Consider the following 72,089-nt stretch of genomic DNA (forward strand, 5'->3'; position numbering starts at 1 on the left):
TCATTTCTTTTTTTAATAGTACGGTATGTGTAACACTCTAAATCAGTATGACACACAGTCAACTGATCATAGTGCTACACGGAACCATTGGAGCGAGTGCCCAACATTTTTCTTATTTCTCTTACTTTAAAACGACCATTTTCACAAGAAAATCAACTATAAAAAATGCAAATTTGAACTTTATACCGGGGAGCTCCCAAAATAGATATTTACATTCAAGATACTACGTACCAACTTTTAATAAATTGACGACTCAACTTTACAATAGGGTTTACAAATTTACATGTCCTTCAAAACTAAAGACGTACTCTGATCTGCTCTGGATCTGGACCTCCGTCAATTTAAGCCCCTCAACTCCTCCACCTAATATGCGTAAGGAAACAAATTCCAAACGTTGATCTAACTAGTTCAGTGCCACATTAACAACTAGATCATACTAAAAGTGTATCACTGAAAGGCTCAAGCTATCAAGTTTATTGCTTTGCTTTAGCGAGTATATTTGTATACTCACTCTCTACTCTATGGTAGACATCATGGTGCGGCTGAGTGTTCTGTATCTCGGAGCTCACACATCCTTCTAGTCTACCAAGGATTAGGCCCCCGGAATCTCTGCATCGGACACCACACCCTTGACTAACCCACCCCTTGCGACTGTCGGGTCTTGGCCCTAGTTAGTCAGCTTAAAGTGTCATGCGCACTCCCTAAGGATATTCATACTGATTCTATACTTTCGACTGTACCAGCTTTTCTAAAGGAACTCGAGTGTCTTAGTCGTTTCCCGAGCATTCAAACAATGCTAGTTTTATGTCCCCTAATTTATCTCGTTTCTAAATATAATTAAGAATTATTCTTGTTCTCAATTAACGTTTTATTGGAAGTTTATCCAATTTGAAGCATACTATAAGTCCACGACCATACGTGTACTATTCTAGGCCTATTTGGCCAAATTCAAGTAAGAGTTTTGAAACCTATTGTAGAGATTTCAAAACCTTAACATAAATTTTTACGGTATGGAAGGGGATTTCGAAACCTTTCTGAAAATTTACATTTCGGACAAAAGGTTTTGAAACTTGATATATAGGGTTTCGAAACCTTTTTTGCAACTTCAAATTTTCACATGTTTAAACACTTCAAAACCTTCACAAAACTATTCTAACATTTCCAATTGACCAATATAAGCTTAAACATGATATAATGGGTCATAAAGACCTTAAAACAAGTTAAATAACATCAAATTTTGACCTATATCTAATAACATACAAAATTTTGTACGTGTGTATTTTTTTCATATAAGTTTGGCATTGGGTATTTACAAATTTTCTTTTGAATGTAATCAGAGGCCTCTTCTTTCAGCTTCTGAAGAGTTCGACGTTTACCGGACCGAATTTAAACTATGATTGAACATACATACATAGTTGAAGCAATATATAGAAGGTTGCTTTGGAGAGCCGAAGGTTTCATTTATTGGGGATATCTTCAAGTGGAGTTCTCTGGTAAATTACAAGGAAATGGAAATCTTTGTATAATGTACACTCAAATCTTGGTTCATTTATCAAATGGAAAATGAAAGTAAAAGTTGAAGAAGGGTGTATCATTGATTTTTCATTGGCTCTTGATGAATTTTCTTATCTATTGTAAAAATTTAAGGGTATATTATACTAATGATCTCTCTATATTTACAACATTTTCACTTTAGTCACTGAATTTTTTAAAACTTGCTTTACAGTTACTATTTATAAAAAAAAGTCTACCACTAAAAACCCTTAGCTTCCAAATTGACAGTCTCTGCTCAAATCAACTGTGTTGTCGTCATTTTATGTTCTTTAAATTGTCATTGAAACATAATTTAACATACTCGAGAGTTTCACTATCTTTTCACGACTATTTAATCATCCATCATTATCATTTCATCCAAGTTCTAAATACAATCGAAACTCCATTACCATCCACGATCAAATCAACTGAAACACAAGTCATCGTCACCAATCATATTCGGTCACTGCCCACAGTAACAACTACTAATAACAACAGATAATAAAAAAAATAACAAAAGCAAGTAAATAAATGAAGAAAAAACAAGTTAATAGACAATAACGTCAGAAATGAAGTCGAAATGAGGCGATGATTCGGTACTTTTACTTGGCTTCGGGCGAATCTAAACGAGGGAATTAAGTGAGGAAAAGAAGAACCGTTTAGTGGTGACACCAATAAGAAGAATGTCGTGTCGTGATGGTGCAAATTATCCGAGCAACAGCAGCAACCACAGTAAAATTTAATGATTATAAAGCAAGTTTAAAAATTCAATGATCAAAATTAAATTACTCTCAAATTTAAGTGTAGCATCTGTAATAAAAGGAGTTAATATTTTGTCTTAAAAAGAAAACCGTATTCGTTCAAACATTGGCAAACACAGCATACCGTTTATGCGGAAAATAACGGAAGCACATGGGTTTAATTTGGCTGCACATTGGAAGACGTTTTTCAATTGGTTTATCAGCACATTGGTGAAGGTGAGAGACAGAGACAGAGACAGAGACAGAGAGAGAGAGAGCTTTGTTTTGTTTGTACTTTAAGTAAAGTGTTTTAGGGGCCTTTTTAATCAAATGTCATTTTAGAAAAAGTTGACTTTTGAATTAACACTAATTATAACAAACTCTTGAGTTTTACACATTTTATTAAAAATATGTCCGCCAAATGTGATTTTCAAAATACATTTTTCTAAGAGGCAATCTTTTTTGTTGATGCGATAAAAGTTGACAGGAATTTTTGAAGGCTGAATCAAAATAAAAGAATGAAAAAAGAGATTAAAATGATATGAAATTTGTCTAAAAATAAATAAATGCGTGCAACACATATTTGCAGTAGCATAAGTCGGATGACAACGATAACTCACTTGTATTTGTATTTTTTAATCACAGAATGAGTTTACATTTAAAATGTTATATTTAAATATTTGAAATTTTTTCATGTTTAAACAATACGAGATTTGTTATAAGTATAACAATTCGAGGCGGAAAAAAATGAAGAGTACAATTTAGAATAAAAAATCTAAATGTCAACAAAATAAAGAGCTGGAAACTAGTTAAGGCAAGTAGTGTTGGTAATGCTCAATCCCACATGGTATTGGAAACACTATTGGGAATGGTATTTATAGTATGGAATTCCCACTTCCTTGTTGAGTGAAAGAGAACAAGGGAAACTCTCGTGTGCCGCCGTCGCCGTCCGACTCGGCTCGGCTCGGCTCGTGGTCGTGCTCGTGGGAAATGTTGACATGGCACCACGTGGAAAGACTCATTTCAAAGGGCGCACTTTATAGGGTTTTTTTATCACATCAGATTCCTTAAAAGCATTTTTAAAAATATGCTTTAAAAAATTAAAAAATAAAATTATATGGACTAACATCATAATTTAATACATATTAGTTACATGAGTTGAAGAGTTTAATGAGGTTAGTTTATATAGGCATATTAGAGTGTTTAAGTTATATTTATTGACAATGTGAGATAAAAGCTAAAAGGTGCATCTTACAAACAATATTTAAGTGTGATCCAACTTGTTTGTAATTTTGGAAGTAAAATTGATATTTCTAAATTATATGGATTGACAATAGTATTTAGTACCTATCAAAAATATCTAATCTTAATTAATATAAACTTTAATTCCTAATGTAATTTAACAATAGTGTATAAGTAGATTTATTAGATAAAAAGATAAAAAAAATTAAGGAATATACATTTTAGTTTTTATCCCACATTATCAATAAACATAACTTAAACACTTCAATATGTCTATATAATCTAAGCCTATTAAACTCTTCAACTCATGAAACTGGTATGTATTAAATTACTATGTTAGTTACTATAGTTTTATTTTTCAATTTTTTTAAAACATATTTTGTAAAATACTTTTAGAAAATGTAATGTAAAAAGAAAATCTTGAAAAGCAAGCCTCTTGAAACGTTTCTTCACACATAATATCATATCAATGTTTTTTCTAGAATGCGTGCTTTAGGAGATACGCCTTTGCTCCACCTAAACAAATGTGCATTTATCGCAATGCTTCTTGAAATGTTACATCAATAAAATTTGAACAAACGGTGCATAAGATATAATATTTGAATATTTTTTCTCCAAAAACGCCGTATTCCATACTATTTCATCCTCCTATATATCTGCTTTTCTCTTTCGCACTGTCGGTGAATGGGAGATGATGTCAATGGGCGGTTTGTGTACACTTGTGCTGTGTGTGTATTAGTATTGGTCCAACCATAATATTCTACTTGTCCATCAAAATTGTGGGCCGTAATTAAATGCACGATTCCCCTATCGAATAAAGGAAAAAGAATTCAATATTTTCGTTTGGATAAGGTTCTTGGAACTTACAAGACACAAAGTTGTGAGAAATGAAATCGAAACATTTGGACCGCACGTTAAATTTCATGATTGAGAATCACAATCCTCAAGTGTGAAAAGCACCATGTGAAGTGTTCCGATTCAGAGAACCTTAAATTTGGGGTCAAAACTAAAAAGATGCACTGCTTTAAATTGGGTAATGTATAAAAGTTCAAGTTGATACAGTGGACAAGAGTTCGAATTCCTCTAAATGATACTATTTTAGTGTAGCATCCGTGTCAGCAACAGTAAATTGTGTGTATCGGGTTTGAGTACAGAAATATTAGGAAAGTAAATATTTAATATAAAATAGTAAAAAATTATCTATAATCATATATTACTTTATACTTACCTCGAATTATACATTAAGCAAGAATCAGACAGGAGTAAAGTAGAAGCAGCAGCAATGGCTATAGGCACAGTGTTTGAAAGCAAAACGCATCTCATTCTTTTCTTTCTTTCTTTATCAATCAAATCTCCCAAGAATATAAGAAATGCATCTGCCGGAACCCAAACCTTCAACTAAATCTATCACTATAAACCCTTTTTCCTACTTTCATTTTACATCAATCAATTAGTCCACTAATTAAAGCCATGTCGTGGGTAACTGTTGTATAAATAAATTTATACGTTATTCTCTTATTTTTATGCACATTGTGCTCTTAATATTTGAAATTATATATAAAACAAGTTAATATACATATCTATTCATTGATTATTAAATGATTTAATTAATTATAAGTTGTATTATATAATTATTTTAAATATAAAAATATTGATATTATCTATAGTTTAAGCGAGTCAATAATCTGAGAATTATTATGTTGTTTAAAATTCAAATATGAAAGGATTTGCATTGACTATCAGAGCAGGTTGACTCTTAAATAGAAACATAGATGTAGTGTTTGTCTGTATTGACAACACAGTGGACTGAGTTCAAGAATTAATATCAAATAATGCTAAATCCATTTATTGATTAATTTAATTTGTGAAGTTCAAAATATATTTACCTTAATTCTAAGTAAATGTAGAATTACGTATGTGTGACTTGAATGCTTTAATATATTAAAAACCAATATGTCTCAAGGTAGTAAATCGAAGGCTCACTGCAACCCTTGAACAATATGTATTATCAAATATAAAAACAATTAATTTTATGTGTTCGTTCCTATATGTTCATTCTTTTGTGTTCGTTTATGTCTGTTTGATTATCATTTTAACGAACAAACATGAACAAACACGAACAAGAAAATTACTTAATGAATAAACACAAACAAAAAATATTATTGGTTTAGTTGTTCGTGTTTAAAGTTAAACGAACAAACATGAACATACACTCGTTCGGTTCTTTTGCAAGCATATCATGAACGATTATATAAATTATAGATGATAAATAAATTTAGAGAAATTATTTATTTAAGTAATAATATTTTAAGTATTTTTTCAAATGATTTGACAATTAATTTAGTAATTTTAAATTTTTAATATATATAAACTTTATGAAAAAAAATACATTTATTAATTTTTAGATATTTTATTTTTTGAATATTTAATTATTTCTTATTGTGTCGTATAAAAAAACTAGTAGTACTTGTATATTGACATGCAGTCTATCATCTCAAAACTGTTAAAATTTAATGTTCCCTCAACATTTGCCTTTAAAAAAAGCTTGTTTATGAAAGTCTGGGACTAAATTTAATTAAAAACAATAATTGTCGATTTAAAAATTATATATATTAAAAATTAAATTTCTAATTATACCAATATATATTGTAAAATATTCTGTAAAAAAAGATGGAATCATATTGATTATGATGAAGATTACAATTCTAAAGTTGTGAAAAGAATAATATTAAAACTGAAGGCATATTTGGAAGCAAGGAATGCCCCACCCCATGCACCTTTCGTCTATGTTGAATGTTCATTTAAGCATCAAATCATAACTTCCCTTCCAATGAAACACACATAGCTTGTCAGGTTGATATGGAAAACAGACTTGTTTGCGAAAACTGCCGTCAAAAGTTTTCAGCCTCGACCACAGCCGAGACCGTTATTTGCCCGCATTGCCGTGAGGTTAACCCCAATCGGCCGCTAAGGAAACAGTCGCCGACGCCTGCCGGTGGAGACCAAGACAGTTTAGTTCTCTCACTCATACGCAACTTGCTATGCAGAATCCTGTTGTATTGTCCCCTGCGACCGCAATTGGCTTCGGGGCAGTCGTCGGACCGTTACCCTAAGACTTGCGGTCTGGATAAAGTTGGGGAATTGGGTGACAAACGTGCCGTGCTTTGTGGTGTGAGCTACAAAAAGTGGAAGTATAAGCTCAAAGGTACCATAAACGATGTGTTCAACATGAAAAATTTGTTGATTGAACAGTATAAATATGAGGAGGAAAACATGCTACTTCTCACAGGTATTTTATCATTCATCTTATCTTCTATGCCACGTTTCAAAAACGTTTGCTTGTAGATTTGTGATATGTTTCCTAAAACTTGTCCAAGTTATAAGGTATAATATCATAAATACATTTTAATGTTCGATTAAATAGCTATTTTAATTTATATTATTTTAGAATATTTAATGTTCGATTAAATAGCTATTTTAATTTATATTCTTTTAGAATATTTTGATATTCGATGTTTTTTTTAGAATAAAAAAGTTTTTCTAGAAATGTAATTTGATAGTTAACATTTTAAAATAGGGTTTTTTTTAACTTATCAAAGGACCTCAATGTTTAGAGAGATTATTGTTCGTCTTGGTTCAAGCAGTTACGTCAAAATATTTAAAAAAAAAAGTTAATTTTGATAAACAGGCTAATTTTGATATTATATGAAGTTAAAATGAGATCCAATTTAAGCAATGAAAGTGGGGATTGTGAATCGGCAGAGGAACAACCAGACGCCCGGCTTATACCAACGAAGGCAAACATCGAGAACTGCTTGAAATGGCTGGTGAAGGACTGCAAATCAGGTGATTCGCTGGTTTTCTATTACTCCGGCCATGGGTTACGGCAACCTGATTTTGAAAACGACGAGCTTGATGGGTTCGACGAGACGATCTGCCCTGTTGATTTTCTGAAAGAAGGCATGATCCTCGACAATGACATCTATGACACCATTGTTAAACCGCTCATTCATGGTGTCAAGCTTCATGCCATTGTTGATGCTTGCCATAGCGGAACTATTCTTGATCTAGAGCACGTCTATGATAGAGAAAAGTAAGTTCCACATTTCCATGACTGATGTATAAATATACATATGTATGTGAAGTAATGCGCTTTAGATGTTCGATCATTTGACTCAATGGATGCGTGCTTTTGTTTTATTGAGAATCGGATTCTAATATCTTCCTCCTATGGCTAGAAAGGAATGGACAGATAACAAGCCTCCATCGGGGAAGAGAAAACAAACAAGGGGTGGAAAAGCTTATTGTATCAGTGCTTGTGAAGATGACCAGGTTGCTGCTGACACAACTGTGAGTAAACAATAAACTACTCATATATATATACTTTGAAGGATTAATATACAAATTTGGAACATAATTTATTAATTAACCTTTTACAAAATTAGCATCTATATTTCTCTTGACAAATTTGATACATGTATTTGTTAAAAGTTACACATTTTGGACATTGAAGTTTACATTTTTACATGGTATTTCAACAACCAAAAACGGGGTACATGTTAAAATTGTCTAATTCATGTACCATATTGTAGTCATTTTTAAATTCATGTACCATATTGGTTCACAAATGTGTAACTTTTGATAAATACAAGTAGTAAATTTGTTCGAAAAACACTAGTACCACATTTATAAAAGGTGATGAATTCAAGGTAAAATAACTGCAGGCATTTAGTTCGAAGCAGATGAGCGGTGCATTGACATACATTTTAATAGAAGTTGTAAGAGGAAACCCAGGTATATCATACGGGAAATTACTTGACAAGATGCAAGACAAAATCGATCAAGCTAACCAGCAAGGTTGCGCCGGTGGTTCTGGATTTTTAAGCACAATTTGTGGTCCCAATCTCACACAGGTAATTCTTAACAAGTTGCGATTTATAATTCGAACAAAATTAACACGAATTATAGTCATTTCCTTTTTTTAATAGATGGTATGATCATAAAATAATATTCATTCAGTTTTTTTTTCTTAGATTATTGATAATGTACACACCTTGCAAACACAGGTGTTCGAGCTCAAATCCTCTAGGGAGAACAATATTCCATTTTACCACTTACACAACTCATTGAGTTTGAATTATGACCATTTCTAGAACTAAAGAACTGATTCATCCAATCATACATTAAGACAAGATTTTCATCCTTATATCATACCTAATTTGCAGTTTCAGTCCATTTATTTTAATTTAACATGACTGGATCCTCTTACTATCGGAGGATCAAATCGTGCCAAATTAAAATATAAAGACTATATTCCCAAAATGAATATAATTCAGGAAGGAAAATGGTAATTTGACCTAAATATAATAATATACAAAATTTGTACGTGTGTTTAATTTTTCTTTCTTTTGAGTGCGTCATCGAGTATTTACAAATTTTCTTGTGATATAAACAGAGGCCTCTTCTTTCAGCTTCTGAAGAGTTCGACATTTACCAGACCAAATTTCAACTGTGATTGTACATACATACATACATACATAGTTGAAGCAACGTATAGAAGGTAGCTTTGGAGAGCCAAAGGTTTCATTTATTGGGGATATCTTCAAGTGGAGTTCTCTGGTAAATTACAAGGAAATGGAAATCTTTGTACAATGTACACTCAAATCTTGGTTCATTTAGCTAATGGAACAATGGAAGTAAAAGTTGAAGAAAGGTGTATCATCGCTTTTTCATTGGTCTTGGTAACTTGAGTTGATTTTTCTTTTCTATTGTAAAAATTTAAGGGTAAATTGTACTAATAAATCACTCGATATTTATGGCATTTTCACTTTAGTCGCTGAATTTTTAAAACTAGCATTACAATTACTAATTCTTTTAAAAAGTCTACCCCTAAAAAACCCAGAGCTTCCAAATTGACCGTCTCTACTCGAATAACCTATGTTGTCGTCATTTAATGTTCTTTAGATTGTCACCGTCACTAAAACAACATCTACCATACTCAACATCTACCATACTCGAGAGCTTTACTATCTTTTCACGACTATGTAATCATTCATCATTATCATTTCATCCAAGTTCTAAACAAAATCAAAACTCCTTTACTATCCACGACCAAATCAACTGAAACTTAAATCATCATCGCCAATCGTATTTGGTCACTGCTCGCAGTCACAACTACCAATAACAACAGATGATAAAAAATAACAAAAGCAAGTAAATAAATAAAGAAAAAAAAAGTAGTAAACAATAACGTCAGAAATGAAGATGAAATGAGGCGATGATATGGTACTTTTACTCGGCTTCGGGCGAATCTAAACGAGGGAATTGATTGAGGAAAAGAAGAACCATTTAGTGGTGACGACAATAAGAAGAATGGCGTGCCGTGATGGTGCAAATGATCCGAGCAACGACAGCAACCATAGTAAAATTTAATGATTATAGTGCAAGTTTAAAAGTTCAATGAGCAAAATTAAATTACTGTCAAATTTAAGTGTAGCATCTGTAATAAAAGAAGTTAATATTTTGTCTTAAAAAGAAAACCGTATTCTCCAAACATTAGAAAACACAGCATCTTGTTTATGCGGATAGTCTCACTGTTTTAATAATTAATCAATTAGAAACCCATTTAAATTGTGCATTATATTATTTTCATTAATTTTTACGAAGTCAAGTCAACAGAAAAAACCGGTTGAAGTTTAAGCTTGGGTTTTATAACTTGTTTCTACCGACGATGTTTAGCTGTCACCGTTAATTAAAAAGCAAAAACCACAGTTACTGTCTGTTACCGAAATCCACGAACATGTGACTAACTATATATGTTTCTGTTGGAAGTGTAGATGGACAATCAGTAATTTATACCACTGGAACTATTATTAATACGAGGCAAAATACGTTACAATGACGTTGCCCCAATATTACAATACTACAACTCTTGTTGTGGCTAGTTTACGAACACAACCTTAATATTCTAAGCTTTGCTAAGCTTCACCCTTTCTCTCTAATAGCTTTGCTAAGCTATTTCTCATTCTAGCTTTTCTAAGCTATCTTCATATTCCTTCTCTTTCACTTTGCATACATTTATATTAATGCTAAAGACATATATTTATAAGGGTAATTAACCTCCTTAATGAAAGATCTAGGCATTTCCAAATTCTTTTTGTATTGTCACATGGAGTTCCTTGTCTTAATGAAATTCCCTTCCATCATCAATTGTCACATGTTTATTTTTCATGCGTAGTTCTTAAGTAATTCAAGATCATGCTTCATTAATCAAGAATCTTCTAGCGTTTGCCACCTTTTGCCAACTTTGACAATTTCAACTTGAAATCAAGTTTGATTTCTAACACTTCCCCTCAAACTTGATTTTTCATTCCAATCTTTTCTCCACTTGTCATCTCCAATTGATTCTTCATTTGTTATGAGATCACTCTTTGCAAAGAGACTGAATAGTGAAACATTATTTAATTCATAATCGTTGTACCTTTCTGGTATTCTTCTCTCTCTTGTGGATCTTCGAACTTCTGTGGGAGGTGCTTCAGAATTTTTTATTATGTTGCTAGCATCGCTGCTGCTGCTTGACAACGATGGTACATTTTGTTGAGGACCTTGATCATCAGCTTGTTCATCTTGATTGATAAGATCGTCATCTTTGTCTTTATCTTCATTAAAAAATAGTCCTTCAACTTTATTTTCTTCTTTGCTCCACCTCTAATATTCTGCTTCATCGAACTCGACATCTCTTGAATCAGGAACGTGGGCATATGTGATGCACCCAAAAATCTTGAGGTGTCCAACTCCTGGTTTTTGACCACTCCATGCTTCGTTTAGCGTCACATACTTCACACTTTTTGTTGGACATCTGTTCAATAAGTAAAATGCACATTGAACTGCTTCAGCCCATAAATTTCTTGGTAGATGTTTACATTTTATCATGCTTCTTGCTATGTCAAGAATTGTACGGTTCTTTCTTTCTACAACTCCATTTTGTTGTGGCGTGTATCTAACTGCCAGCTGATGGATGATGCCATGCTCTTTACAGAATTCTTCAAATAAATTTGATGTATATTCGCCTCCTCTATCTGATTTGAGTATCTTCAAATATTGACCGCTTTGTTTTTTCGCCATTGCTTTAAATTCTTTCAATTTTTCCAGCGCTTCTGATTTTTCTTTCAAAATGTAAATCCAACATTTTCTACTAAAATCATCAATAAAAGTTAGGTAGTACATGTTACCGCCAAGCGATAGTATGTCAAAAGGACCGGCTATATCTGTGTGTACTATCTCCAGCGGTCTTCAGGCACGCCAGGATCTACCAACTTCAAAGCTTTGTCTCTATTGCTTTCCTTTAATGCAAGCCTCACATAATTGATTTGGAGGGTTGATCTCTGGTAGTCCCTTCACTATACTTGTTTTTTATAACAGCTTCAATCCAGAAAATCCAAGATGTTCATAACTTAGATGCCACAGCCATGAATCATCTTTGATCACGGTCTTCATGCACTTGACTTCTCCCGACTCGATATCAATTGTAAAGAGACGATTTCAAGTCATATCAACTTGAGCTATCAATTCTCCTTCTTTATTTTTTATGGCAAGCGAGCGATTCTTCATCTGCACTTCATATCCTTTTTCCAGAAGTTGACCAAGGTTGATGATATTGTTTTTCAAAACAGGTACATAATAAACATCTGAAATGTATTTCTTTTCTCCATTTCTCTGAGTAATCATGACTTCGCTTTTCCTTTTAGTTATGCGTGCGAGTCATCTCCGAAAGTTACTTGCCCATGGATTGTTTCATCTAATTTCACAAACAGTTCCTTTTGACCACACATATGGTTGTTGGCACAATTATCAAGATACCAAATATTTTTCTTGAATTCTTCATTTTCTTTATGAGTGACGAATACATGAGATTTTTCAATTTTTTCTTCTTCAGCTGCTCCTACGTTATTTCTTTATTCTTGTTTAGGAGCAGATCTACACTCATAACTATAATGACCATAATTATTGCAATTATAACATTGTACCTGGGATTTATTTCCTTGTTGATATTTGCCTCTACCTCGGCCTCTTAATCCTCCTCTGTATCTTCCACGATAACCACCATAATTTTCTCAACCCCGTATGTAGCTGCTGCTAGCTTCTCATTTATTGACATTCATATTGCTTTGTAGAGATTGCTCCAAAATTTTAGAATCTTCATTTTGTTTCATTTTCTGCTCATGGGCTTGAAGTGAACGCACAAAATCATCGATCTATATTTGGGATAAATCTTTCGATTCTTCGATTGCTATAACCACATAATTGAATTTTCTTATCAATGACCGTAAAATTTTTTTCATCACTATAATCTCGTCAAGTGATTCACCATTTCTTTTCATTTCATTCACGATCGCTTTTACACGGCTAATATAATCATCGATGTTTTCTGTATTTTTCATTTTTAACATCTCAAACTCAACTTTAAGAGTTTGTAAACGTACCTTATTTGCTTTTTCGGCACCTTGTAGAGATTTTTGCAAAATCTCCCACGCTTGTTTTGTGATCGTCACATCAGAAATTTTTTCAAAGGTAGATTCGTCTACTCCTTGAAAAATAAAGAACAACGTTTTTTTTATTTTTTTCGGGATTCCTTCAATACATTATTTTCTTCATTGGTCAGGGTTGTTTCTGCTGCTGCATTTTCAGGCTTGGTGTAACTATCATCGATGATATCCCAACAATCTTGGGAGCCTAGTAACGCCTTCATTTGAATTCTCCAATTGCCATAATTCATCTTTGTCAATCTCGGGATTTGTGGTTGAATCATGTTGGCCATCTTCTCCACCACGTTAAACTCGAACCAAGCTCTAGATACCACTTGTTGAAAGCGTAGATGGGCACTCAGTAATTTATAAAACTCGAATTATTATTAATACGAGACAAAATACGTTACAACAACGTTACCCCAATAGTACAATACTACAACACTACAACACTAGATGCGGCTAGTTTACAAACACAACCTCAATATTCTAAGCTTTGCTAAGCTTCACCCTTTCTCTCTAATAGCTTTGCTAAGTTATTTCTAATTCTGGCTTTTCTAAGCTATCTTCATATTCCTTCTCTTTCACTTTGCATACATTTATATTAATGCTAAAGATATATATTTATAAGTGTAATTAACCTCCTTAATGAAAGATCTAGGAATTACCAAATTCTTCTTGTATTGCCACATGGAGTTCCTTGTCTTAATGAAATTTTCTTCCATCATCAATTGTCACGTGTTTATTTTCCACATTTAATTCTTAAGTAATTCAAGATCATGCTTCATTAATCAAGAATCTTCTAGTGTTTGCCACCTTTTGCCAACTTTGTCAATTTCAACTTGAAATCAAGTTTGATTTCTAACACTCCCCCTCAAACTTGATTTTTCATTCCAATCTTTTCTCCACTTGTCATCTCCAATTAATATTTCATTTGTTATGAGATCACTCTTTGCAAAGAGACTGAATAGTGAAACATTATTTAATTCATAATCGTTATACATTTCTGGTATTCTTCTCTCTCTTGTGGATCTTCGAATTTCTGTGGAAGGTGCTTCAAAATTTTTTATTATGATTCTAGCATCGTTGTTGCTGCTTGACAACGATGGTACATTTTGTTGAGGACCTTGATCATCAGCGTGTCCCATCCCTCCACCCCCTTCTCCTCCTCCTCCCACTCATCAATGGTTGTTTTCTTTGATCTCTACTTTTTCCTGTTTTTATTTGGTTTTAGTTATTTATTCATTTATTTTTCCTTGTTTTCACAGTTGGAGGAGTTGCTTCAGATGATGAGAGTAATGGGTTTTGTTCTTACAGAGAAACCGTCGTTGTTGAAACATGTCGTGGGAATACTTGGTTGGTGGGATGAGATTGATAAATCCGAGGACTGGCAGAGATCCATTTTCAATTTTTTGTCTGCTTCTTATGCTCTTATTTCATTTGTTGCTCTGGTAATTTCATGCATTTTCAGTGGGATTTGAATGAAACAAAATTTGGATCAAATGAAAATGTAAATGCCATTAATGCATGTGATGTTTTAATGTAAAGCTTGAATCTTTATGTGTTCGTCTGCAAAGATTATGTGTTTGAACTCGGGTTTTCTAGGAAGAATAACATTGCAGATTTTCTCTGTATGAATTTTGATATGTCTGTGTGTTTACGATGTGCTTGATGATATGCTCATCAGATTCATGTAAGCCCCAGCATTGTTATTTCAATCCAACTTTTATAATGTCATCTGATGCTGTCCAAACTCATGAGCATATGGTGCAAGATTATGCTTTTCTAATGGCATTAATGCTTCGATATTTAGGTACAACTATGTCGGATTCAACTGCGAGTGTCGGAGTACGGGTGGACGACACAAAAGGTTTTCCACTTGATGAACTTTGTTGTGAATGAATGTAAGAGTTGTGCTATATCCATCTTAGTGCTTTAACTAGCTGTTTTAAGACTTTTCTAAAACAAATCATTATATGGCATTTGTCGTAACCGGTTTTCGTCCGGGCACGAAATATTTATTACTTGACGGAATAAATGATGTGAATAAATGGTTTTAAAAATAATTTGTGACTCGCCATCGGTCTTTTGGGTCAGGTAGGTCGAATACCTAAAAATTATCTTTTAACAGAGTTTTTAAGAAAAAATCAGTTAAAAGATGAGTTGATCTGCGTTTATAACCAAAAATTCTTTCTTTTTAATAATAAAAAGGGATTCGTGGTCGGTTACGTTTAGGGAAGGATTAGCACCCCTACAACGCCCAAAATTGGTACTTTTTAATTATAAATTGTCTCTATTATTAGAAACTTAAAAATTCAAAATATATTTAATTTATAATCCTATTATTACAAAATTATATAAAATATATTTATTTATTTAAAAATATCAGAAAAGGACTTCTATGTGCCTTAAGACAGCTCTTTTCTTTGATATTAATAAAATTAAATTTAAATAAAATTAAATAATAATATTTAATTTTAAAATACCAGAATAGGACATCCAGTTGTATTAAGACTGCCCTTTTCTTCGATATTGAAAAATATTAAAATAATTTATTGAAAAAAATATAAATTATTATTTATTATATATATTTATGACTATATAATAATAATAAAAATATTTAAATAAAACAATAAAAATACAATTAGAACGATATATTTAAAAGCAGTAAAATAAATGAAAACATTTAAAATTAGTGACTAAATTATAGTAAAATTAAAATTAAAAGCCTAATTCATAATTAATCAAAATTATAGGGATTAAACATGCTATTTTCTTATTTTATTAATTTAGTGACTAAAATAAAACTATATAAAATTCGGATATTAGATTAAAATAAATTAAAACATAATATTCAGATTAAAATATTAATTATTAAAATTATAGGACTAAATCTGTTATTTACCCTATATATATTATTTTAATATAAAGGACTAAAACAAATAAAAATGAAATTAAAGAACCGAATTAAAAGGATTATAAACTCGATTTAGTGACTAAAATGTAAAAGTTACAAGTTATAATGGCTGCGGACTGGATTTAACAATTTAAATTTGCACAAATAGTCCTTCCCGAAACGACGTCGTTCGGGAATGCCTATTTAAGGTCCAAAACGGCTGGCCCAAAGGGCCAGCCTTCATTTCTCTATTTCTCCTCTCTCTCTCTTCTCTGAGAGAGCAATTTCTCTCTCGCTTCTCTCTAAAACAGAGAGAAGCCAGACGGCCGGCAGCCGTCCGCCGGTGTTCTTCCGCCGCCAGCCATCGCCGCCGGCCACCGCCTTCGGTGGCCGGAAAAAAAATTTTTATACTAAAACATAGATCGGACCGTCCTAATGATGGTTCCGATGGCTTTTTCTTTTAAACGGCTCCCGATCGGAGCAAATCTAAGAAATATACCTTCGGTTTTTCGAAGGTTTTGGTGAGGTCCGGTGGTCGTGGCTTCCTCGGTAAGCTTCTCTTCTTTCTTTTTCTTTTTTTTTTCTTTTCTGTTTCTTTGCTGCGTTGTTGTTGACTGAGATCGTTGGTAGTTTTTTTTAGTATCATGTTTCTCTGTTTCTCTCTCGGTCTCCTTTCTTTCTTTGCAGGTTGGGTGATGGCTTTATAGCCATCACCGGTGCTCGTCTCAAACCGGTCCGAAAGGGGTTCTTCGATGAGTCACCGGACTTCCAGTGGTGACTCACCATTTGGGAAAGACGTGTGCGGCTGGAGTGGTGGCGAGACTGAAGTAGCGCCGCGTGGTCTTCTGGAATCTACGACGGCGCTGGGACGTGTCCCTAGGGTTTTGATACCCTAGGGTTTCCTCTGGCAAACTGTGGACCGTTGGATCAAACCAGATCCAACGGCTGAAACTGAGCGGTGGCAGTTGGATGATACAAACCCTAAATTGGGTTTAGGGTTTACTATAGGATTTTGGATCCGGGCCACTGTTTGTAATTGGGCCTCCATTTTGGTCTTGTAATATTAAATAATATATATTAATAATTATTATTATTATTATTATTATAATTATAATAATAATAATTATAATAATAATAATAATAATATAAATAACATTAAAATGAAAAAAATGAATATCTTCAGCTGCCCCTCTTTGCTTATTCTTAATAAGAATAGAGCAAAGACGAAAAGATAATAAGTTTTTTTCATTTGACTTCACTTGATTAGTATGGAGATGTTGAATAAATTCTTCTCTTTCTTTCAGATGAGTTCTTCTCATTATGAACTTTCCGCTGGGGATGATGTTGACCTCTTTCTTTCTGTGATAGAGTCATTCAAAAGGTTGAATAAGCTCTTCTCATTATGAACTTCTTCTTCTCCTGATGAGTTCTTCTCATTATGAACTTCTCTGGAAAAACTGACCCATCAAGTGATGGATTTGAGCAAAAAGCTGAACAAATTCTTCTCATTATGAACTTCTTCTTCCTTCTTTAAATGAGTTCTTCTCATTATGAACTTCTTCTGGAAAAGCTAATCCATCAAGTGATGGATTTGAGCAAAAGGTTGAACAAAATCTTCTCATTATGAACTTCTTCCTTCTTCAGATGAGTTCTTCTCATTATGAACTCGAACTGGAAAAGATAATCCATCAAGTGATGGATTTGAGCAAAAGGTTGAACAAATTCTTCTCATTATGAACTTCTTCTTCCTTCTTCAGATGAGTTCTTCTCATTATGAACTCGAACTGGAAAAGATAATCCATCAAGTGATGGATTTGAGCAAAAGGTTGAACAAATTCTTCTCATTATGAACTTCTTCTTCCTTCTTCAGATGAGTTCTTCTAATTATGAACTCGAACTGGAAAAGATAATCCATCAAGTGATGGATTTGAGCAAAAGGTTGAACAAGCTCTTCTCATTATGAACTTCTTCTTCCTTCTTCAGATGAGTTCTTCTTATTATGAACTTCTTCTGGAAAAGCTGATCCATCAAGTGATGGATTTGAGCATAAGGTTGAACAAATTCTTCTCATTATGAATTTCTTCTTCCTCCTTCAAGTAATGAATTCTTCTCATTATGAACTCTACCTGGAAATTTTAATCCATCACATGATGAATTCAAACAAAAGGTTAAACAAATTCTTCTCATTATGAACTTCTTCTTCCTTCTTCAGATGAGTTCTTCTCATTATGAACTTTCTCTGGAAAAGCTGATCCATCAAGTGATGAATTCAGGCAAAAGGTTGAACAAGTTCTTCTCATTATGAACTTCTTCTTCCTTCTTCAGATGAGTTCTTCTCATTATGAACTTTCTCTGGAAATGTTGATCCATTGTTATGGATTTAAAATCTTTGCTAAAATCTTTGAAATTCCTGTTAAAATTCAACATGGATAAAAATGAATGAAAATGCACCTATTTTTGCAAATGCCTAAATATGATGCATGAATGTTAAGTTTTTTGATTTCAGATTGGTGAACTGAGTATTTCTTCAGTTGTAGAAACCCAATAAATCTTTCTTCTTCAAATCAGAGAATCTATCATCTTTGACAAATGTAGATGTAGATATAATGTCACAAAACCTCTTGAGAATAAAACTCAATAGTATAGGCTCTTGAAAAGCTTGCATTCATGCAACATGTTAATTCTGATAACAACTTATCTGATTATGAAGTGACCTTTCAAAATGATTTCACAGATATCGATAGTTCTTCTAATACCGAGAAATCTTGAATTCTGATTCTGATGAGGAGAATAAACTGTTATACTTGACAAAAATGGGATTCTCAAAGGCTGAAGCTTCAATAGCCATGTAGAGATGGGGTCTAGATTCATCAATTGCAGAATTGGCAAATTTTATATGTGCTGCTCAAATGGCTAAGGTTACTGACACATTTCTTCCGGTAAAAGATGGGAAGCCATTATGCAATGATCCCAATTACAAGAAAAGGCGAAACCTGGGCTATGATTTTTGGGAAAGGAATAAGCAAAAGAAGCTTGAAAAGAAACTTCTTAATGAAGACGATCATGCAATTCATCTTTTAATTCCAATGATTGTTTCTGGGTTTTATATCAACCAAATCAGATAACTCAAAGAACACTTCCAGAAGATGCTATGAGCACATTCCTCTTCCAAATTCAATACTGGTTCTGTGGTTCATACCAAACCAGATCAGATAACTCAAAGAACACTTCCAGAAGATGCTATTAGCAAATTCATCTTTCAAATTCAATGACTGGTTTTACCAAACCAGATCAGATAACTCAAAGAACACTTCCAGAAGATGCTATGAGCACATTCCTCTTTCAAATTCAATAACTGGTTTTACCAAACCAGATCAGATAACTCAAAGAACACTTCCAGAAGATGCTATGAGCACATTCATCTTTCAAATTCAATAACTGGTTTTACGAAACCAGATCAGATAACTCAAAGAACACTTCCAGAAGATGCTATGAGCACATTCATCTTTCAAATTCAATGATTGGTTTTTACCAAACCAGATCAGATAACTCAAAGAACATTTCCAGAAGATGCTATGAGCACATTCATCTTTCAAATTCAATAACTGGTTTTACCAAACCAGATCAGATAACTCAAAGAACACTTCCAGAAGATGCTATGAGCACATTCCTCTTCCAAATTCAATAATTGGTTTTTACCAAACCAGATCAGATAACTCAAAGAACACTTCCAGAAGATGCTATGAGCACATTACATTTGTTCCAGTTAATGTTTGGACTAGGATATCACAGTACTTATTCGATGTAGAGCCAAAATTTGTAGATTCGAAGCATTTCCATGCTACTACACTGAAAAGGGCTATATTCATAATTTTGCCAATTGAGAACAGATTCTCTCTTATTCTGTTTCCTCCATGTGTTGATGCTTTTTCATTGACAAAGAAATGATGGCCTTCCTGGGATCCAAGAACAAAGTTGAACTGTTTATAAACATGTACAGGAAGTGCCAAATTGATAGAAAGGATCTGTAAGGCTCATGAAGCTTATGACAAAGAGCCACATTCGAGTGTCCAGAAGTATGTTCTTGATGAGTGCTGAAAATGGAATCTAGTATGGGTTGGAAGGAATAAAGTTGCTCCACTTGGATCTGATGAGGTGGAAATGCTTCTAGGTTTCTCTAAAAACCATACACAATAATCTGTATAGAGACATGTTCCATGGTGGTATCAATGTCCTGTCTCTTTTCTCTGGGATCAATTGATGCAGAAGTTGCCTTTTACTATCTTGGCATACTTTTGAAAGCAGATGTGCAAGAACTGAATGATGATCGATTGGAGCAATTGATGAGTAGATTTGTCGAATTTGACCTTGTTGTCGGTTGTATCTAGCATAACAACCTTATTGTTCATGGCTTTAAGATGGTGAAGATTTGCTTACTTTGTATTCCATGTATTTAAAAGTATTAACATAAAGTGATATTCAGAAATCTTTAACTTATTTCAAAATTATGTTAATTCATAGAAGAATAAATTGAATTTTCGAAAATAAATTGAATATCAAATAAATTGAACTTGAAATAGATAGAATTATATTCAAAGTTATGGCAAGCATAAGAATGATAAAAATTCAAATGTCTCAACAAATTATTAGCATAAGTATTTCTAAATTAATCAAGTTGACACAATTTAGAGAAATGATGTAAGCTTTTGTCTGGAAGATCTCAAACGTTGTCAAAATGCTTGTAGATGTGAAGTTTCTCCCAAACTGTCAAAATCTTAAGAGGGTTCAATTGCCAGATGCCTAATATCAACCTGCATTTGAGCCGCCTTTTCAGGTTTTCAACTCAAATCCTTCCTTTGGTTACAAGATGCCCTTTGCGGGTTTTCACCTTGACCCCTCCTTTTTCTTCTTTTTTCTCTTTTTTCTTTTTTCTTTTTTCTTTTTCTCTCTTTTTTTTCTTCTTTTTTTTTCTTCAAGCATAATATTTCTTCATAGAATCTGAGTTTATTGGATTTCTCAGAATTTTTCCATCCATTTCTGCCAAGATCAACGCTCCTCCGGAAAAGGCCTTTTTCACAACGTATGGTCCTTCCCAATTAGGCATCCATTTCCCACGGAAATCTTTATGTATAGGCAAAATCTTTTTTAGTACTAGATCACCCTCTTGGAATTCTCTTGGATGTACTTTTTTGTCATGAGACTTCATCATCCGTCTCTGATACATCTGTCCATGGCAAATAGCTTTCAATATTTTCTCCTCAATAAGGTTCAATTGATCAAATCTAGCTTGGATCCATTCAGATTCATCCAATTTTATTTCTCTCAATATTTGAAGCGATGAAATCTCAACTTCAATTGGTAAGACTGCTTCCATCCCGTAGACTAAAGAAAACGGTGTTACCCCAGTAGATGTTCGAACAGTATTTCGGTATGCATATAAAGCAAAAGGTAACTTCTCGTGCCAATCTTTGTAAGTTTCAGTGGTCTTTGTAATGATTCTCTTGATGTTCTTATTTGCTGCTTCAACTGCCCCATTCATCTTTGGACGATATGCCACTGAGTTTGCATGTTTGATCTTAAACTGTGCACAAAGTTCGGTCATCATTTTGTTGTTCAGGTTCAGAGCATTATCTGTAATGATCCTTTCTGGTAGGCCATACCGGCAAACTATCTCTTTCTTTATGAATTTGCAGACTGTTGACCTCTTAATATTGGCATATGAAGCAGCTTCAACCCATTTGGTAAAATAATCAATTGCCACAAGGATGAAACAATGTCCATTCGATGCTTTTGGTGTGATTGCTCCAATGACATCTATTCCCCACATAGAAAATGGCCAGGGTGCTGTCATTACATGTAAAGGAGATGGGGGTACATGAATCTTGTCTGCATATATCTGACATTTATGACATTTCCTTGCATAATCAATGCAATCTGTGTGCATGGTAGCCCAATAATATCCATATCTCATTATTTTTCTGGCCATGGAAAGACCATTTGCATGTGTTCCACATATTCCACTGTGTACCTCTTCAATGATGCTTTTAGCTTCGCTGGTATTTAAACATCTCAATAGCATTTGATCATTGCTTCTTCTATACATAATCTATCCATCAAGAAAATATCCAGCAGCCATTCTTCTCAAGGTTCTTTTATCAATTTCCGATGCATTTGGTGGATAACTTTGATTTTTGATATATTGCAGAATATCATGATACCATGGTTTACCATCTACCTCTTCTTCCACACTATAACAATGTGCAGGAATTTCATATACTTGCATTTTGATTGGCATCATATCAACTTTATTAGTTGCCTGAAACATAGCAGCTAATGTAGCCAAAGCATCTGCCATTTGATTTTCTTCTCGAGGGAGATAATTGAAGGTAACTCTCTCAAATTCTTTAACTAATTCAAGGGTAAAATTTCAATATTCCAACAATTTGGGATCTTTTGTTTCCTATTCTCCTCGCAATTGATACACCACTAACGATGAATCTCCATATATTTTGAGACATTTGATTTTTCTTTCTATAGCTGCTTTCAATCCCATGACACAAGCTTCATATTCCGCCATGTTATTGGTGCAAAAGAACTCCAGTCTACTTGTAAAGGGATAATAAATATTTTCTGGAGAAATTAACACTGCCCCGATTCCTCGTCCCAAAGCATTAGATGCTCCGTCAAAGTAAAGCTTCCAAAATGTAGATGCATCATTTGTTCTGACTTCTTCATTCATGGATATGCACAACAAATCTTCATCGGGAAAATTGAAGTTCAAAGGCTGATAATCATTTGATACACGACTGGCCAGAAAATCAGCTATTACACTTCCTTTTATTGCTTTTTGGTTGACATATACAATATCAAACTCAGATAATAACATCTGCCATCTAGCCATTCTGACTGTCAAAGCTGGTGATTCCATTAAGAATTTCAAAGGATCAAGTTTTGATATCAACCAAGTAGTATGGTATAACATATATTGTCTGAGTCTTCGAGTAGTCCACACCAAGGCACAACATAGTTTTTGTATTGGTGGATATCGAATTTCACAATCAGTAAATTTTTTACTCAGATAATAAATAGCTTTTTCTTTCTTTCCAGATTCATCATGCTGTCCTAGTACACATCCCATCGAATTTTCGAAGACCGTCAAGTAGAGAATTAACGGTCTATCAGGCATTGGTGATACTAAAATGGGGGCATTGGATAAGTATTTCTTAATAATATCCAAAGTTTCTTGACATTCTTCATTCCAGACTTCAGGATTGTTCTTTCGAAGTAATTTGAACACTGGATCACATTTGTCAGTTAATTGAGAAATGAACCCGAGATATATAATTTAATCTTCCCAAAAAGCCTCGAACTTCTTTTTTTGTATTGGGTGGTGGGAGATTTTGAATTGCTTTTACTTTATCTGGATCAATCTCAATTCCTTTTTTGCTGACCATAAATCCCAAAAGTTTCCCGGAAGTTACCCCAAAAGTGCATTTTGCGGGGTTGAGCTTTAATTGATACTTCCTCAATCTATTGAAAAGCTTTCTCAGGTTTTGAATATGTTCTTCTTCAGTTCGGGATTTGGCAATCATGTCATCTACATATACTTCAATCTCTTTGTGCATCATGTCATGAAACAAAGTTACCATGGCTCTTTGATATGTTGCCCCTGCATTTTTCAATCCAAATGGCATCACTTTATAACAGAATGTGCCCCACATGGTTACAAATGTTGGTTTTTTCCATGTCTTCAGGATTCATTTTTATCTAATTATATCCTGAAAAACCATCCATAAATGAAAACCATGCGTGCCCTGCAGTATTGTCCACCAATGTGTCTATGTGGGGTAATGGAAAGCTATCTTTCGGACTAGCTTTGTTGAGATCTCTGTAATCCACACACATTCGAACTTTCCCATTTTTCTTCGGTACGGGAACAATGTTGGCTACCCATTCTGGGTATTTAGCTGCCTGTAGGAAACCTGCATTGATCTGTTTCATCACTTCCTCTTTGATCTGCAATAACATTTCTGGCCTCATTCGTCTGAGCTTTTGTTGGACCGGCTTATATTCTGGATTGATTGGAAGCTTGTATATCACTATATATGTGCTTAAACCAGGCATATCTTGATAAGACCAGGCAAAGATATCTTTGAACTCTTGAAGGAGATTTATCAATTCTTGTTTTATCTGGATTGTCAGAGTAGTAACAATTTTCACCTCTTTCATTTCTTTATCTGTTCCCAAATTCACATTCTCAATCTCTTCTTTATGGGGTAGAATTTGTTTGTCTTCTTTTTCTACCAATCTTAATAGTTCAGTAGGCACATCACATTCCAGTTCATCCTCACACCCATTGATTTCTTCCAGACATATGGGTTGCTCTAAATTAATCTCTTGATTAAATTTAGGAATAAACATGCTATTAAAATGGTGACACCTGCAAATTTAAGTCGGACATATTTCCGAAAGAATATAGTAAATTTATGAAATAAATAAATGTAAAAATGTAAGAAAATGTAAAGAATGATTGCCATCTGAAAATTTTAAAGAAAATTTCTTATATTTAACATAATTTCCTTTACAAGATAACAAAAAGTTTTCATATTTTTGAGCTAAACATAAAGATTAGTTCTGAATATTACTCTGCGTTAATAGTAAAAACTATAGGAAGATCTTCAGTGGTCCAATTGTTGAGTGTTTCTCCAGGAAAACATGGGCGAATCCTATCCAAGTATTTGCCAGTCTTGTTGTCATTCATGATCATGTTGATAAATAATCCATTCATAGCTTCTTCATCTATGTTTTGATCTTTCGTCAACTTTTCTTCTTTAAAGGCTTCAACAAGCTGTTGTTCTACATTAATTGTTCTCCCTGATCTGAATGTGGTCTTCAACTGTGGGAAAAACATGTGTTCCCAAAGGATTTCTTTCCCTTTCAACCTTGTCTTTCTGTCTTCACATCTTCTTTTCATCTCTTTGTTCTTTTTCTGAAAATTGGGCTTAAATCCAAGCCCAAAACGATCTTTCTTCATCTGTATATTTATATGAACCGAAATCCCTTGAAGATTCTTTCCTAAACCTTTCCCAGCTTTAGCTCCGATGCCTAAAGTTTGTCGTACCGTCATCCTGGTACAATCAGATAATCTGGGATATGGAATTTTATTTCCTTCTGCAATAAAGGTTGCATTTACAAATTCAAGAGCTCGGAAAGAGCATTCAAAAGCATCATCATTGGTTTCGATATATGGAACATCACTTGTTACAGACGCAATGATTTCTTCTTCAGCTCCGATGCATATTAGTTGTCCATCAACAACAAATTTCAATTTTTGATGTAATGAAGAAGGAACGGCTCCTGCTGAATGAATCCATGGCCTCCCTAATAAACAATTATATGTAGGGTGGATGTCCATCACCACAAAGTCAATATTGTACACGACTGGTCCAATTAACAACGGTATTTCCATTTTCCCGAGCACCTCTTTTTGAGTACCATCAAAGGCTCGCACTACATTCTGATAGCTCTTCATGTGTGATTGATCCACAGGCATTCTTTGAAGTGTGACTAGAGGCATCAAGTTGAGAGCGGATCCATTGTCAATCAATACTCCTGGCAACACATGACCATGACAATGTGTCGTGATGTTCAAAGCTTTTACTGACCCCATTCCGCCCTCCGGTATTTCATCATCCGTGAACGTTATGTAATTGTCAGCGGCTATATGTCCCACAATTCTGTCAAGTTTATTGAGGGATATATCCTCAGGGATAAATGTTTGATTGAGCATTTTCATCAAAGCATTTCTATGTGCTTCTGAATTCATCAATAGATCAAGAATAGAAATTCTCGCTTGTTGTTTGTATAGTTGTTCAACCACACTATACTCACTATGTTTCAGGAATTTCAAAAATTCTTGGGCTTGTTTTTCTGTCACATGCTCATTGAATGCTGGAGGGGATTCATCATCAAATACCTTCTGAGGTATTGCCATGGCTTTTCCTTTTGCTTTCACTTGTTCTGAAGCATTGGATGTTTCGGGAGAGTAACATCTCCCACTTCTTGTAAAGAATCCGACTTCGCTTACTGCTTCAGACGTCGATGTTGTACCCAAACTCTGTATTTTCTCTTCTGTTTTTTCTAGAGAAACAGATCCTCCTACCATTGAAACATTGGTAGTATAATTCCAAGGTACCCTGCGGGTATCTTTGTATGGAAATGGTAGAGGAGTGGTGATAACTACTTTCGGATTTATTGGTGCAGGAATCACCGTAGATGATTTCACATTAATGATCACAGGATCATTTATTCTTTGACTAGGTTTAGAATCCTCTGATGAGCAAACATCATCTTCTTTTTTCCCTGGTTCTTCTTCGAAGAATTCTATTTCTCTGTTGTTCATCAATTTTTGCACCAAATCCCTAAACTCAGGACATAGTTGAATTTTATGCCCCTTCTCTTGATGATATTCACAATAATTCTTGCCTTCATTCTGCTTTGGCCTGAATTGTTGTGGAATTATACCGGCTAAAGAGAGTTGTTGGAATACCCAAACAAAAGGAGATTTAATTTCAGAAATGTCAGTTTTTGCTTTCTTTCTGTTCTCTTCCTGAATTGCATTCACGTTTTTATCTCCATGATTTGGCAATGGATGATTTGATGCAGATGGTGTATTGAATTCTAACTTTCCAGTGTTGATCAAATTTTGAACCACCCTTTTGAATGCCAAACAGTTTTCAATAGAATGACCCGTAATTCCTTCATGGTAAACACAGTGTGCCTTTGTATCATACCAAGGAGGGAATGGTGGTTGCATGGGAACCAAAGGATAGGGTCGTATGACATCTGCTTTTAATAGCGAATCATAGATCTCAGCATATGGTACTGGTAAAGGTGTAAAAGACAACCTTTCATTTTCCTTTCGAGATCCTCTGGACTCTGCTCGATTAGTGTTTGTTTCTTCTTTCTTAACCCTTAGCTGGGTTATTGTAACACTTTTCGATGAATCTTTGTTGTAAGAATTTGCATTATTGACTTCATTCTCTTTTTTCCGGTACATAGGTCTTTTGGAACTAGACCCCTCATTTGATTCAATTTTACCACTTTTCAAGACATTTTCAATGAGTTCTCCAGAAATGACCAAATCTGCAAAATTTCTGGTTGCATTCCCCATTAGATGATTTAAATAAGGAGCTTTCAATGTATGGACAAATATTACTGTGGCCTCTTTTTCTGACAAAGGTGGTTGAACTTGGGCTGCTGTGTCACGCCATCTCTGAGCATACTGTCTGAACGTTTCGTTATTCTTTTTCTCCAAATTTTGGAGAGTCCATCTATCAGGGACCATGTCTGTTACATGGCGGTATTGCTCTAGGAATGCTTTAGCCAGATCTTTCCAAGATCTAATGTTGGCTTTGGTCAATTGAGTATACCATTTTAAGGCTGGTCCTGTCAAACTATCCTGAAAGCAGTGAATTAACAATTTCTCGTCCTTCACATATCCTGCCATTCTTCGACAAAACATAGTAATGTGGGATGAAGGGCATGTAGTACCGTCATATTTATCAAATTTGGGAGCTTTGAACTTGATGGGGAGGATTAAGTCTGGAACCAAACTCAACTCACTGGCGTCAAACCCATAAAATGATTCAGTTATTTCCACGGATTTCATTCGTTCTTCTAAGCTCTTGATATGTCTGGTCAATTCTTCATTTACTTTTTGTTTCTCATTCAGCTCATTCAAATCTCGGATTAGATGCTCAGCATTAAAATCCCCTATTTTCACATCTGATATAAGTGGATTTTTGCTTGAAGATGCAGGATCTTCTTGTCGATTTTCCTGTGGTTTGGCTTCTTGAAATGCTGATGTACGAGCATTAATTTGTATAGGTGTAGTACCAGAGTGATAAATTAGTTCTGGTGGAAAACCTAGAGGATACATAGGTTCTTGGTTGAAAGATACAGGATTTTCATGCATTTTTCCAATGATAGCCTGCCTTTTAAACATGTCTTCTATTTTCTGCATCATGTTGTCTTGTGAATTTGCAATACTGTCTTCAATTTTTTCCAACTTCATTCTCATTTCTGCTTGTTCTTTATTATGCTGTTCCTCAATACGTTGTATTTTATCCTCCATAATTCTCTTAGTAGCTTGTCTAGTACCGTAGTGATGTTGTATTTCTCTTTTGGCCAGAATAACTGCGATTGAAAAATCTTTTAATATTATTTTTTTTTCAGATTTTAATTCATAATTTTATCTTAATAAATAAAATAAAAAAAATATTCATAAAGAAAATTATGAAATGAATGATGAATGTATGCAAAATGTATGTATGCGAAAAGGTATTGATCCCAAAAAGTTAACTGTCATAGAACAACTTTCATCGGCATACAAAAGTTTCTTTATAATAATTCATAACTACAGATAAGGCGTAGCTTTCCTATTAAGCTCTATAATTTCTTTAATTAACCATGACACCTTCTTTCCGTACTTAGAAACTGGATCAACGTGATGCTCAATTATTTTGGCTTCAACAGCTAGTTCCCCAACATATCTAGCAACTTCGCTCATTTGTACCATGGCCTCGAACACCATATTACTTCTTTCTTCACTTCTTTCAACATAGAAATCAGTTGACTTTTGCCATTGTTCATTCGTTCCTTCAAGAGTTTGCTCTAACTCAGTGATTCTGACTTGACAATTGTGCAGAATTTTTTCAAGATCTCTAATGCGTCTTCGTAGTGAAGCACTTTCCTCATTACTTTCTTTGAGATCATTAGGTCCTAGACGAACCTTTTCTTGAAACAATGATTCTTCAAGTTGCAAAATGTAAGCATTAAACTCTGAGTTTTTGTTTCTAGACTGATCCAGATCTTCTTCAAGTTTTGTTCGTGCTTCTTGCGTTCTTTGATTAATCTTCTGGATTTGAACATTCTGTTTCTGCATCTTTGCATCCAATTGCTAGCCACTTCTTGCTCTACCTCAATTTTGGTGTTGAAATTCTTTCTTTCCAACTCCCATTTTCTTTTTCAATATTGAACTCTTCAATCTTTTGGCCCCTGACTTCAAGTTTAGCAATCAGCTGGTTCATTTCAGATTCAAATCCCTGGAACATGATATTTTTCTCACCTTCAAATTTATCAAAGATGTCATTCTTCATTTCTTCTAAATCTTTGGCTTGACCCCTTTCTCTTTGCATTTCATTCATGATCTCGCGGTGTTCAGCCTTGTGTTTTATAATTCGCTCTCTTCTGTCGACCTCAAAATCTTCCATTTTTTGCTTTCCTTTCTCAAGGCTTTTGAGTAGACGGCTATTTTTTTCTTTCAGATCTTCAACTCGACTTTTCTCGATGTTCAATTCTCTGGTCATCTGTACCGTTGATTGGCTTGGTCCTGATGCTTTCCGGGATTTATATAACTTTTGGTAATTTTCTTTAATGCTCTAAATTCACCATCAACTTTTTCTTTGTTTTCTCTCAACATTGCACATTGTGATGAATGAAAGTCAATATCAACCCCCAACATAGCTTTATCTCGTCTCATTTGCTCTAATTCTCTTGACCATCCTTCTTTTTCTGCTTCAAACTCAGCTCTCAGGATTTCAATCTCTGATGGAACCACCTTAATGCGATCTTCCATAGAGATATCCTCATTTTGATCTGGTAGAGGAATATTTTCATTTTTCCTGACATATCTCCATTCCTCATAATCAGGAGTTAGCATTTCTTTTGCTGCTTTAGCTCGGATACAAAAAGTTGTTTTCCAAGCTGTAACGGCCTCCATGATATTTCTTTTATAATTTTTGCTGTGGAATGCGAACTCAGATGAATGTAATCCAGCGGTGACAGGTACAAATTGACGACCTTCATACTGCCTTATGACCAGAAGTGGTGCGTATCCAATTCCTCCCCATAATCCGAGTAGCATTATCCAATTTTAATCTCCACATTTGTAAAAGAATTCCCTTTGGATTTGCCACGGGGCTCGCCAAACAATGTCATTACTTTGCAGATTTCGAAAGGCATTAATCCACATATCTTTCTTAATTTCTTTCGGCCATTCCTGCTCCAGAAATTCTTTTAATGGTGAGTAATCCGTATTAAAGCGTCGGTATGAAATCTTTTCTGTCCTCCAGAAATGACTACGGATCCAAACATATAACAACTGGGTACACCCTGAGAATCGTCCACCTCCTAGCTTTCTACAAGCATTTAACGATCTGAAAGTCTCTGCTAGGATTGCAGAAGCAGGATTAATCTTTTTCGGTAGCTGTTCAAACAAATCTACCACTGCCGCTTCAACATATCCCAATACTTTTGGGAAGATGACCATACCATACATACCCAGAGCAAATAGATCGAATCGTACTTTAGTATCTGGATGACTCTGAATAAGTTCTTTAATGTTGGTCCAAGCAATGCCTTCGCTTTCGCCTTTTTGTTTTGTACGGGATGCCACCCATTCTTCTCGTACACCGGCAATCTTTGCTAATTTAACTCGAAAGGGTTGAGTTTTAATTGACTTTGAATAGATTCGATTCTCCAAAGCCCCTTCGATATGTAACAAAGTTGTGTACTCTTCAATAGTAGGGACCAAGTCCTCTTTATTGAGAGTGAAGCAATGGTACCCTGGATTCCAGAATTGAATTAGGGCTCTGAGTAATTCATCATCAACTTCGACATAGAGCAAATATGGGATGTCTCCGTAAGTCTGATAAAACTGCAATTTTTTGTTTGAATCCCAATTTTCCCAAATACTTCGCAAATCTTGCATATCATTTCTTTTTAGCGAAACTGGAGCATAACTGGCCAAGTCAGATACATAATCATCCTACAGACTGTCTCCTTCTTATCTTTGTAAGTCCTCAGCCCATTGTCTTACTTCTGAGTTTAGAATTATTTGATTTGAACACTTTTTATCCATGTATGAAGGCTTTCTAATGAGACAATTAACACGAGGATCAATGCCTTTTATCCTGTGTGATGCTATGCAAACAAAAGAAATAAAGAACATACAAAAAGAAATGAATTAGTTTACATAATAAAGAAATTTAATAATAACATTTACCTAAATATTTTTATTTAAACATGCTTTTAAATAATTTAAATAATTTGAATTTACATGTAATTTAATTAGTAAAGAAAATAAATAAATTAACAGGAAAGTTAGAATTCATTTCTCCTGTGTGTACACCTATTTTGGACAAAATTTCGGCATGGCTTCGGATCGGAAGAGTTTCTAGGGTTTATTATATGCAGGGTTTCAGATCTAAGAATAAAGGTACCCGAATTGTCCTTGTTATTGCCCCCTTGGGTTGCTAACCCTCAATCCTAGTCCATTACAGACTAAAATGGATCGAGTTCAATTCGAGGGGATACATTTCTCTATGCCTGACACGAAGAATAAATTCTCACGAAGACATAGAGCATATGAACCCCGAAAGTTACTTGCTAGGTCTGACACGGAGAATAAATTCTCACGAAGACATCGCTTTCACTCCCACTTAAAAAGGACAACTCAATTATAGAGCTTTATGTTATGCAATGCAAGTGTTGTGTGTGAGGAGAAATGTTCAAACCTTTGACAGAAAAATAAATAATGAAATAAAATACTTGCAAAAATGAAATATTAATAAGAAAATATACATACTATGAAAATAATAAATATAAAACAAATTTGAAAAGGAAAAATCATAAAATAAATATATAAATTTTAATTTATAATTAATAGAGACAATTTGTAATTGATTTTAAAAGTTTGACCGGTCCCCAGCAGAGTCGCCAAGCTGTCGTAACCAGTTTTCGTCCGGGCACGAAATATTTATTACTTGACGGAATAAATGATGTGAATAAATGGTTTTAAAAATAATTTGTGAGTCGCCATCGGCCTTTTGGGTCAGGTAGGTCGAATACCTAAAAATTATCTTTTAACAGAGTTTTTAAGAAAAAAATCAGTTAAAAGATGAGTTGATCTGCGTTTATAACCAAAAATTCTTTCTTTTTAATAATAAAAAGGGATTCGTGGTCGGTTACGTTTAGGGAATGATTAGCACCCCTACAACGCCCAAAATTGGTACTTTTTAATTATAAATTGTCTCTATTATTAGAAATTTAAAAATTCAAAATATATTTAATTTATAATCCTATTATTTCAAAATTATATAAAATATATTTATTTATTTAAAAATATCAGAAAAGTACTTCTAGGTGCCTTAAGACAGCTCTTTTCTTTGATATTAATAAAATTAAATTTAAATAAAATTAAATAATAATATTTAATTTTAAAATACCAGAATAGGACATCCAGTTGTATTAAGACTGCCCTTTTCTTCGATATTGAAAAATATTAAAATAATTTATTGAAAAAAATATAAATTATATTTATTATATATTATGACTATATATAATAATAAAAATATTTAAATAAAACAATAAAAATACAATTAGAACGATATATTTAAAAGCAGTAAAATAAATGAAAACATTTAAAATTAGTGACTAAATTATAGTAAAATTAAAATTAAAAGCCTAATTCATAATTAATCAAAATTATAGGGATTAAACATGCTATTTTCTTATTTTATTAATTTAGTGACTAAAATAAAACTATATAAAATTTGGATATTAGATTAAAATAAATTAAAACATAATATTCAGATTAAAATATTAATTATTAAAATTATAGGACTAAATCTGTTATTTACCCTATATATATTATTTTAATATAAAGGACTAAAACAAATAAAAATGAAATTAAAGAACCAAATTAAAAGGATTATAAACTCGATTTAGTGACTAAAATGTAAAAGTTACAAGTTATAATGGCTGCGGACTGGATTTAACAATTTAAATTTGCACAAATAGTCCTTCCCGAAACGACGTCGTTCGGGAATGCCTATTTAAGGTCCAAAACGGCAGGCCCAAAGGGCCAGCCTTCATTTCTCTATTTCTCCTCTCTCTCTCTTCTCTGAGAGAGCAATTTCTCTCTCGCTTCTCTCTAAAACAGAGAGAAGCCAGACGGCCGGCAGCCGTCCGCCGGTGTTCTTCCGCCGCCAGCCATCGCCGCCGGCCACCGCCTTCGGTGGCCGGAAAAAAAAAATTTATACTAAAACATAAATCGGACCGTCCTAATGATGGTTCCGATGGCTTTTTCTTTTAAACGGCTCCCGATCGGAGCAAATCTAAGAAATATACCTTCGGTTTTTCGAAGGTTTTGGTGAGGTCCGGTGGTCGTGGCTTCCTCGGTAAGCTTCTCTTCTTTCTTTTACTTTTTTTTTCTTTTCTGTTTCTTTGCTGCGTTGTTGTTGACTGAGATCGTTGGTAGTTTTTTTTAGTATCTTGTTTCTCTGTTTCTCTCTCGGTCTCCTTTCTTTCTTTGCAGGTTGGGTGATGGCTTTATAGCCATCACCGGTGCTCGTCTCAAACCGGTCCGAAAGGGGTTCTTCGGTGAGTCACCGGACTTCCAGTGGTGACTCACCATTTGGGAAAGACGTGTGCGGCTGGAGTGGTGGCGAGACTGAAGCAGCGCCGCGTGGTCTTCTGGAATCTACGGCGACGCTGGGACGTGTCCCTAGGGTTTTGATACCCTAGGGTTTCCTCTGGCAAACTGTGGACCGTTGGATCAAACCAGATCCAACGGCTGAAACTGAGCGGTGGCAGCTGGATGATACAAACCCTAAATTGGGTTTAGGGTTTACTATGGGATTTTGGATCCGGGCCACTGTTTGTAATTGGGCCTCCATTTTGGGCTTGTAATATTAAATAATATATATTAATAATAATAATAATTATTATTATTATAATTATAATAATAATAATTATAATAATAATAATAATATAAATAACATTAAAATGAAAAAAATGAATATCTTCAGCTGCCCCTCTTTGCTTATTCTTAATAAGAATAGAGCAAAGACGAAAAGATAATAAGTTTTTTTCATTTGACTTCACTTGATTAGTATGGAGATGTTGAATAAATTCTTCTCTTTCTTTCAGATGAGTTCTTCTCATTATGAACTTTCCGCTGGGGATGATGTTGACCTCTTTCTTTCTGTGATAGAGTCATTTAAAAGGTTGAATAAGCTCTTCTCATTATGAACTTCTTCTTCTCCTGATGAGTTCTTCTCCTGATGAGTTCTTCTCATTATGAACTTCTCTGGAAAAACTGACCCATCAAGTGATGGATTTGAGCAAAAAGCTGAACAAATTCTTCTCATTATGAACTTCTTCTTCCTTCTTTAAATGAGTTCTTCTCATTATGAACTTCTTCTGGAAAAGCTAATCCATCAAGTGATGGATTTGAGCAAAAGGTTGAACAAATTCTTCTCATTATGAACTTCTTCCTTCTTCAGATGAGTTCTTCTCATTATGAACTCGAACTGGAAAAGATAATCCATCAAGTGATGGATTTGAGCAAAAGGTTGAACAAATTCTTCTCATTATGAACTTCTTCTTCCTTCTTCAGATGAGTTCTTCTCATTATGAACTCGAACTGGAAAAGATAATCCATCAAGTGATGGATTTGAGCAAAAGGTTGAACAAATTCTTCTCATTATGAACTTCTTCTTCCTTCTTCAGATGAGTTCTTCTCATTATGAACTCGAACTGGAAAAGATAATCCATCAAGTGATGGATTTGAGCAAAAGGTTGAACAAGCTCTTCTCATTATGAACTTCTTCTTCCTTCTTCAGATGAGTTCTTCTTATTATGAACTTCTTCTGGAAAAGCTGATCCATCAAGTGATGGATTTGAGCATAAGGTTGAACAAATTCTTCTCATTATGAATTTCTTCTTCCTCCTTCAAGTAATGAATTCTTCTCATTATGAACTCTACCTGGAAATTTTAATCCATCACATGATGAATTCAAACAAAAGGTTAAACAAATTCTTCTCATTATGAACTTCTTCTTCCTTCTTCAGATGAGTTCTTCTCATTATGAACTTTCTCTGGAAAAGCTGATCCATCAAGTGATGAATTCAGGCAAAAGGTTGAACAAGTTCTTCTCATTATGAACTTCTTCTTCCTTCTTCAGATGAGTTCTTCTCATTATGAACTTTCTCCTCTCTCTCTCTTCTCTGAGAGAGCAATTTCTCTCTCGCTTCTCTCTAAAACAGAGATAAGCCAGACGGCCGGCAGCCGTCCTTCGGTGTTCTTCCGCCGCCAGCCATCGCCGCCGGCCACCGCCTTCGGTGGCAGGAAAAAAAAAATTTATACTAAAACATAGATCGGACCGTCCTAATGATGGTTCCGATGGCTTTTTCTTTTAAACGGCTCCCGATCGGAGCAAATCTAAGAAATATACCTTCGGTTTTTCGAAGGTTTTGGTGAGGTCCGGTGGTCGTGGCTTCCTCAGTAAGCTTCTCTTCTTTCTTTTTCTTTTTTTTTCTTTTCTGTTTCTTTGCTGCGTTGTTGTTGACTGAGATCGTTGGTAGTTTTTTTTAGTATCTTGTTTCTCTGTTTCACTCTCGGTCTCCTTTCTTTCTTTGCAGGTTGGGTGATGGCTTTATAGCCATCACCGGTGCTCGTCTCAAACCGGTCCGAAAGGGGTTCTTCGGTGAGTCACCGGACTTCCAGTGGTGACTCACCATTTGGGAAAGACGTGTGCGGCTGGAGTGGTGGCGAGACTGAAGCAGCGCCGCGTGGTCTTCTGGAATCTACGGCGGCGCTGGGACGTGTCCCTAGGGTTTTGATACCCTAGGGTTTCCTCTGGCAAACTGTGGACCGTTGGATCAAACCAGATCCAACGGTTGAAACTAAGCGGCGGCAGCTGGATGATACAAACCCTAAATTGGGTTTAGGGTTTACTGTGGGATTTTGGATCCGGGCCACTGTTTGTAATTGGGCCTCCATTTTGGGCTTGTAATATTAAATAATATATATTAATAATAATTATTATTATTATTATTATAATTATAATAATAATAATAATAATTATAATAATAATAATATAAATAACATTAAAATGAAAAAAATGAATATCTTCAGCATTCTAACAGTGAGGGCTGTTCTTTTCTGTTTCTACAAGACCATGTTTCTCATTAAATCCAAGGTATGTCCTAATGTTTATAGTCGATGCACATGATTTTAATCGTTGCTTCTAGCGAATGAGCATTTTTAGATAGTATGGCCATGTTATCTTTAGGGTATCATAAGAACTGCTGCCATATGATGTCTAGATGTTTGTATTGTTTACATTCCAATTTCGGTACTGGTAAATCAGTAGATTATTCGGAAATATTGATATATTATTATTTCAGCTTCACTGCTTTAACTATAACATCGATCGGTATACAGGCACTCGAAATGGTGCTTTTGGATCTTCCTAATCTTCTGTTTTTTTCAACATATATGTTGCTTGTTCTTTTCTGGGCCGAGATATATTACCAGGTAGACAACTATGCTTTGCTAGGTCGTTATTTCGCATAATTTAATCACGACGCTAAATTGATTCTCACCGATTCTTCTTTATTTTTTGTTTCTTAGGCGAGAAATCTTCCGATCAATAAACTCAGACCTACATACTAAGCATCAATGGATTTATATACTTTGCTCAGGTAAAAGTAACAATGTAATTGCACATCAACTGAAGTGATGGTTTTTCGGATTTCATAATGCCATTTAAAGAAGCCGAGTTTCTTGTGCTAAAAGGTGTGAATATGGATTTCCATACGATTAAGTAAAAGCCCGATCGCAATCGAATTTGCTAGAGTCTTCATTTCAAGTAAGTTTTTCTTCTTTAAATCTGCTTTGAATTTGCATTTTCAATGCCATAACGAAGTTCGAGTACTCATGAAACGGATTCCAAAGAAGTAAATGGACTTATTGGGGGTGAGTGAAAAGGTGATGCATTGGTGTATTTCTTTGCATTTTGCAGTTATTTCACTTTGTGCTGCGTCCGGGTTCATTCTATACGGTGGGAGGTAAGAGTCGATATCAAGCCTCAAACCGAATTTAGCTTCCGTTCCTTCTGTATTCACTTGTTTGTCGCTTACATCATTAGGTTGTTCTACATGTCGAGACGTTTCCCTGTCGAATCCAGAGGTCGACAGAAAAAGCTGTTTGAGGTTTGTTAACTTGTAATTGTAGGCTTAGATACCCTTTCAACTGTTTATCTGTCAGTCGATGTGGTTTTCGACCCTGTTTCCATGGCAGGTTGGCTTCGTAACAGGGATATGCTGTGCCTGTTCGTACTAAGATGCCTCATGGTGAGCCATGTTCGATCAAAATTAAAGTAGAAAAATACTACATAAACTTCTTTATACGTAAGGTTCTGGTCTCAGCCTTTGACGAGGATGCCGATATCGATGTTCTATACCATCCCCTCCTAAATCTTATATATTACATGGTTGGTACATTTGGTTTCCGGAGTGTGCTTACTCATTAACTCACGCTATACAATTAGATCAAACTTAGGTCGTGTTCCACAAGTTTCATTTTCTAAAATCTTCTGTTGTTTTTTCAACAGTTGGTGGAGATTATCCCATCGGCTTTGGTGTTGTTTATACTTCGGAAATTGCCTCCGAAGAGAGTTTCGGAACAGTACCATTTTTTTTTAGAGGGTGGGCCGAGCGAGCCAACCTGACAAATAGGTCATTTGGATCGGATTTCAGTCGGGTCATTTTGGGTCAGCCAATTTTAGGTTTAAATTAAATTTGGTTTAATTTTGTTCGGATCTAGTTCGGGTGTATGGTGAATCGGGTTGGGTGATTATTTGATTGGTTGTTTTTCGATTCGGATCAATATCGAATCGTTTGATTTTTTGGACCGGGTCAATATCAAGTCGGATCAATACCAAATTGGTTGATTTTTGGGTTGGGTTAATACCGGATTTGTTAGATTTCAGGTCGGATCAATATCGGATCAGTCGATTTTCGGTATAGGACGACCTTTAGATAAGGTTAATTAAAGTTGAATTGGTTATGAGTCTAATCAAAATCAAGTATATATAGAATAATTGATAAATATTTGTAAAAATATGTCTTCTTTTTTGTTAATTTTATCATTTAGGTTTAATTTCAATTCAGTCGTTCAATATTTTGATTTAAACCATCATTTAGAGATGATAAATCGATAATTTGACACAAATACGATCCTATAATTCGTGTTAGAATTTGTTATCAAAATTTTATATTGATCTCGTATGAAAAGTTTATAACGAGAACTATTTGATAAAGAAATAATTTTTTGTTAAATTTTTTATTTCCAATTATAAATTTAATATTTTTATTAAATTTTTTAAAAATAATACATAACTTTATTTGTTAAGTTTTAGTCGTAACATAAGTAAACTTTATATTATTTTTATTATAAATCTAATATTATTTCCTTTGTTTTAGTTCTTTTCTATTAATTTTTATTATAAATCTAATATTTTTATAACAAGATAAATAAACTTTATTTATTATTATTTTTAATCTTACAATTAGATTCTTACTTTTATATTCCTCTTAAACTTTCTATTATTTTATTATAAATCTAATATTTTTAATAATTTATCAATTTTATTCAAATTAATTTATTATTGAAAATAATTTTTATCGTTTAATAACTTTTATCAATTTCAATCTGTTCGAGTTGCTTTCGGGTCGGATTAAATTCAGCTCAGGTTGCTTTCATATCGGGTTAAAATCTGGTTCGGGTTTCTTTCGGTTCGGGTTAATTTCAGTTCAAGTTGCTTTCGGTTCGGGTTACTTTTGGTTCGGTTTAATTTCGGTTCTGGTTGATTTCAATTTCGCTAAATTTTGGATCGAGTATAGTTCAGGTCAGATATCGGATCAAATTTCATTATCATGTTCAGGTTAATATCGGGTATTGAATTGGATAAATCGATTCGGATAATCGGATTCGGGTTAAGTTTACCAGCTCCAGGTGTTCCCACAAATTATGTCGGCCATATGTCTTGATAGCCATACAGCACCCACCAGACGAGGGTGGGCGTGGCATATTTAGCCAACCGACCCTTTTTTTTTGTACCAGAAACTTGAAAAATCAAAATGGTCAGGAAAATGTGTGAGCTGCCCGCGAGGACTTGAGCCATGCTCTAATTTCCTCAATGCCCAAGGAATGTACATTCATTCTCAAAACACTTGTTTTGTTTCTTAAGCAGAAATCCACTTCATTAATGAGCAAAAAATATCCGTTTCATTAACTTCCTGCTACTGTAAAAGTGGCATAGAGGATAAGCATGCATTTTATCTGCGCTAGTGATAAATTTTTCAAATAAGAAATTAAATATTTCAAAAGTAATTTCAATACCAAATAAATATAAATGTAATAACTAATTTATTAAGAAATATTTTTAACTTGATACTAGTCTTTTTTTTTCCTAAATGATAATAAATCTATTAAATCAACTTTTTATCAGTAAAGACTATTTTCATATAGTGCACAACTAAATCAGTTAACCATAAGTTCTCGATACAGGCAACCTGAAATGAAATCTTGCATATGGTCTGAATTTTCGAAGCCTTGTCCTGTTGAGTCAGATTTGAGAGTTTTGACTGTTGATCGAATCTGGAAAAAAATCAAAACAAGAGAGGTTTTAAAGGAAATTAAGCACACAAATGGAATCAATATGTTCATAATTAAACTCTAAAATGTCACTTATTCCTCTCAACAGATTTTACAGTCAATAGATACTACACTTTAACCCTTAACAAATTTATGGGATTAATTTTAACCTGAGAAAGCAAAACAAATGTTCAATGTTATCTAGAAACAGACGAGTAATGTCCGTTAGATGCTATATTTACAGACACAACCCTAAGTTAAAACCCCCTTCATACTGCTGCAATGAAGCTGTCGTACCGGTTTATGTACAGGTTGGATATGTAGGGTCTGAAGGAGCTTTAATCAATGCGATAGACATGAAAGTTTCATCGTCTAAAAGAGAGTCGATGTCGATAAGGTCTTCATCGCCATCTCCTTCAAAATTACCCACTTCTTCTGTACCGCTCAGTACCATATTGCAAGCCTGTAGAACATTTTCTCAAAATAGTCGGAGTTTTGATAAATTATTGAGGTAAAAGAACTGTTGAATGCGAATTTGTTGCAACTGAATAATAATCACTTATTCAAAATCAAAATTATGGCATACAATCTCAAGAAATTGAAACTTATCATATAAGACATGCGATGATCAAAGAAGACCTTAGCCGGATTATAGTTGACCTTGGCCAGTTAACAACAAGATGAAGCAACAGCTAATGACAGAAACAAAAAGCAAGTTCAAGGTGCAAAGACACAATCTCAGACAGATTGAGTTGTCATGGGTAACTAACTAACATCATTGAAGCCCACTGAATTGTAAACTTCACTAAATTAGAAATCTAAGCAAAAGAAAACTGCATATACCTTGTTTTCACGAATCCCTTGAACCAAGTTCAGCAGCCTTCGATACTGACCTCGTCCTTCAGGGTTCTGAGCCATGGACTTTACCCTAGTAAGTGCCTTCTGCAGCCTTTCCTCGGTTTGTTTTCTTCCCTCCTTGAGAAAATCATAATCATCCTCTTTCGAGGACGTGGACTGTGGGTCAGGATCCTTGGTAACTGCATCCCGTCGAAATCCTCGCAAACCACTCCCTTTACGCCTCCATCGTAAAATAACTTTCTCTAGAATTCCCACTGACCAGATGATTGTTCTATACTGTTTCCTCACCTGGTGACCTCTAACATGGGCCTTCACACCATAAAATTTCAAATCAATATTCAAATTCAAGATTTTAAAGTTGAGAGGCAAATTATACATCAACAAATCCTTAAACTGACACTTCATCATAAGATTATCAATTCAGTTTCCCGTTTTGCAAAGGTTTTTACACAAAATATAGTAAACATTAATACAATTAAAAGAATGGGTAAAAGTCATGGTAGTAGCAGTCAGCAAAAATGAAATGGTCAAAAACCCTAAATATGAGAGACTAAAATCCATTTATGATATTCTCTATTTTTTTTTATAAGAATTTCAGGCCTCGTTAAAAACCCCCTTCTTGATTAATGAAGCTAATAGAGTAACTCCTTAATCAGCGGAATGAGGAAAAGAGTGCCTTAGAATTTTATTGATCAAGAAATTACAAAGATACAACCTGGTAAACACCCTTAACAGAAACAGATAAACAGGGAACAACCCTAAACCACCCATAAACTACAACAGTAGTTCAACCAATCTGTCCAATTGAACCATCATACAACACCTTCTAATACAATAAAAACCAACATTAACAACCAAATACTAAAATAAACGCCTCTGAATACAGCTTTCGAGCAATTAAGAACCAACTGAAGGAACGAGCTCTAGTGAAATATCGCAATCTTCGGGGACCCAAGAATTAGGTTTGAAAGAAGGATCTACTTCATGCACCATGATTTTGAACAAATTTTCTCCGACCTTCAACTCCATCAACTCATCAATTCTCCCTTGAGCCTTTGTGAGTATTTGAATTCTAGCCCGATCAAAAGACGATGGAAACTCACAACTGTTGTCGATTGCTACTAAATTGCCCCACTTAGTTGCAATGTTTTTGAAAGTATTCCAATTCCAAGCGTGAAAAGGAATACCTTCGCAAACTAACCAGACGCGACGACACTCCACCACTAGGCTCTCTGACCAAGTTTCCACTCTGGAAAACTAATCTGCAAGAGTCTCTAGTTTCTCATCCTTCACGATTCTCAACGAATCAGAGTCTTCAAAAATCATTAGTACCACATTTCCAGCGGCTCTCATTAGCGTGAAGCCAGCTAGTCCTTTGGCTTGAATTTGTTTAGCAAGATTACCAATTTTGATAAAATTCTTACACCACCCCACAAGACAATTACTCAACACATGTAGCTTATCTTCGTCCACTACGCCCTCAACTTCAAAGAGTTTATTCCTCGAAATATCTTCCGTCCCAGACTTTAGGTGAACACCTGTCGAGGACTTTCTCCAGTAGGACTGTCGGGGTTTATATTTGGCCAAAGAGACTCTAGCTTTGCTACCGTAAATATGATTACCATTCATCTTTGAAATCGTTATCCTGGCTTCCTCAATTGTTGCATAGCAAATAAACCCAAAACGAAACGCTTTCGAGTTTGTTTTCTTGGGAATGAATGCATCAATAACTTGACCATGTATGCCAAAAATAGACCCAAGTCTCTTCCAATTGATCGACTCTGGAAGGTTTTCGATAAAAATCGTGAAACAACCCTTTATGAACCCATATCCGATTCTTGGTTGATCTTCCTTCGACGAATTATGAACCCCTTTTCTTTTCCTTCTCGATATTTCAAAAAACTTTTCATTGGAGTACCCTATCGTGGTGCTCTCCTTGGTTCCAACAAGATCGATATCAGCGATAGGAAACGCTGGTATTGCTTGTACTGCAGAAATCTTTCTGACCTTATGTTTCCCTCCTAACTTCACTGTATGCGTTCCCAAATTCTGCTGATTTTTGGGCGAAGGAGATTGTCTGTACGTAGTGCCGTCGGGCTCTACTGTCCAACCAGCCTCACGGGCCAAGGCAGCCAATACATCATTCATAGCAGAATTCGGGGGAAGAGGGAAATTAACGTAATGCCTCAATCCGACCAGCAAACGTCTGGTGAAAACTCGCCTGTGTCGTTTCCGAGTCTTTGTTGTCTCCATTGCACGTTTCTCCTGACCAGAATAAGATGAAGTGGTTGCACCGACGATTCCAGAAGTGTTGAAAAACCTCCCTCATGTTAGTGCATTATCCAACTTATTTAGTTCCTGTTCCCTTTTCTTCAAATCAGACACTTGAGTTCTAAGTTCCTTCACTCTTGCTTCTAATTCTTTGGCAGAATCAAGAGAAATATCACCAAAAGCACCAAGGAAATAAGGTTCATGAGGGAGTGGAGAAAATCTTGACGTTGAAGGAGGAACTGTAGAGTGACTGGATGCGGCCACCACGGATGAAGCAGCAACCCTTCGAGGATTCCTGAGTTGAGACGGGGGTTGGGGTGCCATAGTTAGGTCTGGAAAAAACAGGAAGGAGGAGGAAATGGGATGAACTACTGCCAACCCCGTTTACTGGAAATAAAAGGAGAGAATAAAAGATTCTCGACACTTGGATATGGGATTCTGGTCGGGAGAAGGCGCTGTGTCCAGTGGTGCGGCGGTGATGAGCACGGACGACGGGAAGCGGCTAAAAACGGCAGAGGATTTCGTCAAGATCTGCGATGATTGAAAGATTCAATCACAAATCTAAGGCCATAATCGAAATCACCGTGGGCCTGTGATCATCCCAGGAAAAACCGGCGTCAAAACGGTGGTCGGAAAGTGGCGGCGGACGGCGGCGGCAGTTGGTGGACGGCTGTGGCGAACAACGGGGGATGACAGTGGAGAGAATAGATCTAAAGCGCCTGGGCTCGTGGAGATTCAAAATTTGAAATCGCCTATGTTAGAGAGAAGCTGGAGCTTCTCTCACTAACACGTGATATTTTGAGTTAAAAGTGTATGATATTCTCTATTAAAAAAGTGTAAAATCATAAACATAAAAAGACTGCCTAAGAAACACCTAGAACATCAAAATATTGTCGCTTAAGATTTCCAAACACAGGATGGCACACGATTCATCATAAAACAAACACATACGCTCAGATTACGAAATAAACCCTTTTTCAAAGAAAAATTGGGAGAAGAGAGGAAAAGGTAAACCAAGAAACTAAGCCATTGGCAAAGGCAAAAACAGCACTGAACCTGGATTTTGACAATTCTTTGCCGAATCAATAAAAATTCTCTTCTTTTCTTCCAACCACGGAACTTTTTCTGAATTTGCGTTGCAGCAGCATGGGCCACCCGATCAACTTGGAATGGTCTACGTGCTTTAGCAGCTATAAGTGAAATAGCATGCTCATCTGACACACCATCACCAGACTCAGTCAATTGTTTCCGCTGGAAGGATCGCATCCTGAACATTTGATATATACGATCAGCAGCTTGTGTAGCATTGCATACAGCAGTAATCGAGTCTTTCAATGATAGGTCTTGTAAATCACTATCATATACTGGAGTTGCCATTCGCTCTGAAACTATTTGTACAGCTTCTTTTTGATCATTCATCTTAAGAGAAGAAAGTAAACCAGTCAAAGAAGATTCTGCAAGGTAACCAGAAATTCCTTTGTGTCCATTGCAAGAAGCCAAGTCCGCAGGAGTTCTGCTTAAAGGAAATTCTGGAGTAGGGTCCGTAAGGGCTCCCGGGTCTGCTCCCAGGGACACTAAAATGGCAACTGTTTGCTCTCTGAATTTTGCAAAAAATTATTCAGGCACATAACAGAAGTATATAAGTTTTTCTTCTGATAGAACACTTAATGAAAAGCCAAGAAATTCATGCATTCATTTACAACTAGGATATTACCAAATGGTTTCATAGCCACAATAGTTATTTAAATTACTGCCAGTTTGGAGAGAATTTTTCAGATTAAAAATTGAAAACTCTAGGCGCATATAACAGAAACAAGTTTAGAGGTCCTTGCCTGCCACAGAAAGCAGCCCAGTGCAGTGCAGTCCATCCATTTGCATCACGAAAGTTTACACTAACTCCAGCAGTAACAGTAGGCTCTATTGCCCAATCATAACCAAGTGCAGCCGCTAAGTGTAGTACACCTTGACCCTTCTCATCTAATACAGTCGGCCCTTTACCATCTTCCACTATTTTGTGAAGAAGCCATGAGTACAACTTCTCTTTCATCAATTTCTGGAGGCACCCTTTCTTCATGTTGAGACAAATCCTTTTTAGAGGGATCGACAATCTGGTGGGATTCTTCTTCCTCTTTCATTGATATAATTTTAATAATTAAGTCTCGCTTCTCCCCAACACCTTCAGAGTGATGCTTAGGATGACTGAGAGATTTGAGAGAAAGTAAACTCTGAAATCGCATCAGCATTTCTCTTGAAACAACATCATAGATATCCAAAATGTTTATGTCTTTAGTGAATCCTGAACGGTAGTCGAATTCTCGAACTTCGCTACAAGCTAACCTGTTGGAACATGTAACATAAAAAGGGACTTGCCCAACACTGTGAGGTGGAGCATGGCAGGAAAGAATACCATCTGCAATAACCTCAGCTGGAACCTCCACTTCCCCAAACATACATGACCAGTTATATTTTGCTACTTCCTCCCGACTCCTCAAATATGTTCCAATAATCAATACCTGTTTCATTATGCAAAAAGGGGAAAATTCATTTTTTACAAAGCTGGGCATCTATCAAATAAGAAAGGCCATCACAAGATTTCAAAAACCCAAAAGCTAAATAAACATTTAAGGGAGGGAAGGGTGGTTGAATGACATATAACAATACTTCATAGCAGGGAGTAAAAACATTAGCAAATGAAACCATTTAGAACTTTAAACAGTTAACATGCTAGGGCTATACATGCCTCAAAGTACCAGACAAATAACACAAAGCACAAGTAACAAAAAAATGACAAATTATCAACTTTTAAATAAGAAAGCAAGTGAGGGAAAGGCCAAGAAAATAAGCAAGTAGTTAACTAAATTCTTCATTATGCTAGTTGCTGCAAAAACCTAACTTCTCAAATTTAACAAAAGCTTCAATACCTTCGTTTCTAAGTCTATGTAAGCCCACTTAGGCGAAAAATCAATAATGCTGAAGAGTTGGTCGTGAGAGAGAGAAGGGCTCAAAGAGGCATCATCAGAAACATTTCCACACTCAACAGCGCTCCAGGCAATACCAGAGGAGGATTGCATTTGCAGATCATCTACTTCTCCAAGTTCTTTAGTAACCCATCGAGAAAAACTATCAACTTTCTTCAAGCTATATTCTCCATCAAGTAATGATTTTTCAGAGACAAAGCATAGTTGACATTCTCATCCAAATGCATATCGTTCTCAGGATATGTCCTCATGAAAGAATTAGAATCTGCATTGATACTCTGTATTTGATGGTTTTTATGCAGAGGTTGATCACTTAAAACATCACGGCCGGAAAATTCCTCAAGAGCATTTGATAAATGAAAATCATGAGCATTCTGCTCAAATAACTTAGTATCATATGGCAAATCAAAATTTGATGATGGATCCATGGGCCATTTGGACAACTCGAAGTCATTGTCAGCCAAAGGAAACTGAAAGATGTACTTGAATTAGGACATCTATATATCACAAATTTGACGAAAGATACAATAAGTCTAAACATTAAAAGTACAGAGAGAAAACAAATGTATGAAGAGAAGTTTGGTTAAAAATCGGATATTTTGTAACTGTGTGCTCTAGCTATTACTTGTAATCAATCCTTTACGCATTACACATCAGTAAAACAACTCAAAAGCCAACAATTTACAATAACCATCTAAATTTCATTCATTGCGGACATGATTCAATGCTGTATGCTCAATAAAGGAAGGAGAAAGCGAAAAGAATGCCAATTTCTAGCAAAAAAATAGATAAAACATTTTAGCATTGAAAACCATACCAAAAACCACTTACGTTAAAAAATTAAGCATTAAGCTTCAGAAAATTTCTACATGATATGATAGAAAATATACAGAAGAAAAAAATATTACAAATAGTACATTGTAAGCGTAAATACCAGTTTTTAAGGTCAATCTCAAAATTATTAACATGACATTTAAACTAATTATTTATACCTTAGATACAAAATGCAACTATCAAGAATACCTGCCAATGTGGTTGTGTTGGCAAAAGATTTCCGAACTCCTCGCCAGCACTCTCAACAGCTAATAACTTGCCTTTCATCGTCGTTTCTTGTTGCAGGATGATGCTAATAGTATCAGGTTGACTGGAAGTCAGGGAAGCATTAGAAGATGCATCAGTATATACAGGCATATATGCTCCAGGCCCTGCTCCCAGGATGTCAAATCAATGTTCTTGAGCTCCTGTCATACAAGAGCCATAATTAATATACCCCAGTCTATCTCCATGAAGATGTGACACTTCATTTATTCCAGGATTGATGATTGACCTTCATGATTATATTGTAAGAGTTTCTAGTTTCCATCACACTCGATGCAGAATCATGCACAAATTTGATGCATAAAGCAATTAATAGAGGCAAGCTGATATAAAAACAAAATTATATATACACCTTGAAAGGGATGTGGAGAATAATGATTCAAATAAGCATGATCCAACTTGTTCATCACAGTGGCATTTCCTATTTGGGATGATGTATGGAATCTAGAACTTGCATGGTGACTATCTTCTGCATGATATATCATACAAGTTGCATTGATATTTACATGCATAATGAGAGAAGAAAGATGGAAAATGGTGACTATCCTCTGCATGAATATGACAGAGCATGGGAAAAAAATACCAGAATCAGCATCTTCACATGAGGATGTCAAACTGGTTATTGAGCTAGCTGAATTTGCATGAGCAGAAGGATCTTTTGTATGAGTAACAGAATAGCTAGAAGTCAAAGGACTGCTTATTTGGCAATTTGATACATCACTGGTCTCTTATGCCTCCACTTGTTCTACTACCCTGAAGGAAAAGAAACCAATAAGGTCTGATCTGATTCTGAAGAAAAGAAAAACTTAACGTGTGGAAAGATTTGACTATTCAAAGGTGGTAAAACAGAGGTCTAGCCAAAATCAAATTCTCAAGAAATCATTAACTTCGTGATAATCAATCAGAATTAATAAAAGAAGTGAGTACTTACCTTAACTTCCAAGTAGTGAACAAAAACTATATGCATCAAATCCCTACAATAGTAACAAAACCAATCAAACCAAAATTAACAATGCTGAGGGAGAGGAAATTACATAAACAGTTCCAAATGCCACCCTCACCCCCCCCCCAAAAAAAACAATGTACTACTATTATTTTAAAAACATGAAACTTCATACAAATCAGACTGCCAAAGAAGTCATGCCCTAGGAGGATTCCAATATCAAAGTCAGAGAATAACAACGTTATTTGCTAATAATAATTGTTTGTAAACTACTCTAGCATAAAAATGCTGATAAAGCAATTAAAATATCGACTGCCTCAACTTGCTTTACATGTCAATGCAAGAAAAGATGATGCAACAACCATTGTGAGTTGTGACAGATTCTATACAAAATGAATCATATTCTGTTACACTTCACAAATTCCCACATTAATTGCCAGTAAAGGCTTCTGAGAAAACTGCATGTATTACATGGGAAATGAGGCCCATGTATAAAAAAATTATTGAACACGGTTAATTTGATAGTACTTTATGCCTGCATAGCTGGGATTCATTAAGTACCTTTGTCTAAGCACCATAGCACTAACACACAGTTGCAAAGTAAAATGTGTAATTAACTAGAATAAAGAAATAAAAAGAGAGAGAACATAAAATTATAGGAACATGATAACATCCCCATAATGTCTAGAACTAACTACAAAAAAATATAATATATAAATAAATATATAATTGACCCATACGGTTCAAGCATCCAATAGCTGCGCCTTTGAAAGTTTTCATTCTCTTCTCCATGGGCATAGTAGCAGTGCAACATATCAACGCTCCCAACCTAAAATAGATAAAGAAGTTATTCTTAGGCAAAATTTCCAACCGGTGAGTATAATTAGTAAATAAAGATGCCTTGAATTGGTAAAATCACATAAGAAGAACAAGAGAACTTCATCTTCCTATGGCTGCATTACTTACCTTCAGCTTCTCATGAGCTTCCTTCACAGTCTTTCCATCTTTTTTTTCCTCCAATTATGTCCATCCTTCCTAAAGTATCTTAACACCTTTCGATCAAAAAGAAAGAGTGAACCACCTGCAGAGTTTAAATTCATGTCAATTTATTTGGTCGTTTGATCCAAAATCAATCAATATATAAAAACCTTAAAAAATCACAATGATAACATCCATGTTGCATATTTGCTTAAAGCATTTGTTCAGCTTTAATGATTAAACAAAACAAGTTTTTAAGAATGTTAAGTACAAGAAAGTAAAAATTAAAAAAGAAAACGGTAAGGAACACTCAAAGCTGACAACAGATCAACATTAATATGCTTATGAAATGATTATTCCTGTATGATTCTATCAATAACTAAGTAATCATAATATAATTATGTTTATTCACGATAAACATAAATTCACATGAAATTTTATCCCAACCGTGAAATGCTTTCAATGTTCATACTTGGAGGTCTATTAGGAGCCTCTGATGTAATCTGGAACTTCTGATAATTACGAAGAATTTCACAAATTTCAGCAGGTCTTAACCATCTACGCTGGGCTTCTTGTAATATCTGTTCAATATCTACAAATCAGGAAACAAAAAATATAATTAGTAAAGATATATTGTCATAATCAAAGATTCGACATGGGGAAATAAAAACTTCATTAACATTAGAAATTTACACTTGTCCAAGGGACAGAAACTTCGGCAAAAAGCTTCATTCATAATATCATTAAATAACACTCTTATATTCCACTCTCAGAACTTAAGAAAGACAGATAATTAATGATATTACAATTTACAACTCAAATCATGCACAAATTTATTTGAAATACAAAAACATAAATCACACTGTTAAGTTTTGGCTGGAGCATTCACAGTTCCTTAAAGAGAGATAAAACTGCAAAATTGTCCATAATACAAAAGCTTCTATCTGCACAGCCTTGAGCCTAGGACGCAAGCTAAACTTCTTGAGTTTATAGCCGATAATCAAAGCATGAAATGCACTATCACAGCACATACTATTATTCACTAAGCCTATTTGATAGAGCTTTTAAGAGTTTTTGCTTCAAAGCTTTCCAAAGTTTTACAAAGTGTTCTTACTTCAAAAGCGAAGTTATTGATATTAAAACAAATTCTACTCTTCAATGCAAGCAGAAGAAAACGTAAATCGACAATAATTCTATCACTGAACAGTGAAACCCTAAATCCTCATTTATCCGGATAATAATAAGTTTCTCAATGATAACAATCTATCCATTCCCCCTACCCATTCTCAGTTACTGAATTTTGTTAAATCCCTAAACTTAACTCCATTTTCCTCAATAATTGAACTAAATATCTCTAGACTTTAACTCCAATTTCCTCAAGTAAAAGCCCTGTAAAATATACACTAAAACAACACAACTCCACCACGGATCAATTTTAAAATCAACGAAACTAGGCGCAAACTTGAGATGAAAAACGCGTTGAAATAGTACGCAAATCTGAAGAAATATAATATATAATTAAAAAAGTAAGTGAAAAAGACCGGCAGAAGACTAACCTAATTGGGGAGCCAAACTGTACGAGGCTCGATCTGCCATGAGCCGAACACTAGAAGATCGAGCGATTTGAATTTTTTTTTAAGTTGATTTGTTTGATTGTTGATATAAGATAAGGATGGAGACGAGAGCAGCGGAGAGATCTTTCTTTGACTGTGTTACTGGGTTTTATTCTATTTTGTTTTTTAAATATCATGTGGAGGCAGCTGAAGTGAGACTTTATGAAATCAAACAATGTGAAAACGATTGGGAGTGTTTTTTTTTTTTTTTTTAGATAAACTATATGTTTAATGCATCGATTATTATTTTTATTCTGTTTTTAGACATTAACTATTAAAAAAATATGCCCACATTACGTTTTAATTTTATTTTATAATTGATTATAAAAAAATAAAAAAATATTCGTATCATCATAAGATAATGTCACATTTAGAAGCCTTGTTATGGATTGAGGGGACAATTGCCCTCTATATTAATAGACTAATTATATTTTAGGTCATTAGACATTTTGAAATTATATTCTTGTTTCTCTAATTTTTTTTATATAATTTTTTTTGAGATATTATCAGTTTTAAAGTTAATTGAATTAAGTTTTGACCTAAAATTTATCCGATTTAATTATTTTTTAAGATATTTAAATTTTAAAATTAGTATAATTAAACTCACAATCTCTTAATTTTTATAATTTAATTACTTTTTAAAATCCTATTTATTTTAAAATTAAGGTAAATTACATGCTTACTCACTGAATTTTACTATCTCTCATATTTCACTTACTTTACTTTTAATTTTTTTAATTTAGTCACATAATTTTATACATTAAATTTTTTTGGTCACTCAACTGTTTTCTTTTTAACAGTCGGATGATGTGGCTTATTTTATTAATATTTAATTATGATAAGTAATATTTAAAATAAAAATAATAATATTCTTAAATTTTACTAATAAACCCCAATTCCAAATTACTACCCACCCTCACCCTCCCCCTCCCCCTCCCACCCCCACCCCACTACAACGATGACTCATTCTCCTTACTCGGTGATTCCAGGGTCCTCCGAAGTAAATGTATCATTACGGATATCAATTCCTTGGCGAAATTTGCCGACGACCTCGACGATTTGAACTGCTTGCGAAATTTCACGTGTTGATCCATTGCTTCGTGGGTCGTGATATTCTCCTTTGATCTCAGTGTCTAGTCGTTGACGGCCTCCGAACAAAGCCCGCAAAGCCATCACCCCTTGAATTTCTCTCTCACGCTAACAATTTAAGTCAATGTGCATTCCTCGTTTAACCCGCAACAATCGCACTTTACAAACTCAAGTTCGCTTTGGCTGTTGCTTTTGTGGTTCACGACTGCCATTGAAATCCAACTGCAAAAGCTTAAACTCTGACCCTGTCTCACCATTCCGACCCACCAATTCATTTTCACCCATCGGTACTACTCCAGCCCTCCGTGTATGTTGTACCGTGCCTCACTTTAGTTGTCTTTATGCATGTTGATGAAGGGTTCGATTGCTATGGCCGGTGTTGGTGGCGCTGCCTTGCTTGCGTTTGAGACTTTAGAATTTGTTCTTTTTAATCGATTGATTTTGATTTTTTATCAATTTGTTTTCATTGAGGTAAGCTCCTCACAATCAATGTTTCCTGTGACAACAACCCATCTTCGGTTTCATTCAACAGTGGTCGTCGTTGACAATGGCTAAAGGGGAACAACTGTTGACGGTGGGGGCGGGGGTGGGTGAGGGTGGTGTGGGTGTAATTTGGGTTTAGGGCTTATCACCTACGACGCCGTTTTCTCCAGACTTAATTATGATGTTTAAGAAATTAATTACTTATTTAATCCATATGTAATTTACACTATCTTTTCACGATTGAGAAATCTTTTTTCTAATCCACGTCATAACACCATTAGATAGTTAGTGGTACCATTGGATAGTTAACGGCAAAGTGATCCAAAAAAATCCAATGTAGAAAGTTAAGTGAGTGAAATAAAAGAGAGAGTAAAGTTCAGTGAATAAATGTGTGATTTACCTTAAAATTAAACAACTTGTCTCAATGATTTAAATTACGGTTATGGTAGTGTTTTCAATTGTGTTTATCAGGATCATGACAATAGTGGATGTTATTGTGGTCATTGCAGGTATTGCGATTGAGCAATAACAATTTTAGATGACATCTTTATCGCTACATAACAATCGTTATTTTGATAAAAGATCGCTTTTAAAATCCATGTTTGCTCCCTTCATAAGATAATCTTGGCTCCGTCCCTAGTCACATCTTCATTGAAATTTTTTAAAATACAACTTCAATAGCTCTTTTAATTTGTTAACGGTGGGGAACAAAAATGAAATCGAAATGTTATGTTAGGTATGATTTTGGGAAAAATAATAGTTAAGTGATCTAAATGAAATAAAAGTAATAATTGGAGTATTAACGATGCAGTTTACCCTTTTCAGGTTTTGCTTATTGAAAAGTAGAAGGGGAGGAAAGTTCATGTCGTAGTAGGAAAGCAGTTTAATACGAGGCGACATCTGGCGTCGAGGGATGATTTTCATTTAAACATTAACTTATGTTGTACAATAAAAATTAGTGTGGACTATTAGTCACTAAATTTTAAAATTTATCGATTTGAATCTTAAAAATAAATTTTAAATAAATCAATTGAAATATATATTGAACAAGTATATTAAAATTAGTGAGATAATATTTTTCAGTTTATGACGATAGAATTGTTGATTCTCGAGGTTTGCATTAGTGCCTTGCGAATATATACAAATTTGATTAATCCAGATTAAGTTTTACAGTTGTATTTATAGAAGTGATTTTCTCAATCCAATATATTGCGAGAGAGATTGATGGAGATAACTTTGGAAATTTTCATGTTTGTTTATTATGCAGGTAAGCATGTTCCTTACCGACTGAAGCTCTCTAGATTAACAATAACATTAACACGATGGTGTTGTGTTGTTATTGTCACGCCCTCAGAACTTCGACGCCTCAAACCGTCGGAATATCAGAGTCAAGGTCTGACGGGTCGTGCGGCCTTAGACGCTTCAGACGCTCCTCTGTCTTCTCGACGACTAAGTAAGCCTAACCCAAGCCTAGTGAGTGCGCAAACTCACAAAGGTTGGAACCAAACCCTCAAGGCTTCGGATTGCAGAAGCTTTAAACACCAATGTGGCTACTCTGAGCCACAAGGTTGGACTATCGTGTGGAAGTGCTAACACGAAGGTGGCTACTCCTGACCACCAAGATAGGCAACAAGAACAAAGACTAAATAACTCAAAAAGAATAGAGCAAATGCCTCAGAGCTATATTACTCTCTCACAAAGAGAAGAATGAAATTAGGTGATTACAAATGAGGAGGGGAGCTCTCTATTTATAGTTGAGCTCCCTCTCAATCGATGGCTAAGATTGTTTTACATGAAGGGCTAGGATTGATTCCCACCTACCCCATACAAGTTGCATTACAAGTGGGCATTAAATAATATCCTTCTAGAATCCTCTAAGGAACGGGCCAGATCTGATGGTTCTGGCCAAGCCCAATACTCTGTATAATTCTCTTACAGATATTTGCACACATGTCTCGGTTTGAGTCCATGAGCCTTGACAAACTGCCCACATCGCCCTCGTCGCTTCTCTTGGACGCCTCGGAATAGATCCTTCACGGACTTGTTAAGCATTCTCCAAGAATTGGCTAAGTCTGGTGCTCTCGGTAAACCTGATCTTCTAATTTGAACCCTTTGGTCGGACGCTTACATTCTCCCCTACCGAACCTAGCGACGCCCTCGTCGCTGCACTCGACGATCCTGGGCAACACCATCTTGGTTACTCCTCACTGCCTTGGCTTGTTGCGAACTGCTTGCCTTGGCTTTTGTCCCATGTAACTTCCCGATCTTTCAGGCCATACTTTACATCAACTTGGTTGCCTTTTAACGCCTCCACTTGCTCATGTCCCCCATAAGGACTCGGCCTCCCATAATGGTTGTGCTTGCTTCGGCTCTTGCCGCCAAGTGATGAAACTAGCTAACACTCCCACAAGTGCATCTCTATCGTAGGAACACTTTCCTACAAGTCTTAATTTGCCTCGGTTTGGACCCTCATGTCCTTTGTGGAAAAATCTTGGATCCCATCCAAACTTTGTTCCCTCCGCGTTAAGAGTTAGGTCTTGCCCGACCTACACTCACTTAAAACGATAAATCAAATTCAAAATAACACTAGAATCGTGTTGAGATGTACCTTCCCCTCTGATTTAGTTGGCATTTACTCGAATTTTTGCGTCAGCCCTTCTTGCTCCATGAAGTCTGACACTCCCTGCATTGAACCCTTGTCATTGGAGTTCTTTGCGCCATCATGCATCGGCACTTTCTCACGGCAAATCTCGATGCCCCTTCTTGCCTCCTCCCTTCTAACACGAAGGTTGGAGCCCATTTCCTTCCTTGGAAATGGTTAGCTCCTTCTGCACTTGACTTTTACTCGCCTTGGCAGAAATGAATCGTACTGAGCCAAGTCTCAATGCCCCTTCGATCCTTGGTTCGTCCTCTTCTCGGGAAAACTCGATCCTGGGCTCATCCATCGTCTTGGATGACTCGGCTCCCCTCTGGTAGTCTCACAACACTTCTAGCATCTTAAGTTTGTGCCCCTTCGGTTGCTCGACTCTTACCCTCGGTTTTGCATCTTCGACACTTGAACTCGTGCCAATACTGCACACATCGTCACCAGATCCACCGTCTGGTTCATTATTGAGTAGATTTTCTCTACCACTCGAGGAACAACATTCCTCACCATCCGACTGCCTTCATCTCAGAATTTCCTACCGCTACCCTCGGCTTTTGGCTTGGATTTGGAAGTCTTGTTCTTCTTGACTCCAAACTCTTTGATGGATTCGACGGTTGTCAAGGCTTCAGACAACCCCTTGACTTCCCTTCGCTCCAACACTTTCTTTGCCCACGGCTTTAGTCCGAACATGAAGGTGAAGAACGTATCTTCTTCAGTCAAACTCGGGACTTTGCGCATGAGTCTTTTGAATTGGTTCACGTACTCCTTAAGTGTCCCCTTATGCCTGAGGCGCCTCAACTTGGACCACGCCTCCATCTTGGCATATTGTGAGCGAACTTGTTCTCTCTGTACCCTCGGCTTGATGGCTTTATCGTTTGCTATCGCACCGAGTCCTTTCCTGTGCTCAACTGCTTTGACACTTGCAGTCTCGCCACATCTCGATCTTGGGCGAACTACTTGACAATTTGTAGTCGCACTATGCTTGTCCCTTGATTCGGCTACTTTGGAACACGTAGCCTCACCAAGTCTTGCTCCTGACTTGATTGCTTTAACACTCGTAATCGCATCGAGCTTCCCTCTCTGTTCAGTCGCCTCATCATAGACAACCTTGCCTCGTCTGGATCTTTGCTTGGCTGCATTGATCCCATCAATCGGACCAAGTCTTTCTCTTGACTTGGCAGCTTTAACTCTTCTGCCTCCATAAATTTCTGCTATTTCCCCTTCTCCCATCATCTTCAGGATGGTTGTAAGGCGACGCTTCTCGGGATATCCTCTAATCAAATGAGGACCATCACAGAAGTAATACCTCAGTTTTTCCTTGCTCCCATTCTTCTTCGCACCGGACTTGGCCTTGTCATTCTTTCCCGATGGCTTTCCTTGGCCGCGAACAGTCGATGGCTTAACTTGGCCACTCGAAGAGCTTTTTATACCATCTCCTCGCTGCACCTTTTCCCAATCTCCCCCATTATTGCCACTATCCCTTGGCATGGGTTTGGACGACACATCGTTCATTGGCTTGACATCTGCAAGCTCAGTCGTCGTTCCGGCTACAGCTATGGCCTCCAAAAGTATCTGGGCATCACCTTGCTCTTCCCCGAGCATAGCCCCTGGTTTGAGTCATTCCAAGAAGGTCTTGAGCGCACCCCATTCACTCATTGCTCCCTTGCATATGAGTAGATCCCTCTTGAGCTCATCCACATCGTTCCTCAAAGCCGCTACCTCGTCTTCTTGGGCATTACTCCATCGAACCATCTCCAACTCGTTGAGAACTCGTTGCGTCTCGACCTTGAATCTGCCTTCCATGGACTCCAATCTATCAAGGCGGGACTCCACAACACCTTGGGTCTCCTTGGCCTCATCCTCGACTTTCTCAAGTCTCCCGACCCTCTTCTCCCACGAAGTTGAGATCTCCTCTAACTTGATGAACCTTTGCGTGTGGAAAGCCAAACCTTCCATCAAGTAGACCCATTTCTCATCGATCGTGAGTTCATCTCCTTGTTCCTCATGAAGACTCTCCTCGTCTTCATGAGAGAACGTGTCGTCTCGCTTGGACATGCCTTCGGCGTCACCTTTGAGCATATCTACCTCGAGAACTGGCTCCCCTTTGTGTGCTTGCATTGATTCGAGCATTCCTTGCGAACTCATCACGACATCCTCATGCTTGGACACCGACGATGTTCTTGAGTCCACCGGACTCTCTTCCAGTTTCCCACCATGGCACTCATTGCCTTTGCGTGCGGAAACTCCTCTTTCCTTGTGCCCCATATCAATTATCAAATTAAATTGAACGAAGAGTAAGTAAACAGAACTTACCCGGTTTCGCACTTTCCACCAAACTCGTTTCGACTGATATCTGCTCACAACGAAACGCTCTGATACCACTTGTCACGCCCTCAGAACTTCGACACCTCAAACCGTCGGAATATCAGAGTCAAGGTCTGACGGGTTGTGCGGCCTTAGATGCTTCAGACGCTCCTCGGTCTTCTCGGCGACTAAGTAAGCCTTACCCAAGCCTAGTGAGTGTGCAAACTCACAAAGGTTGGAACCAAGCCCTCAAGGCTTCGGATTGCGGAAGATTTAAACACCAACGTGGCTACTCCGAGCCACAAGGTCGGACTATCGTGTGGAAGTGCTAACACGAAGGTGACTACTCCTGACCACCAAGATAGGCAACAAGAACAAAGACTAAATAACTCAGAAAGAATAGAGCAAATGCCTCAGAGTTATATTACTCTCTCACAAAGAGAAGAATGGAATTGGGTGATTACAAATGAGGAGGGGAGCTCTCTATTTATAGTTGAGCTCCCTCTCAATCGATGTCTAAGATCGTTTTACATGAAGGGCTAGGATTGATTCCCATCTACCCCATACAAGTTGCATTACAAGTGGGCATTAAATAATATCCTTCTAGAATCCTCTAAGGAACGGGCCAGATCTGATGGTTCTGGCCAAGCCCAATACTTTGTAGAATTCTCTTACAGATATTTGCACACATGTCTCGGTTCGAGTCCATGAGCCTTGACAAACTGCCCCCATCGCCCTCGTCGCTTCTCTCGGACGCCTCAGAATAGATCCTTCACGGACTTGTTAAGCATTGTCCAAGAATTGGCTAAGTCTGGTGCTCTCGGTAAGCCTGATCTTCTAATTTGAACCCCTTGGTTGGACGCTTACACCAATGTCTCGGACCCAAGTTTCTAGCCCGTGACATTATTATTAAGCTAATTTGTTGCCTCTACGTTTATTTGCTTGTTTATATATTAGTTGCCTTTATGAAATGATTGTGGTTGGTTGCACGTTTATATCTTTCGTTTCAAACTACGTTTCTTTTATTTGATTCAAGATTCCATAGGGAATCATGTACTGTCATGTTTGGATATATGATATTTTTAATAGGGATGGGGGTCGAGTTTTTGGTCTACTCGACCCGACCCGATAACAAGAAATTATTTACCCGAAACTTGATTCGACTCGACCAAAATAAGATTTCACCCGATCCGAGCACTACCTGATATATAACTTAAAAACCCGACCCAACCCGACCCGAAATAATAAAAAATATTTTTATTCAATAAAAACAGTGACTTAATTGAAAAAATAATATATAGAGGGGTATTATTGTAATTATTCCTAAATATATATGGTAAAATTATATATTTTTTCGGGTTGGACATTTTTCACCGTAAACCTGAACCCGACCTGACCTTACCCGATTCTGATTTTTTTTAAAAACCGGGTCGGATCGGAACTCGTCGAGTTCGTGTCCCATGTCCATCCCTAGTTTTTAAGCTTGGCTAAGTACCGGAACTATACGGAGTAGTTACGTATATTTGTGATTGTATTTTTGGATATCTGATGTCTATCATGTTTATTATCATAAGGCATCATGAAGACCATCATAGAGAGAGAGAGACTATATAAAAGGTTGTAGTAGAAGTTATAATAGATACGAACATGATCGCCATCGTGAGAAAGACCGAGACTCTCGCCGTCATAGCAGGAGTTGTAGTGTTAGTCCACTACCACTAATCATGTTTAACCATGAGCTTGATGCTAATGTTTTGAGTTGTACCAAAATTGAACGTGACATGTAGAAAAAGTACCACTAAAAGTGACAAATCATTCGGAATAGTAACTAGCATAGTTTGTTTAAGTTTTAAAATTCCAAACAACTAAAAATTAAAAAAATAATTATGTTTTTTAAATATATTTTGATGTTAAATTTGAACTCAAATTTAATGTTTAAACCAATAGAAAATCTCAATTGGTGCCATTTCGATATTTTGAGGACCGAAACAGAACTTACTTTTTAGGCCATAACTCAAGGACTGATGTTGAAATTGACCCAAAAACTCATCCAAACATTGCGGTTCAAGGCTCGAGTTTTAAAAGGTGAGTCGAACTTCTTGACATTTCAGGTAGGCTGCGCTACATTAACAAACTAGGTGAGTCGGCAAGGCCGGTCGGATTTTATTTTTCTTCTTCAGTCTCCCCTCTCTGCATCACCACACTTCCCCTCTTCTTTTGAAAAAACCGTTGGAGGTGAGAAATATTTGCAGGCATGGAAGAAAACCCTCCGCGCTCTAATCTCAAGCGCCAATTCTGCGAAGACCAAGACTCCAACAAGCCTCCCGCGTAATTTTTTTTTCTTTTTTTTGCTTTCACTTTTCAATAATTTTATGCTGTTATTTTGTTTTAGCTCCTAATTTCCTCTTTTATGCTCGCTCTCCGTTTCTCTTATTTTCTTTTTGAAAGCCTTATATTGTCAATATCTTTTAGGGTTACTTATTAGTGTATTGATTTTTCAAGGGTTTAAATGAACTTTCCCCCTTTTGAGTGTAGTCAAGTCTTTGATATCTTCGATTAAGTTTGTTTTCTATAAGGAAATTAGGGTGAATTATATGTCTTCTTTTCTATTTCTTTTTTCCTTCCAGGGATAATTTATATTTGATTTTTGGAATTTTAGAATTGAATCAATATGTTTATTTACAGGCAAAAGAGGGTTAGGTTCCCCAAGGGAAAGAAGGTAAAGCCCGGAGAAGAAGTACCGAACAGAGTTGATATTGAAGACGGTTCGGGTGACTTGAAGGATCCTCGACTCGCTGCTAAGGAGCGTTCCATACGCCGCAGTCAAATTACTGCAGAGCTATTTTCTGAAGATGGACGAGGAATGCTTAATGATGTCACGGCTGCTGAAGTTTCATACGAGGTAAGTTTATTGTTCTCTTAGTCCGTCCAATTTTGGATTCTAAACTGGACTTGACAGTATGAACATGCCATAAGATGTTAAATATGCAGTTTTTTTCAGAATTAATGCCAATTTATTCTTGCTGTTCAAAGGGTAGAATATAATTTGCAATCTTTGTTCTCTTATATGGTTTATGGCGGTCCTGCCAGTTATGTATGTCAGCTTTCTGTAAATTTAGTCTCTTGACTCTAATAATTGATAAATAGAAGTTTCCTTTTTATTTCTAATTAAAAAAAGCATCTTTATCTTCATTTTGTTGTAGTTTAGGTGTTGGTTCTTACAATATTTTGTGCCACTCTGAACTGTCACACACCTGGATTTTAACTTTGTTATTGAGCGAGTTTATAATTTTAGGGTGTTTCTTTCCTGAATTAGCTGCATTGTTTTGCAGCGATGATTGCTAGAGTCCTAAATTATTGGCTCAGGAGAAAGGATTAGCCAATGATGAGGCGTTTCTTTTTTCAGGATAATGAGAACTTCATTGATGATGGAGTTCAAATCGAACCCTTCAATCTTAACAAGGAAAGAGAAGAAGGATACTTTGATGCGGAAGGAAACTTTGTTGCATATGTCGCTAACAAGGAAATCAAGGCAAAGTGTTGTGTTGACCTGAAGCTGCTAAATATGATTACCAGAACTTCTATTGACTACCACATGGGTTTATTGTAGGATGCCTGGCTTGACAGTGTTGAAGTTGACATAGAATATACAGGAAAAGCATCTGTAACAACAAATGGTGAAGATAATGAAGTTGCGGCACAGGATCTTTCCTCCCAAGACATTGGAAAAATAAAGAGACGGATTGCTGATGTGCTTGAACCTGGAGAAACGGTAATGTACATAGTTTTTCTGAGACAAAAAAATGGTATTATTCCAAAGGGATATTATGTTACATATGTATTCCAGAATTTCCATTTTTTCCGTACAGAAGAGGCTACAGCCTAGGATAGGAGAGGGTAGATGCTGGGGTTTAAATCTCAAACCTGCTAAGTGTCACATTTTAAGAATTGCATGTACTAACTGGACTAAACCTTGGGTTCCATTTTACTTTAATTTTCATGATATCAGTACCCTATGTATAAAGTGAATAGTTGATACTGTATGTGGTGCTTATATTAGACTGATTTTATGTTGGCACTTATTGAATTTATTTTTGTTGTAATGCTTATTTTAGATGTTCACGTTCATTCTATTGAGGGTCTTCACTTTTGAGCCTAATCTAGTTCATAAACCTGCTCACATTAGGGCATAAATTATACTAAGGCTGTCAAGTATTGTAGATAATTTCTTCTAGATATCTTTTCCCTTTATTGGTTAAAGTCATGGTTGCTTTTGAAAGGAATAGAGTATTTTTTAAATAATTTTCCCCCCATTTATAGTTCTAACTCTAAGCAATATCCCATATGTCCTGGATATAGACATGTTTTATCCATTCAGTAATTAAATATGTTACAAGGGGACAGTTTAAAGCTAATTTAATGTTCTCTTGACAGGTTTTACAAGCTCTGAGAAGGTTGAAAGGAACTTCAAATAACAGAAAGGAGAAAATGTCAGATGAGACAAAGCGTGTATTTGACCAGCTAACTGAGGATGCCATTAAGTTAATGGAGAATGGTGATTTCAGTTAAGTCTGTACTTCCTTGTGCTTCTAGTTAACTAAGATTGAGAAGTTACCTTAAATATTCTTAGTTGATGCTACTGTCTCTCAAAACCTAAAGAAAAAAGGTGTGATGACTAATGCTTTTAAAGATGCTTGCCTACACAAGCTTTTAAAGGTTTGAAAAAAAAAGTTACCACACAAAAAAGAGGGGAAATTAAACAAAATCAGATTCACTTTTTTGGAGATAAAGGGCTATTGGTGGTCAACAAAGCCAAATATCTCAAGCTAAGGCTTAATCTTAAACAAGCATAAAATCTGCTTACTAATCCTCTTCCAGAATAAGTTACATATCCATTAGCTAGCACCAGTGTCTAAAAAAGGTAAACGTCACATTTAAGGTCCGGAGCTCAGTTTAACTGTCTCAAAAAGTTTCAAGCATCCTTAGTTTTAAAAGGCGCAAAGGGTCCCGAGAGCCTAGGCGCAAGGCGCAGGGCAAAGGCACGCACCTTCTGTAAGCGAGGAGCGTTTTTGTGCCGAAAAGCTTATATATCAATTCTGGAGTATTTAAAGACCCATTACCCTTGAAGCACTTAATCTTCTTCCCATTCCTTGACCATTGCTTGTCCCTTCTCATTTTTGACTTTCACAATACTCTACTTTCCAACGCATTTCAACCCAAAGTTGAATTTAGCATTTATTTGACTGTCAAAAGCTTCTGCACAACTGCAATTCCCTTTTTTATGCTGGCTTTCAGTTCTGGCTCAAGACATACCTTTAGGCATATGTACCTTTAGCCTTTGTTTGTGCTTATTGGTGTATTTATTGTTGTGCAGATGTGTATCATGAGAAGCAAGAAGTTTTCCAGCGCGAAGCAGGTTGGTGTAATGTTTCCGTATTTCTTTTAATATGTTCTTTTTATTTATTTATATATTTTGATGGTTTCTGAAGAAATTTTTGTCATATGTAAGTATTACACAATTTTTTAAGGGCAGGTGTATATTTGAATAGCTTTTATTAACTATGCTTTTGATATCTATTTTGCCAGAGGGATATGAGAAGTTAGCTCTGGCCAGGGACAAAGGCTTATCTGCTGATGCAGGACTGGATAACTCTCAACCGAACTTGGGAAGTGATGTACTCGCGGATGCAAATTATCCGGGAGTAACTTCCTCCGTACTTTCTGACTCGGCTGTGGGTACTTCAAATTCAAATATAATTGCTGCAGAAGCTTCAAGCAATGCTGCCGACAGTTATGATATGTTTGCAGACGATGACGACGATGAAAATAGTAAACCGTCATCTGAGCCTAATTCCACCGTTGACATTCATTCATCATCAGAAGCTGTCAACACTTTTCCTGATTGTATGTATTGTGAGCTATAATTTGTTTTGAATATAATGGAGCATTCTGGATTAAATAAAGTGTAAATGTTGCTTGATCTGCGTGTCTAATTTAGCATTTGCGTCTTATGCAGCCGGAGATGCCTATAATGATTATGTCTATGATGAGTCTTCGGTGGTAACCCTTCTTTGATCCTTTTTTGCTTCCATATGCTATAGTTTCAAATGGGACTTGGATTTCTATGTTTCTCTACCGGAGTTCCTTTCTACATTATGTTGTGATTTATGAAGCAGTTATAGATATTTGAAGGAAGAATTGCTAATAAATAAATACGTATCTTGGTGTTGGGTAATATTTGATCTTATCTGGTAATTTTATGTTCAGGTACTACTACAGTAGCACTTTGGGATATTATTATGATCCATCTACTGGACTATTTTGCTCAGCAGTATCAGGGCAATGGTAATGTTTCTTTTTTGCTAGACGTGTTTAGCATATTCATTTATACTGGTTCAACTGTCAGCTTGAAAATGTGAGCAGTTACTGGGTCACTTTACATTGTGGATGTAAATGAGTTTCTTAATTGAGCCAAAGAAACTTTGTGATTCCTTGCTCATGTGAATAATGTGATATTATGCATGAACATGCTGTTTCCTTCTGGGTTAAAACTATGCTTGAAGATGATTAAATGATAGATTTACTTGATTGCGTAAGAAAAATTGCAGAACGTGAACAGACTATTTTTAAAATTATGGGTTTTGGCTTTAGATTATTAGACTACTGTTGATTAGTTTGAAAGTAAATGTTTAAGATAATCTATTATCATGGATCAGTCGTAAGTAAACATATAATAACCAAATCCATTAGACTGGATGGTTTTCATTACCTTTTTTCCACATTTTGATTTCTTTATCTTGTTTTAAAAAAAATAGAACAGTGAAAAAGTTTTAGGAATTGCATATTTGACCATCATAAGCAGGTCTTCGATTTTCCTGATTACATTTTGCATATGCCTGCTTTAGAACCTCATCCGTCTTATCTCATCTGCTGATATAGGTATTCCTTTAATGAAGCAACTGGAACATATGATGAAGTCAAAGAGGTGACGTCCACATAAATTAATAGAGTTGCCGCTTCAGTGTAGGAAGTTGTACAGGCTTCAAAGTTGGAGGTTTGAAATTCTCATGTTCCTCATCTCTTATAGCGTTTGTGATCAAACCTTTTACAGTTTGTAGCTATAATGATCTCGAACTCTAAACTTAGCCTTGTTGGTGTATGAAGTCAATTTTTATGAGGTTTCTTTTGTACTGTTTATTTCACCAAGATCACTTAGGAGTTACTTTGAAATAGCTTTTAGCTGCTCAGATTAAAGGGAATTTACCTTATCCGTTTTGTTGTATGAATTTGAAGTTGTATTCAAAATGAAGTTTTGCAATTGCATTTGCTTGCAGGGTGCAGGGTGTAGAATATTTTAGCTTGGATGATATCAGTGTAAGTTTACCATATTATCTTCTTATTCTGAGCATATTGAACGATCTGCCACGTTCCTATTCAAAATTAATGTGTTTACATGATAAATTTGTTATTTTTTTATAACAGATTAAAGTATAAATTATGGGTTAACCATCCATTTATTTTAAAATTTTAATTTTTGAAAAAAAGAAAACAAAAAATAATATTATTTACATAAAAAGGTTCATTGTAATGACGTTTTCAAGTTGTGGTCTAAAATTTGATTACTGTGTTGTAAATATAAATGACTAAGTTTGATATCAATCTAGAATGAGAACATTATGTAACCCCTCATACCGATATGGGTAATCCGATTCGGGAAGTTATATTAGGGCCATCAGAGCGACCCATCATAAAAATAGCGGAAATTTAAATTTTTTATTAAAACATGTAAAATCATAAAATCATGAAAGTAAACTTTATCGATATTCAAAAATAAAGTAGATTTTTAGACTCGTATATAAAACAAAATACAATCTACATGCCCCCTAATCACATGTACAATACTCTGCAAGCTATGTTGGAAAAACTCCTTTACGGATGTCTATAGTTGTACTGGTTCAATCATTTTTAACCTGCAATGGTGAGTAATAGAGTGAGCTTCAGAAAGCTCAGTAATACAAGATATATCAGATGATGTTATAGGTTATGCAGATAAATGGAATACCATATAATTACTTATTGAATCAGACGTATACCGATTTTTGGGATAATCTGGGGTTCCACTGGTAATTCATCAAGTAGAAGCAATGTCGATCTTATGTCATAGGAAGCATTCATACTATGACATTTTCAGAAGATTGAATATGATGTCTAGTGTGTTCCAATCAAAACTAGTGAAAAGAAATAAATCTTTTAAAATCATAGTTGAACCCCCAACTTAACTCCATTATGCAATTTCCCAAAATTGCGTCCGTAGGGTTTACCCTAATCACATAGCAAAAGGAAGCCAACCTAAGGATATTCCTTGGGGCCTATGGGCCTACCCAAGAGTATCCTTAGATCCGTAGGGTTACCCAAAGAACACAACAAAAGGAACCAACCTAAGGATATTCCTTGGGGCTTATGGGCTTACCCAAGGGTATCTGTAACATTCCAAATCAGGGTCAGTGACTAAATTGCAAACTTTGAAAATTTTGTGTTCAATTTAGAAATGAAATTAAAAGTCTCGGGATTTAAGTAAAGAATTTTAATATTGGATTAAATAGCAAAGATAGATGAACTAAATGGGCAAAATGGTCTTTTCATGGGAAATATTTTTATCTTCCCTTTTTGAGTATTATATAAACGTGGGAAATATGAGAGAGTTCCATACTTCTCTTCTTTTCCACCGTGAAGCCATAAGCAAAGGTAAGATCTCTTTTTAGTTGATATTTTGCTGAATTTAGGATTTGGTTATGATTATTGGATGATAATTGTCGAAACGATTTTTTCTTGATAGGTGAAAAAAGGTGAGATTTAAAAGCCACATTAATTTTTAATTTACCTCTTTCAATTGAGTGTTAATTTAAAAACAAATGTAATTTGAAAATCTCTCGTTTTGAAAAAAATTCAGATTTCCTTTACGATCGAAAAAAATATAGTTCAAAGAGTCGCCACCAATCTTTGATTAGGGTGTGATTGGGCACCAAAAAAATGTTTCGTCATTTTAAGTAAAAATTAATTTTAATTAAAACAACAAATTGAGGTCTGCGTTACCAAAAAAATGAGTTCGGGAGTCGATTACGTGTGGGGAAGGATTAGCACCCCCACAACGCCCTAAATCGGTACCTAATCGATTAATTAACGTCTTTGCAATGAACTTTACAAATTCGGATTTATTTTGATTTTTGATCCAATAAAACAATGATGTAAAAATTAAAAAAAAAACATTCAAAAGCACTCAAATAAATTAAATTAAAATTATCGAGTCAGTTTAGAAAGATAAAGAATGTTCGATTATTTACAAATATCGAGACCAGATCTTAAAAGTTATAACAACCTTTTCTCGATATATTTAAATAAACGAACATTTCTTTTTCTCTCGTTCCCAAATTTTAGGTGACAAATCAATTTTTTTGTTTCACTTTCGGGATACACTTTTATTTTAAAATCATTAAAAGCGGACCTCAAATCAGTTATGACTGCCCACTTCAACAATTTTAAATTAAAAATATATTACCCTTAATCCAATTATGTAATATGTCGAGTTATGCAAATGAGACTATCATACAAACTATGCAAAAAATGTATGTCATGTAAAAATTAATGGCATCTAATTATATATGTATGATCAAACATGCTTACATAAACACTTCCTAGACCAATTAATTTAATAACATGCCACAATCGTGATTAACACACCAAAATACAACCAAGATAAATCACATACAAACTAAAGAAAGCAATGTAATGGCTAAAATCAACTATTTTAAAAAAATATAGGCATTACTATTAAAAAAGGAAACTATGAACATCTAAGGCCAGAACGAACCTATATAAAACGAGTAATAAGAAAAAATGAAATTATAAAACAACAAGTCATGCTCAAAAGACTAAAATACACAAGAAATAAAACTAAAGGTTAAATACGGAAATTCATACACAACCCAAAAAAAAACTTTGCTCCGGGATTAAAATACAAATTCACAAAATTACAGCTTAAATGTAAAAACAAAATAGAATTAAAGACAACCTAATCTAGGACGAAAAAAGGAAATACATAAACCTAGAGGACACGAACAGAAACCCAAAAGAAAACAGCCTGAGGACTAAAATATAAAGTGCGTAAAAGTATAAGTCAAATGTATAAACAAGCAGAAACTAAATACAATACCATTTAGGACTGAAATTAAATACAAGTAAAATAAAGAGACAAAATTAGAAATATGAAAAAATTGATTTAGGGACGAAACTACATGAAATTGAAAATCTAGATGACCCAGATTAAGAATAAACCACGCAGAAACAGAAAACCCTAAATCCCATAAACGACACCGTTTTAATTCGCTAATATATATGTAATTTCATATGAAAACTAAACCTAACTTCATCTCTACCAGCCGCATATCTCTCTTCTCCTTTGCCCTCTGCTTCTTCAAACCAGCGACCACACAAGGCCACCATGGCCTCTGCCCTATAGCCGCTCCAACGAAGAGTCAAGGTTCCTAAAGAAATAGAAGTGAAAACCCCTACTCAAAACAAACTACGCTACCACCTTGAAGAACCCAAATCACCATGTCTTCTCTTTCTCTAGCCCTCGACCAAAATGAACGACCACCACCTAGAAGCTCCAACGAGGGTCTAAATCCATGTAAGATTTACCTAAATAGCCAACAGGACACCATCTAGCCTTATATCCCAACCTAGCCCCGAAAATACAACCCTTGACACTTAACAAAACCCTCGGCTGAACATTAAAAGTATTACCTTTAAGTGGTAGGGTACTCCTTCAAAGCCAAACGAAACCGGCGGCAAATCTCATGCAATGGAGGCCTCGAACTCAGGTAGTAACGATCAAATTCCTCCCTCTTCAATTGTGATGTCGATGACTGAGGATGATTTTTACTGTGTTTTTTTCTGTTTAATTGTTTTGTTTCCTGCTCTGTTTGGTTTGTTCAATCTTGATGTCGAATGACTGAGGATGATTTTTTTCTCTTTGTTTCTGTTTTCTTTTAGTTTCCTGTCCTGTTTGTGTTGAGAAAGGACTTTCCAAAAAATGCCCCACTCCCCCACGTTTCCAGTCGTTAATCCCCTATGTATATATAAAAAACTGCTAAAAACCAACATTAACCTCTCTGTTTTCCTCTGTAGTCAACTGTCGTTCATTGGGCTTGAATTGGGTTTGAATTGGGCCTGGAACTGATTCAAGGTCGGGTTAGGTTGTGATTGTTTCGAGTCTGCTTCGACTCGACCCCGGATAAAAACGAGCATCTACAGCTGCCCCTCTTTGTTCATTGTCGTGAAACGAGAATAGAGCAAAGATCAAAAGATGGTGCGTTTTTGTCCAGCTCCATCTTCGTGCTTTGAAACTTGATGAGGGATATGCTCACTCTTCTTTGAACAATCTTCAACCAGTGGGTTCGCCCCCTCTTGCTCCAAGGAGTAGAACTCGAACAATCTTCTGCTTACGGGTTCGCTCCCTCTTGCTTCGAGGAGTAAAACTCGAACAATCTTCATAAAACGGGTCCGCTCCCTATCCGTTCAGAGAGTATAAGACTCGATCTTCAATAAACGTGTCTGCTCCCTATTCCTTCAAAGAGTATAGGACTCAAACAATCTTCAACGAACTTGTCCGCTCCCTATTCCTTCAGAGAGTATAGGACTCAATCTTCAACGAACTTGTCCGCTCCCTATTCCTTCAGAGAGTATAGGACTCAATCTTCAATAAACTTGTCCGCTCCCTATTCCTTCAGAGAGTATATGACTCAATCTTTAACAAACGTGTTCGCTCCCTATCCGTTCAGGGAGTATAGAACTCAATCTTCAACAAACTTGTCCGCTCCCTATTCTTTCAGAGAGTATAGGACTCAATCTTCAACGAACTTGTCCGCTCCCTATTCTTTCAGAGAGTATAGGACTCAATCTTCAACGAACTTGTCCGCTCCCTATTCATTCAGAGAGTATAGGACTTAATCTTCAACAAACTTGTCCGCTCCCTATTCTTTCGGAGAGTATAGGACTCAATCTTCAACAAACGAATTTGCTTCACTACTCTTTCGTGAAGGCTTATAGATGATTTGCTTCAAAGGTCAAACCTGAAAATCAAACATTATTCATCATGAATGTATATTTGAAAAATATTATACTAAAAAATTTAGAAGTTGAGAAATTTTTTGAAAATCCATCTCCATCGTGAAAACTTGTCTGGAGCCATTGGATATTTAAATCTGCTTTGACTCAATTTTCGTATAAACATCATTCTTGTCAGAAACTCAAGACCAGTTATCTTCATCTCGATGCTTCAAACTCTTCAATCTTCAACTATCATTGGGAAACCTGCAAATACTTAAATCATCATGCAATTATGAATGTCATGATCTTATTCATGCCTAAATGTATGGAAATATGCAATTCAATGTGTTTTCTTCTTTGTAAGAACTCTATCTCCTTTTGATCTCGATGGAACTCGGCTTCATCTTGGGCACAGAACGTTTGATCAGTTCACCCCAGTTGACAATCTCAATTCCACATCTCTCGCCTTAACAGTACCTTGACTTATTTCTTTCTTGAAACCCGTCAGTAACCCTGACCAACTTCTCGACCAATAATAACCTCCTTGAGTCATCTTTTAATGGCTGAAATTTTCTACGAACTTCAAGATTTCACTTTCCCGTAACCACACAAGCTCAAATGTTTAAACCATTGTCAACTTCAGAATACCTGCATTTTCCAAAACCTTTTGCACAATAATACAAAATGATCTCATGTACTTCAAGTTAAGCTATATGTTTTAACTTTTCAAAATAAGATGCTTGCAAGAGGGAAATTAACAAGAAAAGACATCTCTTTATTTGTATAAATACATAGAATTTTAGGCAACTAAATGGCAAACTTTTAACTGGAAACAGCAAAAGAACAAAAGAGTAGGCGTCTTCAAATATCAATAATGCAAATGCTTTTGAACTGGCACGCCGTTAGAATGTCTCGAATGTAGCTTCTGTCAGAAGGATTTCCAAAATTGTGGTGCTTAAGAGTATGAAGCTACTTCTAAACTCCCCAAATCTCTATCATTGGATGCCCTAAACCAGTATTGAATCTCATATGCATTCAATTTCTCTTCTGGTTGTTTTCATCGAGACTCATTAATCTTTAGTCTCATCCTTGATCACCAACTGTCATTGTTACTATCCATATTAGGAGCTCTTTCCACTTCCAAAATTGATTCAGAACCTCCACCATGCACGAATTCTGAATTTCAAACTCAACTAAAGTCGCCCTTTGCGGGTTTTCAACTCGAGACTTCCTTTGGTTCCAAGACGCCCTTTTCGGGTTTTCATCTTGAACCCTCCTTTTATTTCTCTTTTTTTCATTTTTCTCTTTTTTCTCTTTTCCTTCTTTTTTCCATTTTTTCTCTTCTTTTTATTTCTTCTCTTTCTTCTCTTTTTTTTCGTTTTTTCTTTTTTCTCATTTTTTTTCTTCTTTTCTCTTTTATTTCTTCTTCAAGCAAAATATCTCTTAACAGCGTCGGAATTCACTGGATATGGTAATTCTGATCCGTCCATTTCAGTTAGGACTAGAGCTCCCCCAGAAAAGGCCTTCTTGACAACATAAGGTCCTTCCCAATTGGGCATCCATTTTCCTCTGAAATCTTTCTGAATAGGCAAAATCCTTTTAAGCACCAAATCTCCCTCATGGAATTCTCGAAGGCGAACTTTCTTACCATGTGCCCGTATCATACGTTTTTGGTACATCTGACCATGACAAATAGCTTTCAATCTCCTTTCTTCAATCAAATTCAACTGGTCATACCTAACTTGGACCCATTCTGCCTCATCAAGCTTTACCTCTAACAAAATCCGAAGTGAGGGAATTTCCACCTCAATAGGTAAGACAGCTTCCATCCCATAAACCAAAGAAAATGGTGTTGCCCCAGTTGAAGTCCGTACTGAAGTTCGATAAGCAAACAAAGCAAAGGGCAACTTCTCATGCCAATCCTTATAGGTCTCAGTCATTTTCTCTATGAGCCTTTTGATGTTCTTATTGGCCGCCTCTACTGCCCCATTCATCTTTGGGCGATAAGTGGTGGAATTATGATGCTTTATTTTGAACTGTTTACAGACCGAGTCCATCATCTTATTATTTAAATTCAACGCATTATCGGAGATAATCCTCTCGGGCAAACCATATCTACAAATGATCTCTTTCTTCAAAAATTTGCATATTGTAGACTGGGTAACATTTGCGTAAAAAGCCGCTTCTACCCACTTGGTGAAGTAATCTATGGCTACCAGAATGAAACGATGACCATTTGAAGCTTTGGGTGAAATTTGTCCAATAACATCCATGCCCCACATTGAGAATGGCCACGGAGCTGTCATTACGTGCAACGGATGAGGAGGAGTATGTATCCTATCTCCATAAATCTGACACTTGTGACATTTTCGGGCATAATTGATACAGTCTGTTTCCATAGTTGACCAATAATACCCAAATCTCATAATCTGCCTAGCCATAACATGCCCATTAGCATGGGTACCACATATTCCCTCATGCACTTCTTCAAGAATCAATTTGGCTTCTTTCGCGTCCACACATCTTAACAAAACCTGATCCAGGCTTTTCTTGTATAGGGTCTCACCATCAAGCACATACCCTGATGCCATTCTTCTAATGGTTCTCTTATCATTCTCAGTAGCCTGTTCTGGATAACTCTGATACCTTATATATTGCAAGATATCATAATACCAGGGGTTTTCATCTTCTTCTTCTTCAATATTAAAACAATGGGCTGGATACTCATAAGCCTTCATTTCAATGGGCATCATATTTGAATGCTCGTTCATCTTAAATGCTGCTGCCAATGTGGCTAAGGCATCTGCCATCTGATTCTCTTCTCTAGGGAGGTAATTGAAAGTTATTTCTTCAAATTCTTCAACAAGCTCCATAACCAACTTACGGTATTCTACAAGCTTGGGATCTTTTGTCTCCCATTCTCCTCTGAGTTGGTAGATTACCAAAGCTGAATCACCATACACTTTGAGCATTTTTACTTTGCGTTCAACAGCAGCTCTAATACCCAGAACACAAGCTTCATACTCAGCCATATTGTTAGTACAATCAAAATTAAGCCGACTGGTGAAAGGATAATGCTCTCCCTCTGGTGAGACCAAAATTGCCCCGATTCCATGTCCCATGGCATTTGAAGCACCATCAAAGTTCAACTTCCAATATTTGCTAGTGGATGCCACTGCTTCTTCTACCGAAATAGCCATTAAATCTTCATCTGGGAAATCAAAACTCAACGACTCATATTCTTCCGAAGCCCTGCTTGCAATGAATTCTGCTAT

General features: G+C 35.7%; 2 protein-coding genes, 1 non-coding gene and 3 pseudogenes across 5 annotated transcripts; 4 read left to right on the top strand and 2 right to left on the bottom strand.

Annotated features, from left to right (window-relative positions):
* LOC120163657 overlaps nucleotides 1-1,494 on the top strand; it is a 3,756-nt pseudogene extending 2,262 nt beyond the window's left edge.
* A 4,796-nt stretch (nucleotides 1,495-6,290) lies between these two features.
* LOC120163691 (metacaspase-1-like) lies at nucleotides 6,291-9,255 on the top strand. 2 transcript variants are annotated; one of them, XM_039173555.1, is made up of 5 exons: nucleotides 6,291-6,804; nucleotides 7,278-7,608; nucleotides 7,754-7,865; nucleotides 8,240-8,428; nucleotides 8,987-9,255. In XM_039173555.1, the coding sequence occupies exons 1-5, from the start codon at nucleotides 6,375-6,377 to the stop codon at nucleotides 9,077-9,079; spliced, it is 1,155 nt and encodes a 384-aa protein (XP_039029486.1). In that variant the 5' UTR covers nucleotides 6,291-6,374; the 3' UTR covers nucleotides 9,080-9,255. The 2 variants fall into 2 exon arrangements, with proteins under 2 accessions (XP_039029486.1, XP_039029487.1); XM_039173556.1 differs by having other exon boundaries at nucleotides 8,971-9,253.
* A 5,070-nt stretch (nucleotides 9,256-14,325) lies between these two features.
* LOC120163658 lies at nucleotides 14,326-37,516 on the top strand (annotated as a pseudogene).
* A 1,227-nt stretch (nucleotides 37,517-38,743) lies between these two features.
* LOC120163754 lies at nucleotides 38,744-38,899 on the bottom strand. Its single transcript, XR_005519681.1, has one exon. It is a non-coding gene; the product is annotated as a U11 spliceosomal RNA (small nuclear RNA).
* A 783-nt stretch (nucleotides 38,900-39,682) lies between these two features.
* On the bottom strand, nucleotides 39,683-50,287 carry LOC120163692 (annotated as a pseudogene).
* Nucleotides 50,288-58,890: 8,603 nt separating this feature from the next.
* On the top strand, nucleotides 58,891-64,103 carry LOC120163690 (CD2 antigen cytoplasmic tail-binding protein 2-like). Of its 2 annotated transcripts, XR_005519673.1 has the most exons (11): nucleotides 58,891-59,034; nucleotides 59,392-59,608; nucleotides 60,113-60,238; nucleotides 60,317-60,478; nucleotides 61,141-61,270; nucleotides 62,081-62,122; nucleotides 62,293-62,610; nucleotides 62,723-62,766; nucleotides 62,974-63,051; nucleotides 63,646-63,760; nucleotides 64,041-64,103. XR_005519673.1 is itself a non-coding variant. In XM_039173554.1 (9 exons), the coding sequence occupies exons 1-9, from the start codon at nucleotides 58,961-58,963 to the stop codon at nucleotides 62,986-62,988; spliced, it is 1,128 nt and encodes a 375-aa protein (XP_039029485.1). In that variant the 5' UTR covers nucleotides 58,891-58,960; the 3' UTR covers nucleotides 62,989-63,075. The 2 variants fall into 2 exon arrangements, 1 of the variants encoding a protein (XP_039029485.1); XM_039173554.1 differs by lacking the exons at nucleotides 63,646-63,760; nucleotides 64,041-64,103 and having other exon boundaries at nucleotides 62,974-63,075.
* Nucleotides 64,104-72,089: the final 7,986 nt, after the last annotated feature.

Source organism: Hibiscus syriacus, unplaced genomic scaffold (genome assembly GCF_006381635.1).
Source record: "Hibiscus syriacus cultivar Baekdansim isolate YM2019G1 unplaced genomic scaffold, ASM638163v2 tig00111493_pilon, whole genome shotgun sequence".
In the NCBI taxonomy this organism is placed as follows: Eukaryota; Viridiplantae; Streptophyta; class Magnoliopsida; order Malvales; family Malvaceae; genus Hibiscus; species Hibiscus syriacus.

Bases quoted from the DNA above. Each gene is read 5' to 3' on its own strand.
- LOC120163691 (XM_039173555.1), top strand. From the start codon at position 6,375: ATGGAAAACAGACTTGTTTGCGAAAACTGCCGTCAAAAGTTTTCAGCC. The intron at 7,866-8,239 runs GTGAGTAAACAA...AAATAACTGCAG, and splicing joins AGGTTGCTGCTGACACAACT to GCATTTAGTTCGAAGCAGAT. The intron at 8,429-8,986 runs GTAATTCTTAAC...CTCTTCTTTCAG, and splicing joins GTGGTCCCAATCTCACACAG to CTTCTGAAGAGTTCGACATT.
- LOC120163690 (XM_039173554.1), top strand. From the start codon at position 58,961: ATGGAAGAAAACCCTCCGCGCTCTAATCTCAAGCGCCAATTCTGCGAA. The intron at 60,479-61,140 runs GTAATGTACATA...TTCTCTTGACAG, and splicing joins TGCTTGAACCTGGAGAAACG to GTTTTACAAGCTCTGAGAAG. The intron at 62,611-62,722 runs GTATGTATTGTG...CGTCTTATGCAG, and splicing joins TGTCAACACTTTTCCTGATT to CCGGAGATGCCTATAATGAT.